This window comes from Cervus canadensis, chromosome 3 (genome assembly GCF_019320065.1).
Source record: "Cervus canadensis isolate Bull #8, Minnesota chromosome 3, ASM1932006v1, whole genome shotgun sequence".
Taxonomy (NCBI): Eukaryota; Metazoa; Chordata; class Mammalia; order Artiodactyla; family Cervidae; genus Cervus; species Cervus canadensis.
Genome location: NC_057388.1, coordinates 100,772,395 through 100,844,483, shown reverse-complemented (window position 1 = coordinate 100,844,483; position 72,089 = coordinate 100,772,395). Strand labels below are relative to the sequence as shown.

The following is a 72,089-nucleotide window of genomic DNA, read 5'->3' as shown; positions in this document are numbered from 1 at the left end:
ACTTAGTATGAATAAGCAATGTAATATATTTCATCAGTGAATTTTAAATAGTGAACATATCTTGAAATAATATTTAGGATGTATTAGATTAGTGTTAGTCCCTCAGTCATGTCCAGCACTTTGTAACCCCATGGACTATTTCCCACAAGCCTCCTTTGTCCTTGAAATTGTCCAGGCAAGAATACTGGAGTGAGTTGCCATTCCCTTTTCCAAGGGATCTTCCTCACCCAGGGGTCAAACCTGGGTCTCCTGCCTTGCAGGCAGATTTTTTTTACCATCTGAGCCACCAGGGAAGCCACATATTAGATGAAATAAAATATATTATCAAGTTAATATCACTGGGTTCTTTCTGCTTTTAAAATCATGTAGCTGGGGCTTCCATGGTAGCTCAGTGGTAAAGAATCCCCCTGTCAATGCAGGAGACATGGATTTAATCCCTGATCTGGGAAGATCCCACAGGCGGCAGAACAGCTAAGCACGTGCACCGCAGCTCTTGAGCCTGTGCTCTAGAGCCAGGAAGCTGAAACTACTGACCCCCATGCACCCTTGAGCCCATGCTCTGCAACAGAGAAGCCACCACGATGAGAAGCCCACGCACCACAATTAGAGAGCAGCCCCCCTTGCCGCCACTAGAGAAAAGCCCCTGCGGCAACCAAGACCAAGCCCAGCCCAAAATACATAAATAAAATAAAATAAAATAAACCAAAAACATGTAGCTGACAGGACATTCAAAATTGCACATGTAGCTCAACATATGTTTCTCTGTGTCTGTCTTTGGCCTCCGTGTGTGGCTTGCAGGACATTACATAGCTCCACAACCAGGGATAGAACCCAGGCCCTTGGCAGGGATGGTACTGCACCCTAGCCACTGGCCTGCTAGGGAATCCCCTCTCTCTATTTCCTGGGGTAACAATGTTACTCCAGTCAATCAAGGAAGTTACACTGGAGGACCGAAGAAAAAAATGTGTATTGAGCTCATGCAGGAGCTAAAATCTGCGATTTTGGAAAGGTAATTGTTGGAGATTTCAAAGGGCTCACATAAGATGGGAGAAGAATTTGTGTGTATCAATACGTGTGTGTGTACAAGCTGGGAGCAAAACCCTTGAGTCAGGTTGCCTGCTTGATGCAAACCCTAGCCTGCCACTTACTAGCTATGTCCAAATTACATGTGCTCTGTCATCTCAGTTTTCCCATTAATGAAGGTCAGTAGAGTATTCACTTGTGTATTGTCTGTCTCCCCTGAAGAATATAAGCTTCATAAGATCAGGATAAAAAATTCCTGATTCCCTTCTGTACACCCAGTACCTAATGGCACATGTGGGTACTTGATAAATATTTATTAAATGAATAAATGCATAATGCATGAGGTTTTAAGGTTTCTATTTATTTAAAAGTATTTTTCTAGTATTTTTGAGGTATCAGTGACAAAATATTGTGTAATTTTAAGGTGTACTCTGTGCTCATTTGATATATTTATATATTGTAAAATGATTATCACCATAGAGTTAGTTGATACTTCCATCAAGTCACGTAATTAACATTTCTTTTTCTGTATGAGAACATTTAAGACCTACTCTCTTAGCAACTTCCAAGTATATAACTCAATATTATTAATTTCCATGCTATATGTAGATCTTCATAATTTATGCATCTTCTGATTGAAAGTTTATGCATCTTGACCAACATCTCCCCAATTCATTTCTCCCATCCCTAGCATCTGGTACTGATCACTCTACTCTCTTTTTTTCTATAAGTTTAGTTTTTTATTTTTAAAATGTAAAGTATAGTTGAGTACAATATTGTATTAGTTTCATAGTGATTTGATTGTCAATTATTAGAGTATAATTGACTACAGTCCCCATGCAGTGTATCATATCCCTGTGACATTTATTTTATGAGTGGAAGTTTTAAGGTTTCTTTCAACCATGCCATGCAGCTTGTGGGATCTTCATGCCCCAACCAGGATTGAATCCCAAGTCCCCTGCATTGCAAGCATTGAGTCTTAACTTCGGGCCACCAGGAAAGTCTCAGAAGTTTACACCTGTAAATGCATTTCACCGATTTCACCCGCAGCCCCTCCCTCCTCTCCTTTGGGAAGCATCACTTTGATTTCTGTATCTCTGAGTCTGTTTTGTTTCGTTTCATTTGTTTGTTTTGTTTTTTAGAGTCAACATATAAGTAAGATCATATAGTATGTGTGTTTCTCTGACTATATTTCACTTACTATAGTCTTCCCAGGCATTGCTAGTGGTAAAAAACCCATCTGGCAATGCAGCTTAGATGGAAGAGAAGTGGGTTTGACCGCTGTGTTGGGAAGATCCCCTGGAGGAGGGCACAGTAATCTTGCCTGGAGAATCCCATGGACAGAGGGGCCTGACAAGCTGCAGTCCACTGGGTTGCACGGGGTTGGACACGACTGAGGCGACTTAGCACACATGCCCTTAACACCCGCTATGTCAGTCCATGTTGTTGCAAACGGCAAGCTTTCATTCGTCTTTTGGTTGAGCAGTATTCCCTTGTTTATTTATATCACATCTTCTTTATACATTCATCTACTGATGGACGTTAGGTTGCCCCATATTGTGGCTATTGTAAACAGTGCTCCAGTGAACACAGGGGAACATACATCTTTTTATTTATGTTTTAAAAATTAAAAAAACACTTTTTATTTTATATTGGGGTATAGTTAATTTACAATTTTGTGATAGTTTCGGATACAGTGAAGTGACAGAGTCATATGTATACACGTGCATGCATCTTTTTATATTAGTGTTTTTGCTTTCTCTGAATAAATACACAGCAGTGGACTTGCTGAATCATATGGGTGTTCAATAGTTCAATATTTGATGTTTTGAGGACAGTGTTCCTTACTGTCTTCCTAAGTGGTTGCACCAATCTCCATTTCCACCCACTGTGCGTGAGTGTTACCTTTTCTCCATATCCTTGCTAATACATACTGTTTGTTGTCTTTTTATGATAGCCATTCTGACAAATATGAGGTGAGGTGATATCTCATTGTGATTTCAATTTGCATTTCCCAGATAATCAGTGATGTTGAACATCTTTCTCTGTCTTTTAGCAGTCTCTATGTCTTCTTTAGAGAAATGTCTATAAGGTACTGTGCCTGTTTTTTAGTTTGAGAAGTTTTTTATATTGAATTGTGTATTTTCTTTATATAACTTAGATATTAACCCCTAAGGGATGCATCATTTGGAAATACCTTCTTTCATTTAGTAGTTTGCCTTTTCACTTTTTGGTGGTTTCTTTTGCTATGCAAAAGTTTTTTTGTTTGATTTGTTTATTTTTGCTCTTGTTTCACTTGCCTGAGGAAACAGATCTAAAAAAATATGTGTTGCTAAGCCCAATCAGACAGTATACTGCTGATGTTTTTTCTAGAAGTTTTATGGTTTTAGGTCTTACATTAGACTTTGAGTTTATTTTGTATATGATATATAAAGAAAGTCTAGTCTGATTCTTTTGCAAGTAGTTGTCCAGTGTTCCCAGAACTGTTAATGGAAGAAGCAGTCTTCTCCATTTATGTTTTTGCCTCCTTTGTTGTATCTTAATTAGCTGTGTAAGTATGGGTTTATTTTGGGGTTCTCTAATCTGTTCCATTTATCTGTGTGTCTGTTTTTTTGCCAGTATCACAGTATTCTGATTGTTAGAGCTTTGTAGTACAGTTTGAAATAGGAAGCATGGTGCCTTGAGTTTTGTTCTTTTTGATCAAGTTAGCTTTGGCTGTTTGGAGCCTTTTGTTGTCCCATACATATTTTAGGAGTATTTTTTCTAGTTCTGTGAAAAGCAACTTGATATTTTGATAAGGATTGCATGTAATCTGTATATTGCTTTGAGTAGCATAAATATTTTAGCAGTAGTAATACTTCTAATCTACAAGTGTAGTATATCTTTTCTTCATGTCATCTTCAATTACTTTCATCAATATCTTGTAATTTTCAAGGTACAAATCTTTTCCTCCTTGGTTAAGTTTATTCCTGGGTATTTTATTCTTTTCAGATGCAATTTTAAATGGTATTATTTTCTTAATTTCTTTTTCATAAATCATTTTTTATTGTGTGGAAAAACTATAGATTTCTGTATATTAATTTTATAGACTATGACTTAACTGAATTCATGTATTAATTCTAATAGCTTTTTGTAGACTCTTTAGGGTTTTAATACACAGTATCCTGTCATTCGCAAATAGTGACAGTTTTACTTCTTTTCTATTTGGATACTTCTTATTTTCTTGTCTGAAATTTGTGATTAGGCCTTCTAATACTATGCTGAATAAAATTGTTAAGAATGGAAATTATTGTTTTCTGAGTCTTTTAGTCTTCTTCTGCTTGTTATGTATATATGTGTGTGTGTGTGTGTGTGTGTGTATATATATAAATTTATATTTACCAGTTGTTGTTATTCAGTCACCCAGTCATGTCTAACTCTTTGGGACCCCATGGACGGCAGCCCGCCAGGCCTTTCTGTCCCTTGACATCTCCTGGAGTTTGCCCAAATTCATGTTCATTACATTGGTGATGCCACCCAACCATCTCATCCTCTGATGCCCTCTTCTCCTTCTGCCCTCAATCTTTCCCAGCATCAGGGACTTTTCCCATGAATCATCTGTTTGCATCAGACATATATATTTACCTTGATACATATGTCAATGTAAATTATGTTGAGATATGATTCTTTTACACATACCTTGGTTGAGAGTTTTTGAAATTATAAATGGATGTTGAATTTTGTCAAAATATCCTTCTGCTTCTATTGAGATTATCATAAATTAATAATTTTCAACCTCAGTTTTGTTAATGTGGTGTATCAAATTGATTGATTTGTGGATATTGAACTGTTCTCCATTCCTGGGATAAATCCCAGATAATCATGGTGTAGTATCCTTTCAATATATTGTGGAATTTGGTTTGGTAATATTTTGTTGAGAATTTTTGCATCTATGTTCATCAAGAATATTGACCTATAATTTTCATAAATTTTCTTTATCTAGTTTTTTTGGAATAGGGTTATACTTGTTCACAGAATAATTTGGAAGTGTTACTTCCTTTTCAGTTTTTAGGAATAGTTTGAAATAAAAACTATTCCTAAGAATACGAATACTTACGGGGCTGCCACATCAGTGAAGTTTTTAGTGGTAATACTACTACTAGGATTCTAGGATTCAGTGGTTTGGGGCATGTTGGAATACCTTTGTATAAAGATAATTCTCAATCCTTGAACAATTTGCCACCAAAAAGGTGCACTATTCTTGGAAGACCTTGGATTTTGGAAGCAGAGTCTACTAAACTTGGGAATGATAAATTAAGCGATATTATTAGGTAGCTCAAAAAGATGTCAATTTTGGGTATCATGCAGAGCAAAAATGAGCTTCTATAGGAGGTTCAAACTTTGCCATGAGCAGTCTTTCTGTGATTGAACTGTGTTCCCTCCAAATTAACATGTTGATGCCCTTGCTCCCCTCCCCTCAAGTGGTCTGTTGAGGATGGTGGCTTTGGGAGGCGGTGGCTTAGTTGCTAAGTCATGTTGGACTCTTAGGGACCCCGTGGCCTGCAGCCCACCAGGTTTCTCTGTCCATCGGATTTCCCAAACAAGATTACTGGAGTGGTTGCCATTTCCTTCTCCAGGGGGTCTTCCCACCCAGTGACTGAACCTGTGTCTCCTGCTTTGCAGTCAGTCTCCTGTATTGCAGGCAGCTGCTTTACCAACTGAGCTACCACAGAAACCCATTTAAGCAGGTGATTCAGGTTAAACGAGGTCATAGGGTGGAGCTCACAGAACTGGTGCCATTATAAGATGAAAAGACTGCATAGCTCTGTTTCCCCCCTGTGAGGACACAGCAAGTAGGTGGCTACATGCTGGCTAGGAAGAGAGGCTTCTCTAGAACCTGGTCATGCTGGCATCCTTATCAGACTTCCAGCCTCCAGTACTGTGAGAAAATAAATTTCTGTTGCTTAAGCCACTCAGTTTGTGGTATTTTGTTATGGCAATCTGAGCCAATATGAATCCTTTATTTTGGCCATGTCACTTGGCAGAGCCTATGGAGCTGCAGAGATCCATGGTAGATTAAGGTTGCTGAGTGTACTCTCTGGTTAGCCTCAGGGTGAGAGCTGCAGACTAGATCAACAGGATGCTGGAGCAATTCTATGCTCTCAGGAGCAGAAAGCAAATTTTTTAAGAAATGCCCTTGGGCACTATAGAGGCCCAATATCTGACCATGAAACAGCAAATGACCAGAGTTCCCCTTAATGACTTAGGCATTGGCAGGCCCACAAAGTGCATATTTGAGTAAATACAGCAGTGATCCTTCATATATTAGAAATAACACAGTTTAATGTATAGAGGGAAAATATCTGAAAATATATAAATATGCATATGTATATACCTGAATTCCTGTAGCGTGCACCTGAGAGCTTTCCTGGTGGATCAGACAGTAACAAATCTGCCTGCAATTCAGGAGAGCTGGGTTCGATCCCTGAGTTGGGAAGATCCCCTCGAGAAGGGAATGGCTACCACTCCAGTATTCTTGCCTGGAGATTTCCATGGACAGAGGAGCCTTTTGGGTTACAGTCCATGGGATCACAAAGGGTTGGACACATCTGAGCAACTTTCACATTCACTATCACTTTCACACCTGCAACTCATGTGATATTGTAAATCAACTATACTTCAATAAAAATAAAGTATTTACTAGGGAATTTCCTGGTCATCCAGTGGTAAAGACTCTTTGATTCCAATTCATGGGGTTCAGGTTCGATCTCTGGTCTAAGAACTAGATCCTACATACAAGGAGCTTGCATGCCACAACTGAAGATCCTGCCTGCTGCAATGAGGGTTGAAGATCCCTTGTGCCAAAACTAAGACCCAACACAGCCAAATAAATAAATATTAAAAAATCATCACTTAAAAAAAGTAAACTGTATGCTAAAATTTAAAAAATGCACTTCTTCCCATCAGTGATTTTGATGTTGTAGCAGCTGGCCTTCAACAACAGATTAATACTAAGACTTCAGTAAAGTGCCATCTCTCATTCAATAGAATAGTGATTTTACACTGGTTCCTTTCTAATCTTGAGGGGACAGTATCTTGTTGTTACTGAGATTGATACGTATTCTAGGTATGGATCTCTTTCCTGCCTGCAGTGTTTAGTCAGCATCACTATCTGAGAGGTCACAGAGCATCTGATTTCTAGATCCATCTATCATGACCTTATATCAATGGAATCATTTTGTTAAATGAAGAGTTCTCAAAGTGGGCAGTTGATCAAGGTATGTACTGATATTTCCTTAACTGTATTACCAGAAAACTACTGGCCCTATGGCATGCTGGAAAAACTCATTCATGAGCAACTGTGGAAGTGACTTGGGAATCATACTCTTTAGGGATAGGGTGATGTCTTAATGATGTGGGCTGTATTTTGAAAAAATGGCTCTTCAGTGGTCCTTTGTCTCTGATAGCTAGAATAGATTGGTCTAGGAGCTCAGGGATCAAAATAGTCTCTCTTACCATCAAGTCTGGTTGTGGAAGCGCTGGGTCAGAAAACATTATTTGCTGAGTCATATCTGACTCTTTGTGATGCCATGGACTATCTTTATCCCTGGAATTTTCCAGGCAAGAATACTGGAGTGGGTAGCCATTCCCTTCTCCAGGGGATCTTCCTGACCCAGGGATTGAACCTAGGTCTCTGGCATTGCAGGCAGATTCATTACTGTCTGAGCCACCAGTGAAGCCCCTGCTGGGTCAAAAGGTATGAGTGCACATAACTGTTTTGAACTACAGGTGATCTACCAGATGGCTGCATGTATATAGTCCCACTGGGAGCTCTGAATAGTCCCCATAAACACGCAATCCTCGTTAGTGATAGGTTTCTCCTTTTTTCCCGAGTTTTGCTTTATTGTGATGAAAGAGCTTGGGAACAGGGAAGGGACATCCTGGTTAGAAGTGCAGCACACCTGAGCTCCTGTGAGTATTTTCCTTGCTTCCGATTGAAGAGGAGCAAGATGTAGTAATTTTAGGACCTACTTCAGATTCATTGAGCTTTCAGATAACTAGGAGGGGCAGCTGGATGTAATTAACCTGAAATAGGACGGAGACTTAACCCAGGGGTTCCCAATTTCTGGGATCTAATATCTGACGATCTGAGGTGGAGCTGATGATATAACAATAGAAATAAAGTGTACAAGAAATATAATGTGCTTGGATCACCCCCAAACCATCCCCACCCCTGGGTGCATGTAAAAATTGCCTTCCCCGAAACTGGTCCCTGGTTCAATAAGGTAGGGGACCACTGTTCAGTTTTGTCCTTAATTTTAGCCCTAGGGACAGTTTTCTCTTTGGATCATTCCTCTCCCATGTTAAATGGTGAGAGTAATTCCTGCCTTCTCTTTCTTCTCATCTGCTAGAGAATGAATGCTCATGTATCATCCCTGAGAAGGTTTCTTAAAATACTAGTTCATTAGGACTCTGGGGTGTCTGAGCAGAGACAGTACTAAGATCTGGGGAAGGAACACAGACAGCACAGTGAGAAGCCAGTAGGAGGTTTATTCTCTATTCCACTCAGGTGCTCACAACCTCAGAGTTAGCAGACTCTCCAGATCAGAGTGTTACAACGATTTCACGCTTGATAGGAACTTCATAAACAGGGGTGGAAATTTCCACATCAGGAGGGCATATATTCTCCTCTGACACGACTTCAGCCTTCCCTATTAAGATGTGGCGCAATGGATAACGCGTCTGACTACGGATCAGAAGATCCCATTTTCTAGAGAGAAGAAGCAAGGCTCTGTCAGACAGCTGGACTCCACCAACAAACCGTTCTGCCCTGGCTTTTACTGTCTGACACTCAGCCCCATTTCTCAGGCTCCTACACAAGACTCAGCTGTTTCCAGCGCGCTCACTTCCTCCACGTTGAGTCCTTGCCCACACTGCCTGTATGTCTTGTGTTTCATTTTTGCTTCACTCCCTTATTTCTTTTGCTTTCGGCCATGTCTTGATTTCCCCTTTTCACTTTATCCTCTCCTCACGTTCCCCCTTATCTGCCACTAATGGTCAGGCAGGAACCTTCTTCACTTACCAGGTCCTTGTATTTCCCAGAAGAAATTTCTTGAACAGTAAGGACACAGACAGGCCGTGTAAACAAAATTACCGTAAAGAAATATTACATCATCAGAGCCCTCGAGTGTGACTTTAACCTGAGGAGAAAAGGATGGGAAAGGATTAAAGAGAGTGGCTCAGGTTGAGGCAGCCCTGGAGTAACTATTATGCAAAATGAGCATGTTTAAGGCCAACACAGAGCGGGCACCAGGGATTCCCCCAGACATCACCCCTAATGTATTTAGGGCCAGACTCAACTTTAGTCAGTCTTTTGGTAATTCTCCTTATCTGCCCTTTTCAACGTTGACTTGCATTGCAAGAAAGATACTTTATTGGCTTGCCGTATGACAAGGTTTTAAAGTTGGGTTTGAAGGTGCTGTCAGATACCACACTTGGTTTTGTCCACTGGCTTGGGGGTAAACACACCTGTGAGGGTCTGCCTAGTCTTTAACTCAACAACTGATAAGTGAAATGTTCTTTATGTTGAGCAATGGAAGTGCCAAGAGGTCACCATGGTTGGACTGTGCTTAGTTCTGAAGCTTCCCACCTGGAGTAGATAGGAAATGATTTAAATGATCTTGTCAGTGAACGAAGAAGGTCATGGAGATTGGAATCATCAGTTTGTCTGCTCTTATGTGGTGGGGAAAAAAATCCCCCAAACAAATAAAACAGGGTTTATTTTCCCATGTATCCTGCTTTTCAGCTTTGTGATGTGGCATTTATCTCTCAGAGCTTCTCATTCTGTGAGGTATTGTGAGATTGAGGTATTGATACTTACTTCTCTAGTCTGTATGAGTTCATAAGGTTTGTGTGTTGTGTATGATACAGAGCTTTGTGAAGGTGAAGTACTATGTGTGTTGTACAAATAAAGACACTTGGAGTCTGAAAGCACTTGGCCAACTAGTATCTCGTGCCTGTTTTCTTCCCGCAATAGAATTATAAGCTAGATAGAAGATGAAAGAAATGACTGAGATTCTCAGATAGAAGAAGCAGTCTGCTGAGGTCAGACCTGAGAAGAGAAAGTTCCAGGATCTTCCTGAAATGGCAACAGAGAAGGTCTGTGGAAAGGGGATGCTCAGAATCATTTCTGGCATCATTTTTATTTGAATAAATATCAGATACTGTATGTAGTCCTCTTACGGATTTGGTAGCTCTGCAACTTTCTCCTCTGTTTGCCTCTGTTTTCTAAAAACCCCAAGGAAGCCTCGAAGGAGTCAGGGTTTGCTATCAAATAGCCTGAAGCAGGAAATATAAGGGATCTGAGGACTCAGTGAAGACAGTGGGGAAAAGTAATAGAGGTAAGAAATGGGAAAGCCAATTCTAATGTGACAGTAAGTCTCCCATCTGTGAGGAGGACATAATCACCCCATTCTTGCAGCTTCTCTCCCGTCCGCCATGGCCTATTGAGTGGCGCCTCCCTGACTCAACCTCATCACCGCGTTGGCCTGAGACAAGGGTGTGGATGGCACAAGTCAGCAAAGCCCCTTTGTTATTGTCATCAGTCTCATCCGTCTTTGTTATTATCCCCTTTATGTTACTTTCCTCTCTCCTCTCCACTCCTCCCCGCTCCCCCCACCCATGAAGTGAAGAGTCCTGACATAGTTAAAAAACCTTTCCTCATTTACCATCTGCATACCATCACTAATAGTTTGTTGTTGTTTTTGAGGTAAAAGTCACATAATATAAAGCATACTATTTTAACCAGATTTAACTATACAGTTCAGTGGCATTAAGTACATTCACATTGTTGTGTAGATCTCACCATCATCCATCTCCTGAATTTTTCACTTTCCTAAATTGAAACTCTGTCCCCCTTACACACTAATAGCCCCACTCGGTACTCCCTGGTGCCTAGCACCTACCAATGTGCATTCTCAATTTTTGAATATGACTATTTCATCTGTACCATCACTTTTTCATTTTTAAAATGGAAATAATAATGCATACATTCCTAACAGGGTTGCTGTCAGGTTCATGGCTAATGAATGCAAAAGCATTTGTAGGTGACTTCTTTGTAAGTATCTATTTCACTTCATATCATTAGTGACCACAAAAATTGTTTACGAGGATATTTCTCTTCTCTCTCCCCACTTACCATAACCCCCAGTTCTTCACTTACCACTAAGTATACAGGCACATGACTTCTAACCCCGAGTATTACATTATAGTCTTCTGAGTTTCCAATTCGTTCAACTGTCAGTGTTATTGAAATTACCTTCTGTCTAGATATGGCAAAAGAGGCAGAAAAAAACTTTGATAAAAGTCCAGGTTGACATTTCTGTTGTTTTCCATTTTTGTTTATGATCATAAACAATGATTCAAACTTTCTCACTCATTTGTAGCTTCATAGACTTCTGTGAATATCTCTTTAGGACACATCTCTATAAGTGGAATGCGTGCATACTCAGCTGCATCTGACTCTTTGTGACCCTATGGACTGTAGCCCACCAGACTCCTCTGTCCATGGGATTCTCCAAGCAAGACTACTGGAGTGGGTTGCCATTTCCTTCTCCAATAAGTGGAATGGCTAGGTCAAAATGTATACATTTAAATTTTTGATACAGACATATTCTGTCCAAAGGGCTGTATCCATTTCACATCCTCACCAACAGCACATGGCAATTTTGATTCTGGGATAAACTATAGAGTATTAAAGCCAAGTTCTGAGCTGTTCCAGTTAAAAAAAAAGAACAAGTCCAGGATTGAGGTAACCTTTGAGGAATATGGAAGCAGGACAGGCAGAGAGAGCAGGGGGATGAAAGGCATGGGAAGACACAGAGACATCAGTGCCACCACTCTTAAGGATCCCCTTGGCATGACACACAGCTATGGTGAGCACTGTTGCCGATGAAGTCACAGGGATCATCTGAGTTGCTGGGTCAGCACAACAGTTTATCCTGGGTTGTGACCAGGGTCATGGCCACTCTTGTGCAGTTCAGACATCTTATCCAAAGCTTATCCCGGGGCTGACCACAGTGCTAACATTCCGGCCTTTTCTTTTCTTTTATGGGAAAAGGATGAGAATGGTAAAATGATAGAAAACTGAGTTAAAACACAAAGTAGGTGTAGGTCATGGATTCAGTAATCTCTCCAACAGGTTCTGAACAGGGAGAGTGTGTGACCAAAGAGACCCAAATAGTGAGGACTCTCAGGCTGGGTCCTCTTGGGGCAGGAAAGTAATCTGTAGGTGCATAATGTGGGTTTCTGGGTTGGCGCAAGTGTCCTCCCTGGAAGAATTTATGTAGAGAGGAAAAACAGATGACTTACGTTGGCTCTTGAGCTACACCAGTCCCCAGTGTCAGGCAGAGAACCAGGAGCAGGGCAGCAGGGCTGGTCTTGAAAAGATGCTGAAGAGGACGCATGCTGGAGAATTTGGTGCTCAGGAGGACTGTGTACCCAGGGACCAGGATCGTTCTTTTTAACTCTATCAGGAAGACCCTGGAGCTATTGAGGCAGGTTCACTCGGCCAAAATCATCACATCCTGGAGATTTCCTTCATTGGTATCTTGGTTGGTTTCTTTTTTTTGGTCAATGCTTAGCCGGAACTTTAAATGAGGAGAGAGAGAGGAAAGAATGAGTTGGATTTTTTCCCCTTGTTTTTTTTTTTTTTAACATTAGAAGATTCCTGGATCACTAGGATAAATCCTATCTCAGCGGTTGTAAACAGGATTCTTTCCAGGTCCTACTTCTTAACCCCGGCTCTGAGTCTGAAGATTTCAGGAAGTGTCCTATCTCTTTGTCCTCTGAATGACAAATGTCTTGTCTTTCTCTCAATGCCTCAAGTGTAAAATTTGTTGTAGATTTTAGATGTAGAGTTGTAGATTGTAGAATGGATGCCTTGTCACGAATGTGCCTACTCATACTTTCTATGATTTGCATTTTTGGTACAATGAGTCATCTCTAAGAAGTGGTGGCTACATAGGATACAGAGTATGTTTAAAGATAATTCAGGAAAAAGTCAGGAAACGTCTCCCCTAGATGAGACCAGGGGAGACCAGATATATGTGTGTGTATTTCTTATGACACTATGAACAAGCAAGAAGCTGGATTCAATGACCTTCCTATGTATGGGCTGGTTCCTTTCAGAGCCTTGGATCCACATTCCGTGTGTGGTAGCTGTTCTCCTGAAGCTTCTCAGGAAAAGTGCAGGCATCCCAGCTCTCTATCTCCCTAGCTTTGGTGACTGCTCAGATGCTTCTGCTTGCAGGATATTCAGTTGTGGGGACAGATGACAGATCCCATCTTTGAAGGACCTTTGTGATCATCTCCAGTTATCTTACAGGAGAAGGTGATATCTGAGGAACAACTTAGATAGTTAGGGTGTCTAGGCAACTCATGCAATTTCACACGTAGCATCCAAATGGGAGAACCAGAGAAGATCTGAATGTTTTGACGTTGGATGGGGGAGTGACTGAGTTGGGACAGCTGACAACGCTGCAGTCTTACCTCTGTAGAGTACCCCAGAGAAATAGAGTGTTGCAGCCAAGCAGGACTCTAGCCTTGTGGCTAGAGCAAGACCAGGGAAGGTTGCTTTCATCTCTTCATTTGTATCTAATCCAATATTGTGAACCAAGGGGCATCACTCCAACTCCAGGCGCTGTACAGCAGGTCTTCTATCTCCCATTCAGTCTACCTTTTAACTCTATTTTCTCAAAATTCATTAAATTTCTTTCCCTTCCAAGACCTTGCCTTCTATTAAACTTCTATTTATTAAAATATTATTTTCCACTAAATAATATATTTTCATGGTAAAAAAAGTCCAAATCATATCAAGGTTGGACATTGAAGCTTAAAATAGCTTAAACTGCTCTTCTTAGTTAATTTCTCTGATTTGACACTTCTAGTTACTTCTTCTGATAGACTTCCACAAATACTAGCAGGCTACAAATTACCTTTTTATGTTGAAATGATGTTTCCACTATGTATTAAGAAATATGTAGCCCCAGAGGGCTCTGATAAAATCGTGGGCTAGTTTGCCAAAGGAATGGAAAGGAATGAAGCAATTAATAGTGAATTTTAGCAGAAAACCTATTAGCAGGCTGTCATTTTTTCAGTAGTGTTGTGATATTAGGGGTAATGTGGTGGTATTTGCAGGCAGTTGTGTGTTGCTTTAGGATGCGGGCTGGCAGTCAGCCTTACCCTGCTAAGGTTCTGGGTTGCCTCTGTCCATCAGCAGGTTTTGACACAGTGGAAATGTTCAATAGTTGCACTGTCTGCATAGCACAATTGGCCACTGAAGCCAGGAAATGGGGTCAGTCTAAGTTAGAGTTATTCTAAGTGTCAACCGCCCAGTGGATTTCAAAGATTTAGTATGGATAAAAGAATGTAGTGTATCTCATTAATTATTAAAAATATTAATTATATTTAACATAAATTTAATATAAATATTATATCTTAAAATGATATTTAGGATGTATTAGGCTAAATAATTCAGGCTGGATGAAGCCTAAGCTGAAATCAAGATTGCTGGGAGAAATGTCAATAATTTCCCAAATAATTAGCGATGTTGAGCATCTTTCCATCTGTCTCTTTGCAATCTCTGTGTCTTCTTTGGAGAAATGTCTATTTAGGTACTCTGGCTGTTTTTTAATTAGACTGGTTTTTAAAATATTGTATGTTTTCTTTATATAATTTAGATAGTAACCCCTGTTACACATATTATTTGGGAATATCTTCTTTCATTCAGTAGTTTGTTTTTTCATTTTGTTGTTGGTTTCCTTTGCTGTGGAAAAGGTTTTCAGCTGATGCAGTCCTGTCTGTTTATTTTTGCTCTTGTTACCCTTGCGAGAGGAAACAGACCCCCCCAAAATACTGCTAAGATCAATGTCAAGGAGTGTACTGCTAATGTTTTCTTCTATGGGTTTTATGGTTTCAAGTGTTATGTTAGGTCCTTAATTCATTCTGAGTTTATCTTATATACAGTGTGAGAAAATGGCCTAGTCTGATTTTTTAGAAGTAGCTGTCCTGTTTTTCCAGACTTTTTATGGAAGAAGCTGTCTTCTTCATTTTATGTTTTTTCCTCTTTTGTTGTAGATTTTACTATATAGATGTGGGCTTATTTTTGGGCTCTGTAGTCTGTTCCATTGATCTATGTGGCTTTTTTTGGATAGTATCACAATGTTTGGATGAATAGAGCTTTGTAGAATAGTTAGAAATAGGGAGTATGATGTCTTCAGTTTTGTTCTTTCTCAAGATGTCTTTTTCTCTTGGGCCCTTTTGTGGTTCCATACAAATTTTTGGAGTACTTTTTCTAGTTCTGTGAAAAATGCCTTGGTATCCTGATAGGGATTGCATTTAATTTGTTGATTGCTTTGGGTAGTATGAACATATTAACAGTGGTAATTCTTATAATATATAAGTGTAGTATATCTTTTATTTGTGTGATCTTCAATTCCTTTCATCAATGTCTTATAATTTTCAGAGTACAAGTCTTTTACTTCCTTGGTTAAGTTTATTGCTGGGTATTTTATTCTCTTAAGATGCAATTGTAAATGAGGTTAATTTCTTAATTTCTTTCTGATAGATCGTCATTAGTGTATATACTATATAGTGTATACACTATAGTTTTGTGTATATTAATTTTATAGACTATGAATTTCCTGAATTCATGTATTAGTACTAATAGTTTTTTGGTGGAATCTTTATGGTTTTTATGCAAATTCCATGTAATTTACAAATAGTGACAGCTTTACTTCTTCCCTTTCCATTTGGATGCTTCTTATTTTTCTTGTCTGAATGCTCTGATTAGGATTTCCAATACTGTGTTGAATAAAAGTGGTGAGAGTGGGAATTCTTGTGTTGTTTATCACCTTAGAATAAATGCTTTCAGCCTTTTGCTATTGAGTATGATGTTAGCTGTGGGTTTGTTATATATATATATACATATATATATGCATATATGCATATATATATGTATATGTATATACACACACATATATCAATAGATATTTACATATATATATGTCAATATATGTTATGTTGAGGTATATTCCCTTTACACTTACCTTGTTGAGAGTTTTAAAAGTTATAAATGGATGTTTTATATTGTGAAAAGCTCTTTCTGCCTGCATTGAGATTACTATATAATTTTTATCCTTAGTTTTGTTAGTGTGCTGTATCACAGGATTGACTTGTGGACATTGAAATATCTTTGAATATCTAGGATAAATCCTAGGTGACTGTGGTATAGGATCCTTTTGCTATACTGTTGAATTTGACCTGCTAATATTTTGTCAAGGATTTTTGCATCTATGTTCATCAAGAACATTAACTTATAATATTCTTTTTTTTCCTGTGGATTCTTTATCTATTGGTTGAAATCAGGATAATGGTGGTTTCACGGAATAATATGGAAGTGTTTCTTCTTCAGTTTTGAGGAATACTTTGAAATGCAAACTGTTAGTAAAAATACAAATACTTAAGGGGCTTCCACATTAGTGAAGTTTTTAGGGGTGTAGTGGTTCAGGGCATGTTGGAACATCTTTTCCAAGGTGCTGTGCTAAGTCTATTCAGTCATTTCTGACTCTTTGCAAACCCATGGACTGTAGCCTTCTAGGCTCCTCTGTTCATAGGATTCTCCAGGCAAGAATACTGTGGGTTTTTACTTTTTTTCTCCTGAGTAGTTTTCCATTGTATAAATATGCCACATTTTAAAAAGTCTGTTCATCTCTCCATGTACCTATGTATTATTTCCCATTTTTACTACTATAAATACAACTGATATGAAATTTCATAATGAGATTCCAAATAGTATGGTGTTTTGAAATTTAATATTCCAATTGCTTATTTCTAGTATGGAGCAACAGATACTTTAGTATTTTGTCCTGTGTATTTTAGAAATTTTGCTAAAATGACTTACTAGTTCTATTATGCTTTAATACATTCCTTTGGATCTTCTATGTGTCTGAGGAAAAAAAATATATTGTTCTCTATGACTCAAGTTGATATTTCTTATAGCTCAGGTCTACTAGCAGTAAATTCTGTCAGCTTTGGTGTGGAGAAAAAAAGTAAAAAACATGTATGAATCTCAAAAACATATATGCTAAATAAAGGAGCTAGAGACAGAACAGTCCATAGTGCTCATTTCAATTTTTATGAAGTTTTAGATAAGACAAATCAATATACAGTGAACAAAAGTTGATCAGTTGTTACCTGGGGTTTGAGGATGAGGAGGATATTGGATGAAAAATGGAATGATTAAATCTTTTGTGCTGATAAAATATTCATCATGATTTTATTAGTAATTATAGCTATTTATCAAAACTTGAACTGTATTCTTTATTCCTTTAAGAAGACAATTGGCAAATATTTTTTATTTTTTATCATATATTTTATATTTTTAAAAAATTTTTTGTATTGGGTTATAGCCAATTGACAATATTGTAATAGTTTTAGGTGAGCAGTGAAGGGCCTCAGGCATAAATATACATGTATCCGTTCTCCCCTAAACTCCCCTCCCATCCAAGCTGCCACTTAACATTGAGCAGAGTTCCATGTGTGATGCAGTAGGTCCTTGCTGGTTATCTGTATACTTTAAATTATTGTATTTTGTGCCTGCATGCATGCTAAGTTGTTTCAGTCAAGACCAACTTTTTGCAACATTATGGACTGTAGCCCACCAGGCTCCTCTGTTCGTGGGATTTCCAGGCAAAAATACTGGAGTGGGTTGCCATGCCCGCCTCCAGGAGATCTTCCTGACCCAGGGACCCACCCCAAGAGTCATGTCTCCATCATTTGCAAGCGGGTTCTCTACCACTAGTGTCACCTGGGAAACCCATTGTATTTTATGTTACGTAAATAATGTCACAATAAAGTAGGTCAAAAAAAAAAAAAAAAGAATACTGTGGGTTGCCAAGCCCTCCTCTAGGCGATCTTCCCAATCCAGGAACCAAACCCTTGTCTCTTGCATCTGCTACATTGGCAGGCAGGTTCTTTACCACTAGCACTACCTGGGAAACTCTTTTCTAAGGTAAAGATAGTTATTGAACCTTGAACAACTTACCACTGAAAAAATGGCACCATTCTTGGAAGACTTTAGAGTTTGGAGGTAGAGTTTACTAATTTGGGGAGTGAGAAATCATCATTGGATGACTCAAAAAGATGCCAGTTTTGAGTGGTATCCAGAGCAATAAAGGGATTCTATAACAGGTTCAAACTTTGGTGTGTGCAGTCTTGCTGAGTATGAATTATGTTTCCTGAAATTATTTTTTGTTGCTCTGCCTCCCCTCCCTCAAGTGAGTCTATTAGGGCCTTTAAAGAGGTGAATCAGGTTAAATTAGGTCATAAGAGTGGAGCTCCTAGAACTGGTCCACTATAAGAGGAGGAAAAGGCACCATTACTCTCTTTTCCCTGTATCAGGATACAATGAGAAGGTGTGTGTGTGTGCAATCAGGGAGCCCTCCCTAGAACCTGGTCATGCTGGCATCCTGATCTCAGACTACTGGCCTCCAGAACAATGAGAAAATAAAACTCTGTTGCTTCAGCCACTCCATCTAAGGTATTTTGTTATGGCAATCTGAGCTAATATAAACCCTTTATTTTGGCCACATCATTTGGGAGATCCTATGGTGCTACACAGATGGTAGATGATGGTAGATGATGGACTCTGAGTGTCGACTCTGTTAAGTCTCACCAGAGTGTGGCAGCATAGACCAACAGGATGCTGGAATAAGTCTATGCTCTCTGCAGGAGAAAACTAATTTTTTAAAAGGTGCATTTGAACACCATGGAGACCTAATTCCTGACTGTGAAACACAAAGAGACCAGAGTTCTGCATTATTACTTAAACATAGGCAGACGGCAAAATTATATATTTGAGTGGCTACAGCAGCCATCCTTCATAAGTTGGAAATAGCACAGTATAACCTATAAGGGAAAAGAATCTGAATAAATATAAATATACATATTTATATAACTGAATTCCTGTGGTTTTTGCCTGAAACTTATTGCAAATCAACTATACTTCCATAAAAATAAAATATATGCTAGGGACCTCCCTCAGAGAAGGAAATGGCAACCCACTCCAGTTTTCTTGCCTGGAGAATCCCAGGGAGAGAGGAGCCTGGTGGGCTGCTGTCTTTGGGGTCGAACAGAGTTGGACATGACTGAATCGACTCAGCAGCTGCAACAGCAGCAGGGACTCCTGGGTGGTTCAATGGTTAAGACTGTGCTCCCAATGCAGAGGGCCCAGGTTCAATCTCTGCTCAGGGAAGTTGATCCCATATACAGCACAGAGTTCTCACGCTGCAACCAAAGATCCCGTGTACCGCAATGAGGATCTAAGATCCCGTGTACCGCAATGAGGATCTAAGATTCTGTGTGCCGCAATGAGGATCTAAGATCCCGTGTACCGCAATGAGGATCTAAGATTCTGTGTGCCGCAGCTAAGACTCAGAGCAGCTAATATTAAAAAATACTTTAAAGTATTTGGTAAGATTTTAAAAAATTCATTTCTTCCCATAAGTGATTTTGATGTTGCAGGTGCTGGACTTTCAACAACAAAAACTAATACAGAGACCTCAATAATGTATCATCTCTCAAGGAGACAATTTCATAGAATAATGATTACACTGGATCCTTTAGACTCTTGAGGGGGCAGTATCTCTGTAGGATCTCAAAGAGCTGAACACATTGAAGTAACTTAGCATTCATGCACGCATCTTGTCTGTACTGAAATTGATGCATGTTCTAGGTATGGAACTTTTTCCTGCCTGCAGTGTTTATTCAGCACCACTATCTGAGAGCTCACAGAGTATCCAATTTCTAGGTCCATCTAACATCTCCTTAAAGCAATGGAATAATTTTTTTAAGTGAAAGGTTTGTTACAATGGGAATACCATGATCAAGATATATACTGAGTCTCATTCATTGCATTATGTGAAAACCACTGGCCATGTGGCATGCCAGGAAAAGCACAGACATGAGCTGCTAAGGAAATGACTTTGGAATCACACTGTTTAGGGTTATGGTGATATTCTTCACGAGCTGTAATTATGAGGGCTTTCCTGGTGGCTCAGTTGGTAAAGAATCCACCTGCAATGCAGGAGACCCGGGTTTGATCCCTGGGTCAGGAAGGTCCCCCGGAGAAGGAATTGGCAACTCACTCTAGTATCCTTGCCTGAAAAATCCAATGGAGAGAGGAGCCGAAGGGGGCTACAGTGCATGGGATCACAAAAAGTCCTTCAAGATGTACATGTCTTTTAAAACAATGGCTCTTCAGTGGCCCTTTGTTTTTGATAGAGTAGATTGGCCCTGGAGTCCAGGGATCAAAATTGTCTCTCTTACCATCACTTCTGGTTGTGGAAGTTCTGGGTCTGAGGGTACGTACACAATTAATTTAAGTAACATCAGGTGATTCTCTGGATGGCTGTTCCTATTTATACACGCCCATTAGCAGCAGCGATGAAGGGTCCCCCATAACTCCTCAATTTCCATTCACAATAGGTATCTCCTTGCTGACTGAATTTTGCCTTATTGTGATGAAAGAGCTTGAGCACAAGGAAGGAGCATCCTGGTCAAGAGCCCAGCACACCTGAGCTCCTGCTAGTCTTTTCCTTGCTAGTTCAAGAGGAGCAGGATGTAATAATTTAGGACTTCAGGTTCATTGAACTTTCAGATAACTGGGAGGGGCAGCTGCATGTAACTGGACTGAAATAGGAAGGAAACTTAATCCAGGGGTCCCAACCTCTGGGATATAATGCCTGATGATCTGAGGTGGAGCTGATGATATAAAAATAGAAATAGATTGCCAATAAACATAATGCACTTGAATCATCCCAAAACTATCTCTCACCTCCCCCTGCCGCAAACCCCTGGCCCATGGAAAAATTGTCTTCCACAAAACCGGTTCCTGGTTTAAACTGACTGGGGACTGCTGCTTAGAACCGTTGCTCAGTTCTACCCTTAATCTTAGCCCCACTCTGGACATGTTCGCCACTGTGTTAAATGGTGAGGATAGTTCCTGTCTTCTCTTTCTTCTCAATTGCTAGGAAGTGGATGCTCATGTATCATCCCTGGGAAGTCCTCTTAAAATACTGGTTCATTAGGACCCTGGGGTGTCTGAGCAGACACAGTACTAATTTGGGGGGAGAGAACACAGGCAGAACAGTGAGAAGCCCATAGGAAGTCTATTTTCCAGTCCCCATAGCTGCCCACAAACTCAGCAGACTTTTGAGATCAGCATCTTATGATGATTTCACGCTTGATACAAACTTTGTAAACAATGGTGTAGATTTCCTCATCAGAAGGGCATATATTCTCTTCTGATACAACTTCAGCTTTCCCTTTTATGATCCCATTTTCTGGAGAGAAAAAGCAATGTTGTGTCAGACAGCTGGATTCCACTACTGGTCTTCTTACACCAGACCCACCCACAAAACATCATATCCTGCCTTTTACTGTGTCTGACATTTGGTCTCAGGCTCCTATACAAGACATAGATGTTACTAGCCCCTCTCCCTTCCTCCACCTTGAACCCGTTGTCCACACTGCCTCTATGTGATGAGTTTCATCTTCCTCCGATAATTTATTCATTTTGCTTTCTGCCATGTCTTGGTGTCCCTTTAAACTTTGCCCTTTGCCCTCACATAACACTTCCCCTTATCTGACATTAGCATTCAGGCAGGAAGTCTGCACATACCTGTTGCTTGTATTTCCCAAAAGAAGTTGCTTGTACTGAAATCACATAGACAGGCTGTGTAAAGAAAATTACCATAAGGAAAAATGATGTTGTTGAAGGCCTTGAGCGTGACTCTAACCTGAGGAGGAGAGGATGAAAAAGGGTAAAAAGTATGGATTTGGCTGAGGCAGCTGGGGAGTAACCATTAAGCAAAATAAGCGTGTTTTAGGTCAACACAGGAAAAGGGCACCAGAGGTTTCCCCTAGACATCAGCCCTTCACACATTTATGGTTAAACTCAATTTAGAGTGTCATCAAGATGGTAAAAAGCAGTCTGCTCCGATGTGGTGGGGAATAAACCCACCAAATAAACAAAACAGAGCTCATTGTCCCTACTGAGCTGGTTTCCGGCTTTGTGACTTGGCATTTTTACTCTGAGCGTCTCATTCTACCTTTGTGAAATCAAGGTATGAAATCTAGCTATCTAGCCGGTATGGGTTCATAAGTTTTTGCGTTTTGTGTATGATAAAGCTCTTTATGAAGGTGAAGTACTATGTGTATTGTACAAATAAAGGCACATGGAACCTGAAAGCACTTGGCCAACTAGTACTCGGTACGTGTTTGCCTTACCCAATACAGTTATAAAACTTTTACTCAGATACAAGATGAAAAGAATGACTGGGATTCTCAGATGGGAGAAGACATCTACTGAGGTCAGACCTGGGAAGAGAAAGTCCCAGGACCTTCCTGAAACAGCAACAGAGAAGATGTTTGGCAAGGGGAAGCTCAAAGGCATTTCTAGCATCATTTATACTTGAGTAAATAATCAGATACCACATGTATTTCTCTTCGGGGTTTTGGTAGCTCTGCATCTTTCCCTTCTGTTTGCATTGTTTTCTAAAAACCTTACTGAGGCCTCTAAGGAGTTGGGGGTTGCTGTCAAATACGAAGAAGCCGGTGGTCTAGGGGATCTGAAGGCTCAGTGAAGACAGTGAGGAGAGGTGATGGAGGTAGAGGCTGGAAAGCCAGTCCTGGTCTGACAGGAAGTCTCCCATCGGTGAGGGAGACCATAATCACCCCATTCTTGCAGCTTCTCTCCCATCAGCCATGGCCTATTGAGTGGAGTCTCCGTGACTCAGCCTCCCCACGGCACAGGATGGTGGCAGGGGCGTGGATGGTCAGGGCCAGCGACGCTGCTTAACCATTGTCACCCAGTCTTATTCATCTTGGTTTTTATCCCTATTCTTATTGCTTTTCTCTCTCCTCCTTGCTTCTCCGCTGGGGAAGACAAGAGTCCTGACATGGTGTAAAGCCTCTTCTCATTTATCCTCTGCCTACCGTCACATTCTTCTTTGTTTTTTAGTGCTTTTTCTTTTTTGTGGTAAAAATGACAAAATAAAAAACAACATTTTAACCGTATTTAGCTGCACAGTTAAGTGGCACGAAGTCCATTCTCATTGTTGTGCAGCTCTGGCTAGCACCCATTTCCCAGATTTTTCAGCTTCCTAAACTGAAACTTCGTCCCCATTAAACACTAACGTCCCCACTCCCATACACCTTGGCCTGTAAGCTACCAATGTACTTTCAGAATTTATGAATTCGACTATTCCATCTGTACCATCACTTTTTCATTTTAAAAATGGAAATAATAATACACACTTTCTTAAGAGAGTTGCTCTGAAGTTCATGGCTAATGCATGCAAAAACATTTGTAGGTGACTTTGTAAGATGATGTTTCACTTCAAATCAATAGTGTGGATTGAAATCATTTATGAGGATATTTCTCATCTCTCTCCCCACTCACCATGACCCCCAAATCTTCACTTACCACTAAGCATTTGGCCACGTGACTTTTAACTGTGACTGTTACGTCGTAAGAGTTAGTTGAGTTTTCCACTGGGTCAATTGTCAGTTTTGCTGAAATCACCTCCTGTCTAGATATGAAAAAGAGGCAGAAAAAAGGTCAGATAAAAGTCTTGGATTGAGGTAGCCTGGGAGGGAATATGGAAGCAGGAGAGGCAGAGAGAGCAGGGGGATAAAAGGGATACAGAGGCACCAATGCTGTAAGGATCTCCTTTGCATGTCACACACCTGAGGTGAGCACAGATGCCCATGAAATGCAGGGATCACCTGAGTTGGTGGATCAGCACAGCCCTGTCTTCTGGGCGGTGACCAGGGCCTTGGCGCCTGTTGTACAGCTCAGGCACCTTATGCAAAGTTTACACCACAGCTATTGACTGCGGTCACATTGCCGACTATGTTTCTCTTTCATGGCAAAAGGAGAGAATGATAAAAGGATAGAAGACGGATTTAAAACACAAAAGAGCTGTAAGTCATGGATTCGGTAACCTCTCCCAGCAGTTTCTGAGCAGGGAGAGAATGAGTTCTGGGTTGGCAAAATTGTCCTCCCCTGGAAGATTTTCTGCAGGGAAGAAAAATACACAACTTACGCTAGGTCTTGAGCTGCGCCAGACCCAAGTCTCAGGCAGAGAACGAGGAGCAGGACAGCAGGGCTGGTCTTGAACAGAAACTGAAGGGCACGCATGCTGGAAGAATTTGAAGCTCAGGAGGACTGTGTCCTCAGGGAGCCAGGGCGGCTCTTATAACTCTAGCAGGAAGACCCTGGAGCTACTGGGTCAAGTTCACTTGGCCAACATCATCACATCTGAGGGATTTCCTTTTTGCTACCTTAGTTGTTTTCTTTCTTTCTTTTTTTTTTTTTTGAGAAAGGTCAGTGTTTGTCCGGAACTTCTTTTTTTGCTGTGCCTGAGCTCATTTACCCATTCACAAGTAGTCAGAACTTTAAGTTGAGGAGAGAGAGAGGAAGGAAGGAGTTGCACCATTACTACTTTTTTCCAACATTAGAATGTTCCCGGATCCTTAGGATAGATCCTGTCGTAACTGCTGTAAGCATGTTTCTTTCCTTTACTAAGCTCTACTTCCTAACCCCTGCTCTGAGTTTGTAGGATCCCTGAAGTGTCCTGTGTCTTTGTCCTCTGAATGACAAATGTCTTATCTTCCTCTCAATGCCTCAACTCTAAAATTTGCTGTAGATTTTAGATGTGGAATTTTAGATTATATTAATAGAATGGATGCCTTGACGCTAATGTGCCTAATCATACCTTCTCTGATTTGCATTTTTGGTTCAGAGAATCATCTCTAATAAGTGGTAGTCCCAAAGTGTGTAGAGTGTGTTTAAAGAGCATTCAGTCCATGGACATAGGAAGAAGTCAGATCAGATTAGAAGAGGCAAGACATACACGGCATGTATTCCTCATGGCACTACCAAGAAGCAAGAAGCTGTGTTCAGTCACCTTTCTATGTATGGATTGGTTCCTTTAGGAGCCTTGGATTCACATTCCATGTGTGGAAGCTGCTCTCCTGAAGCTTCTCAGAAAAAGTCCTATCATCCCAGCTCTCTACTTCCCTGGCTTCGGTTACTTTTCAGCCTGCTTCTACTTGCAAGAAATTCAGTTGTGGGGACAGATGACAGATCCCATCTTTGGAGGACCTTTGTGATCATCTCTGGTTGGTATCTGCAAAACCACTTAGAGAGTTTGGGTGACTAGGGAGCTCATACACTTCCATACTTATCATGCAAATGGGAGAGCCAGGGAACAGCTGAGGGTTCTCGCGTCAGATGTGGAGGTTAAGTCCAAGAGTGAGTGAACTGTGACCGCTGAGAGTACTGCACCCTTACTCTGAGGAGTACCCCAGAGAACTAGAGTGCTGCAGCTAAACAGAACCTTGAGATGCCTTAAGTGTAGAGCAAGACGAGGGAAGGTTGCTTTCATGTCTTCATTTGTATTTTATGCAGTATTGTCTATGAATCAGGAGGGGCCTCTGTCTAACTCCAGGTGCTGTAGGGCTGGTCTTTTCTTTCCAGGGTCAGTCTACCTTTCATCTCTGTTTTTCCTAAACTCATTAAATTTCTTTCCCTCCCAATATCTTGCCTTCCATGAAATTCTTATTTATTGAAATATTATTGTCAATTAAATAATACATTTTCATGGTAAAAAAATCCAAATCATATCAAGGTTGGAAACTGATGCTTAAAACTAATTTTCTTAGTTAATTTCTCTGACTTGATCCTTCTAGTTACTTCTGATAGACTTCCACAAATACTCAGCAGACTGCAAGTTATCTTTTTGGGATGAAATGATGTTTCAAGTATGTATTAAGAAATATGTAGCCCCAGAGGGCTCCAATAAAATCAGGGGCCAGTTTGCCAAAGGAATGGAAATGAATGTAACAATTAGTAGCAAATTTCAGCAGAAAACCTGTTATCATAGCAAACTCTCATTTTTTCAGTAGTATTGAGATATCAGGTTAATGTGGTATTTGCAGGAAGTTGTATGCTGCTTTAGGATGAGGGCTGGCAGCAAGACTTACTCTGCTAAGGTTCTGGGTTGCCTCCGTCCAACAGCACGTTCTGACCCAGTGGAACTGTTCAATAGCTGCACTGTTTGCATAGGACAAGTGGCCACTGAAGCCAGGAGATGGGGTCAGTCTATCTTAGATTTGTTGTGTCAACTGCCCAGTGGATTTCAAAGATGTAGTATGGATAAAAGAATGTAATGTACCTCACAAATGATTTTTTAATAGTAATTATTGTTGTTGCCGTTCAGTTGCTCAGTCATGTCCGATTATTTGGGACCCCATGCACTGCAGCACGCCAGGCTTCCCTGTCCCTTACCATCTCTCGGAACATGTTCAAACTCATGTCCATTGAGTCGGAGATGCCATCTAACCATCTCGACCTCTGTCGTCCCCTTCTCTTCCCGAAGAAGCAGGTGAAGCTAACTTCATGATATATTTGATTTAGCCTAATGTATCCTAAATATTATTTTAAGATATAATTACACAACAGACTGTGGAAAATTCTTCAAGAGATGAGAACACCTTTCCACTGTGTCTGTCTTTCTCAGCATCAGGGTCTTTTCCAATGAGTCAGCTCTTTGCATCAGGTGGCCAGGGTATTGGAACTTCAGCTTCAACATCCGTCTTTCCAATGAATATTCAGGGTTGATTTCCTTTAGGATTGACTGGTTTGAACTTCTTGCTGCCCAAGGAACTCTCAAGAGTCACCACAGTTTGAAAGCATCAGTTCTTTGACAGTCAGCCTTCTTCATGGTTCAACTCTCACATACTTACATGACTACTGGAAAAACCATAGCTTTGACTAGATGGACCCTTGTTGGCAAAGGAATGTCTCTGCTTTTTAATATACTGTCTAGGTTTGTGATAGCTTTCCTTCCTAGGAGGAAGCATCTTTTCATTTCGTGGCTGCCATCTGCAGTGATTTTGGAGCCCAAGAAAATAAATCTTTCACTGTTTCCATTGTTTCCCCATCTATTTGCCATGAAGTGATGGGACCAAATGCCATGATCTTAGTTTTCTGAATATTGAGTTTAAGCCAGCTTTTTCATTCTCCTCTTTCACTTTCCTCAAGAAGCTCTTTATTTCCTCTTTGCTTTCTGCCATAAGGGTGGTGTCATCTGCATATCTGAGGTTATTGATATTTGTCCTGACAATCTTAATTCCAGTTTGTGCTTCATCCACCCCAGTATTTCTCATGATGTGCTCTGCATATAAGTTAAATAAGCAGGATGACAATATAAAGCCTTGATGTACTCCTTTCTCAATTTGGAACCAACCTGTTGTTCCATGTTTGGTTCTAACTGTTGCATCTTGACCTGCATACAGGTTTCTCAGGAGGCAAGTAAGGTGGTCTGGTATTCCATCTCTTTAAGATTTTTTCCAGTTTTTTTTGTGTGGTAATTTGATCTTAAAATAATATTTAGGTTATATTAGGCTAAATCAAATATATTATCAAGTTAACTTTACCTGTTTCTTTTTAAATGTTGCTAACAGAAAATTCAGCATTACGCATGTAGTTTAAAATATATTTCCCTCTCTCTCTTTCTCTTTTTTCTGGCCTCTCTCTAGGGCTTGTGTGATCTTAATTCCTCAACAAGGGATCGAACTCAGGACCTCAGCAGTAATGGCACCAAGTCCTAACCATGGACCGCCTGAGGATTCTCTCCTCCCCACCCCCCTCATTTTAACTGGACAGTGCTACTCCAGGAAATCATGCATCTAGCTGCTTTGAGGACAAAGGAAATAAAAGTGTGTATAGGAGCTAAAATCTGTGAGTTTGTAATGCTATCTGGTAGATAGCATTACATATCTATGTAAATAGATATCTGGTAGAAAGCTACATAGAGATAGCCCACATAAGATTGCCTGTGTGTATAAATCTGTATGTGTGTGTACAAGCCAGGAGCATAGGCTCTTGTGTCAGGTAGCCTGCACCATGCAAATCCCAGCCTGCTACATAGTAGCCATGTCCAAATTAATTTATATCAGTTTTCCCATCAATGAAGTCGGATATATTAATAAATAGTTCAGCCCAGTCATGTCCGACTCTTTGCAACCCCATGGACTGCAACATGCCAGGCTTCCCTGTCCACCACCAACTCCTCGAGCTTGCTCAAACTCATGTCCATCGAGTCGGTGATGCCATTCAACCATTTCATCCTCTGTCGTCCCCTTCTCCTCCTGCCTTCAATCTTTCCCAGCATCAGGGCCTTTTCTAATGAGCTGACTCTTCACATCAGGTTGCCAAAGTATTGGAGCTTCAGCATCAGTCATTCCGATGAATATTCAGGATTGATTTCCCTTAGGATTCCTTTAGGATAAGTAGTATTCACTTGTTTTGTCTATCTCCCCTGAAAAATATAAGCTTTATAAAATCAGGATCAAAAATTCCTGATTCACTTCTGTAAGGTAGCAGTGGTGGTTATTTAGTTGCTAAGTCGTGTCTGACTCTTGAGACCCCATGGACTGTAGCCCACCAGCCTCCTCTGTCTGTGGGATTCTCCAGGCAAGAATACTGGAAGGGGTTGCCATTTCCTTCTCCATCACTTCTGTAAACCACAGACCTAAAATAAGGAATGGCACATAGGGTACTTGATAAACATTTATTGAGTGAATGAATACATAATGCATGAATGGTTTTTATGATTATTTATTTATTTTTAAACTTTTGGCTGTGCTGGATTTTTGTTGCTTTGCAGTGGCTTTCTCTTGTTGCGGTGAGCGAGGTCTACTCTCCAGTAGCGGTGCTCGGGATTCTCATTATGGTGTCTTCACTTCTGAAGCACAGGCTCTATGTGCAAGGGCCTCAGTGGTTGAAGCACAGGGGCTCAGCAGTTGTTGCCCAAGGTCTCAGAGCATGAAAGCTTCAGTAGTTTGTGCATGCGGGTTTGGTAGTTGTGGCTCGCAGAGTCTAGTTGGGGCGCATAGGCTTAGTTGCTCCACGCCATGTGACATATTCCTGAAACAAGGATCAAACCTGTGTTCCCTGCTTTGGCAGGTGGATTATTATCCACTGTACCACAAGAGAAGTCTGGCAGGTTGTTTTAAAGGTTTTATTTATTTTAAAATATTTTTTCTAGTGTTAATGGGAAAGTGAAAGTCACTCAGTTGTGTCCAACTCTTTTCGACCCCATGGACTATACAGTCTGTGGAATTCTCCAGACCAGTATACTGGAGTGGATAGCTGTTCCCTTCTCCAGGGGATCTTCCCCACCAAGAAATTGAACTGGGGTCTTCTGCATTACGGGCAGATTGTTTACCAGCTGAGGTGCCAGAGAAGCCCAGTGTTAATGAGATACAATTGACAAAACGTTGTGTAAATTTAAGGTATATAATGTGCTGATTTAATACATATATGTATTGTAAAATGATTATCACCATAGAGTTAGCTATCAGTTCCATCAAGTCATGTAGTTACCTTTTACTTTTTGTGGTGAGAACATTTAAGATCCACTCTTTAGCAATTTTTAGGTATATAATTCAATATTATTAACCACATTTGCTGTACTATACACAGATCTTCAGAACTTCTGCATCTTAAGTTTGAAAGTTTATACACTTTGACACTCATCTCCCCAGTTCCTTCCTCCCCTGCCACCCAGCCCCTGATACCCATAGCTCTACTCTCTATTTCTTTCAGTTTAGCTTTTTTATCTTTAATTTTTAGAAGTTGAAGTCCAGCTGAGTACAATATTGTAGTAGTTTCATGTGTATAGTATAATGATTCAACAGTCAAACATTATACATTGCAAAATGATTACCACAATGAGTCTGGTAACCCTCTGTCTCCATATAAAATTATTACTGTATGATTGACTATAGTTCCTATGCAATACATTACATTCCTGTGACTTATTTATTTTATAACTGAAGTTTGTACCATTTAAACCATTTCACTTATTTCTGCCAAAGCCCCACCTCCCTCGCCCCTGAAAACCATCGCTTTGCCTTCTGTAAGTCGGTTTTAGTTTTGTTTTGTTTGCTTTGTTTTTTAGATTCTACATATAAGTGAGATCATGCAGTATTTACCTTGCTCTGATTTATTTCACTCAATAAACCACCCTCTGAGTCCATCCATGTTGTTGCAGATTGCAAGATTTCATTCTCTTTTATGTTTGAGTGGTTCCATTGTTTATATATAGCACATCTTTTTACATTCATCTATTGATGGGCATTAAGGTTGCTTCCATATCTTGGCTATTGCAAATAATTGCTACAAAGAACATAGGGGTGCATACATCTTTATAAACTGGTGTTTTTGCTTTCTCTGGGTAAATATCTATCAGTGAACTTGCTGAATCATATGATAGCTTGATATTTAGTTTTTTGAGGAAACTCCATACTGTTTCCCATGGTGGTTGCACCGATCTACACATCTACTAACAGTGCATGGGTGTTACTTTTCTTCCATATCCTTGGTGATACTACTATTTCTTGTCTTTTTGATGACAGCCATTCTGACAGATGTGAAATGATATCTCATTGTGATTTCAATTAGTGTGTCTCAGATAGTTAGTGATGTTGAACATCTTCTCATGTGTCTCTGAGCAATCTCTATGTCTTCTTTGGAGAAATGTCTATACAGACACTCTGCCTGTTTTTAAGTAGGTTGGTATTTTTTTATATTGAGTTACATGATTCCATTATATAATTAAGAAATGCACCCCTATTGCATATATTATTTGGAAATACCTTCTTTCATTCAGTAGTTCAGCTTGCCTTTTCATTTTGCTGTTGGTGTCCTTTGTGTGCAAAAGGATTTTAGTTTCGTGGAGTCTTATTTGTTTGTTTTGCTCTAGTTTCCCTTGCCTGAGGAAACAGATCCAAAAAGATATCGCTAAGACCGTCGTCAGAAAGCATACTGCTTACGTTTTCTTCCAGAGCTTTATGGCTTTAGGTCTTTTGTTCGGTCCTCAATCCATTTTGAGTTTATTTTGTACATGACATAGGAAAATGTTCTAGTTTGATTCTTTTGAAGTAGCTGTCCAGTTTTCCCAGCCTATTTATGGAAGTAGCTCTCTGTCATTTTATAATTTTGCCTTCTTAGTGTAGATTAATTGACTATGTAAGTGTGGATTTATTTTTGAGTTCTGTCATCTGTTCCTTGGATCTGCAGATCTGCTTTTTGATAGTATCACAGTGTTTTGATTCTTAGAGTTTTGTAATAGTTTGAAATCAGGGAGCATGATGCCCTCAGTTTTGTTCCTCTTTCTCAAGAAGGTTTTGTCTCTTTGGGGTCTTTTGTGGTTCTATACACATTTTAGGCATATTTTTTCTAGTTCTGCAGAAAAATGCCTTGGTATATTGATAGAGATTGCATTTAATCTGTAGATTACTTTGAGAAGTAAGAACATATTAAGAACATTAATTATTTCAATCTGTAAACACAGTACATTTTATTTGTGTAATCTTAAATAACTTTGGTCAATATCTCATAATTTTCAGAGTACCTCTCTTTTTACCTCCTTGGTTAGGTTTATTCCTGGGTGTTTTGTCTCTTTAGAAACCTGTATGCAGGATGAGAAGCAACAGTTAGAACTGGACATGAAACAACAGACTGATTCGAAATTGGGAAAGGAGTATGTCAAGGCTGTATATTGTCATGTTGCTTATTTAACTTATTTGCAAAATGCTGGGCTGGATGAATCACAAGCTGGAATCAAGTTTACTGGAGAAAATATCAACAGCCTCAGATATGCAGAAGATACCACTCTAATGACTGACAGTGAAGAGGAACTAAAGAGCCTCTTGATGAAGGTAAAGAGGAGAATGAAAAAGTTGGATTAAAACTCAACATTCAGGAAATTAAGATCATGGCATCTGGTCCCATTGTGTCATGGCAAATAGGTGAGGAAAAAGTGGAAGCAGTGACAGATTTTATTTTCTTGGGCTCCAAAATCACTGTGGACAGCAGCCTCGAAATGAAAAGATGCTTGCTCCTTGAAAGGAAAGCTACAGCAAACCTAGACAGCATATTGAAAAATAGAGACATCACTTTGCCAACAAGAGTCCCTATAGTCAAAGCTATGGTTTTTCCAGTAGTCATGTATGGATGTGAGAGTTGGACCATGAAGAAGGTTGAGTGGCAAAAAGTTGATATTTTTGAACTGTGGTGCTGGAGAAAACTCTTGAGTCCCTTGGACAGCAAGGAGTTCAAACTAGTCAATCCTAGAGGAAATCAACCCTGAATTTTCACTGGAAACACTGATACTGAAACTGAAGCTCCAATACTTTGGCCACCTGATGTGAAGAGTCAACTCATTGGAAAAGACTCTGATTCTGGGGAAGATTGACGGCAAGAGAATGGGGCAACAGAAGATGAGATGATTGGATGGCATCACTGACATAATGGACAGGAATGGAGCTGTTTAATCTCTGGGAGATACTGAAGGACAGGGAAGCCTGGTATGCTGCAGTTTATGGGGTCACAAAGAGTTGGACCTGATTGAGCTACTGAACAACAACAAATGCTGGTTTCACGGAATAATTTGGAAGTATTTCTTCCTCTTCAATTTTTAGGGATAGTTTCAAATACAAAATAGTTTGTATTTCAAACTATCCCTAAAAATACAAATACTTAGGGGGATGGCACATCAGTTTTTAGATGTTTAGTGGTCTAGGGCTTGTTGCAATATGTTTTCCAAGTGGAGATATTTATTGAATCTTGAACAACTTACCACTGAAAACATGGCACCCTTCTTGTAAGCCCTTGGACTTTGCAGGCAGAGTTTACTAAACTGGGAATGATAAAGTGACATCATTGGGTGACTCCAAAGGATGCCGGTTTTGAGTGGTATCCAGAGGATAAAAGGGGTTCTTAAGCAGGTTCAAACTTTCGCATGAACAGTCTTGTTATGACTGAATTGTGTTTCTTGCAAATTAATATGTTGATGCCCTCTTTTCCCTCCTGTTAAGTGACCATCTTGGGGCCTTTTACGAGGTGATTCTGGTTAAATGGGGTCATTATGGTGTAACTCAGAAGTGATGCCATTATAAGCTGAGGAAGAGATGCCATTGCTCTCTTTACCCCATGTGAGGACACAGTGAGTAGGTGGCTGCATGTAAGCAAGGACAAGAGCCCTCCCTAGAATCTAGTTGTGGTGGCATCCTGATCTCAGGCTTCTAGCTTCCAGAATTGTGAGAAAATAGATTTCTGTTGTTTAAGTCACTCAGTCTATCGTATTTTGTTATGGCAATCTGAGCTAACATGAATCCTTTATTTTTGGCTGTGTCACTTGGCAGATCCTATGGTGCTGCAGAGATCCATGGTAGATTAAGATCACTGACTGTACTCTCTGGTTAGCCGCAGGCGGAGATTCGCAGACTAGACCAACAGGATTCTGGAGTAAGTCTATTCTCTCTGCAGCAGAAAACTAATTTTTTAAAAGGTTCTTTTGGACACTAAATAGATGCAATTTCTGACAAAGAAACACCAAGAGAACAGAGTTCCCCATTATGACACAGGCATTAGTCGGCCCAGAAATAATATATTTGAGTGGATATAGCAGCAGTCCTCACACAATGGAAATACCACAGTTAAGTATGAACCCAACTAGGTCCAAAGGGCCTGTGGTACAGAAGAACATGGTTCATACCCTATGTCACCTACTCTGGCTGCACTGATACCAGCCCCCACTTTCTTGTCTTCAGATGGTGCCTACAGCCTCATGGGTTAGGGAGGTCCTTTGTTTAGATTTTGGAGGAAATCAACTTCATGTGACTCACAGATTTGTTGGCTCAATATGTTTTTGTGAACTAAAGATGGATCATTGCCAAACTAAAACTTTATGCAGATATGCAATAGAAAAACACAGGTGGAGGAAATAATCTTAGTGGGCAGAGCTACAAGCAATATACCTGGTCATCAGTTCTGTGAGGTTGGGAAAGTGTCTTGAGGTAAAGATATACATGGACTCCAGGGGAGTGGCATATTTCTTGGCTTGTTCGTCTGGAGCCTTGTAGGAACAAGGTTAGCGTATTCAACACAGAAGTTCTGGAGAAGAGCCATCTGAAAGAACCAATACATTTGAACAGAATGTTTGGTTCTTGGCATCTCATGGAAGTGCTTATAAGAAAGTATGCAACACAGAGGAGGCATTGAACAATTAGAGGGCGGGATGAGTGGTTCTATGGGTGTCAGCAGCTCCTGTCCTCTGCTACCCAAGTCCTTATGTGATGGTTAAAATGGTGGTGGCTGATATGAAATAGACACTTCAATCACTGCACTTGACTTATGCCCTGGGATGTTAAAGTATATGCTAAAATCATACAGGGAACTTTACTCAATATTAGATGATAACCTATAAGGTAAAAGAATCTGAAAAAATATGTATATATAAAACTGAACTGTTGTGCTGTACACTTAAACTTTACATGATATTGTAAATCAACTATACGTCAATAAATAAATTATATGCTAAAATACCAAAAAATGTACTTCTTCCCATAAACAGCTTAGATGTTGCAGCTGCTGGCCTTTCAATAACAAAGACTAGTTCTGCGGCCTCAATAATGTACCATTTCTCAAGGAGATCATTCGAGAGAATAATGATCACACAGGCTCCTTTTGATTCCCGAGAGGGCAGTATTTTGTCTCAACTGATATTGATACATGTTCTAGGTATGGGTCTCTTTCCTGCCTGCAGTATCTGATTACTAGACCCATCTAATATCTCCTTAGACCAATGGAATCCTTTTTCTTTTAAGTGAAAAAGTTTCCACTACAGGCACATGATCAAGATATGTATTGATTTTTCATTACTTTCATTATCAGGAAACTCTTGACCCTATGGTATGCTACCCAAAGCTCGTACATAAGCAGTAAGGAAATTACTCGGGAGTCACACTCTTTAGGGGGTATGGTGATGCCCTTCAAGATGCGGCATGTAGTCTGAAACAATGGCCCTTCTGTGGTTCTTTTTCTATGATAGCTAAAATAGATTGGCCTCGAAGCCCACAAATCAAAAATGGTCTTTCTTACTGTCATTTCTGGTTATGGAAGTGCTGGGTCAGAAGGTAGGTACATAAATAATTTAAGTACTAGTAGTTCTCCAGATGGCTGCACCTGTTACGAACTCCCACTTGGAACTCTGACTGGTTCCCCATAACCCCGCAGCCCCTGCTTACAGTAGGTATCGCCTCGATTTCTGAGTTTTGCCTTACTGTGATGAAAGAACCTGGGCACAGAGATGGTACATCTGCGTAGGAATCCAGCTCATGTGAGCTTGTGTGAGTCTTTTCCTTGCTACCAGTTGAAGAGGAGCAAGATGTAATAATTTAGGGCTTCAGATTCGTTGAACTTTCAGATAAGTGGGAGAGACAGCTGGATGCACCTGGACTGAAATAGAAGGGAAACTTAGAATCATTGGCCAGTTCTGTCCTTAATTGTATCACTAGGGACAATTCTCTCTCTCTGGACATTTCCTCTCCTGAGTTAGATGGTGAAAATAGTTCCTATCTTCTTTTTCTCATCATTGGCTAGGGAGTGGATATTCACGTATCATACCTGAGAAGTTTTCTTAAAAATATTGGTTCCTTAGGACTGGGGGATGTCTGAGTAGACACAGTACTGAGTTTTGGGGAAAGAACACAGATAAGACAGTGAGAAGTCAGTAGGAAGTTTATTTTCCAGTCTACACAGATGCCCACCAACTCAGAAATGGCAGATTTTCCAGATCAGAGTGTTATAATGACATCACGTGTGATAACAACTTCATAAACAGGGGTGGAGATATTCACACCAGGAGGGCATATATTCTCCTCTGACACAACTTGAGCCTTCCCTGTTATGATCCCATTTTCTGGAGAGAAGAAGCAAAGCTGTGTCAGGCAACTGGACTCCACATGCAAGCCATCCTATCCTGCCTTTTACAGTGTCTGACGCTCAGCCCCGTATCTCAGGCTCACAGCTGTTAGGAGCCTCTCCCGCCTACCACATCAAATCACTGCCCACACTGCCTCTACCTCTTGTGTTTGCTTCTTACTCCAATACCTTATTCCTTTTGCTTTCTGCCATGTCTCAGCTGCACCTTGACAATTTGCCCTGTCCTCACATTTCCCCTTCTCTGACATGAATGCTCAGCAGGAAATTTCTTCACTTACCAGGTGCTTCTATCTCCCAGAAGAATCTTCTTGTACTAACACCACACAGACAGCTGGTAAAACGAAAATTACCATAAGGAAAAATGACTGTGTCAGAGACCTCCAATGTGTTTTTAACCTGAAGAGAAGAGGATGAGAAAGAGTTAACGAGAGTCGATCTGACTGAGGCAGCCCTGGAGTGACCATTAAACAAAGTAAACATTTCTGAGGCCTACACTGAAGGGGGAACTAGGGGTTTCCCCCAGACATCACCGGTTAATACATTCAGGGCCAGACTTGACTTTAGTGAACTTTTGGTAATTCTCTTTATCGGCTCTGGTGACCTTTAACCTGAGTTGTTAAAAAGTTGTCTTCTTGGATGTGGCAAATATCAAAGTTTTAAAGTTGGGTTTGAAGGTATCCTCAGATACCACACTTGTTTCTGTCCCCTGGTGTGGGAATCAACCCACTTTGAGGGTCTGGCTAACATTTAACTCATCAACTGATGTGTGAAATGTTCTTTGTTTTGAGGAATGGATGAGTAAGGGCGTTACCGTGGTTGGACTGTGTTTAGTTCTGGACTGAAGTTCCCAAACCGGAGTAGGCAGGAAATGATTTCAGTGAATTTGACTTTTGTCTGGTGAACCAAGATGGTCTTGGAGATTGGAAACATTTTGTCTGCTCTGATGTGGTGGCGAAAAAACTCACCAAACAAATCCAACAGGGTTTATTGTCCCAAGTATCCTGCCTTCCAGCTTTGTGATGTGGCATTTATCCCTCTGAGCTTCTCATTTTACTTTTATGAGATGGAGGTGTTGATGCTTACATATCTAATGTATGAGTCCATAGGTTTTTCCGTGTTTTGTGTATGATAAAGAGCTCTATGAAGGTAAAGTACTATGTGTGTTGTACAAATAATACACACTTGGAGTCTGAAAGCACTTGGCCAACTAGTACTTGGTGCCTGATATCCTCCTCAAACAGGATTATAAAACCTTTACTCAGATACAAACTCTAAGGAATGACTGAGATTCTCAGATGGGAGAAGAAATCTGCTGAGGTCATACCTGAGAAGAGAAAATACCAAAAGCTTCCTGAAAAAAGCTTCAGAGATGAACTCTGGAAAAGGCATGCTCAACAACATTTCTAGTATCATTTACATTTGAATAAGTATCAGATACTCTATGTAATTCATAGGGTTTTTGGTCGCTATGCAACTTTCCCGTCTGCTTGCATCTGTTTCCTAAAAACCCTAAGGAGGCCTTGAAGGAGTTGGGGGTTGCTATGAAATACGGAGAAGTGAGAGGACTAGGATCTGATATGAAGAGTCATTGAAGCCAGCAGGGAAAGGTATTGGAGGTAGGGACTGGGAAAGCCAGTTCTGGTCTGACAGTCGGTCTCCCATCTGTGAGGGAGACCATGATTACCGCATTGTTGCAGCTTCTCTCTCATCTGCCATGGCCTCCTGAGCATAGTCTCCCTCAAGCTCATCACTTCACAGGATGGTGGTAGGGATGTGGATGGCTCAGTTCCAAGAAGCTCCTTCCTCATTGACACTCAGTCTTATCCATCTTTGTTTTCATCCCCACTCTTATTGCTTTTCTGTCTTCCCTCTTCCCCTCCTCTGGTGAAGTGAAGTATCCTGACATGCTTTTAATCCTCCACTAATTTATTCTCTGTATACTATCAATTCATTTTTTAAGCTTTTTTATTATGGTAAAAGTCACATAATATAAAACATACTATTTTAGCCATACTTCACTGTACAGTTTAGTGGCACTAACTACATTCACATTGTTGTGCAACTATCACATCATTCATCTTTCAAACTTTCACCTTCCTAGACTGATACTCATGACTATTCCAGTGGTCATGTATGGATGTGAGAGTTGGACCATAAGGAAAGCTGAGTGCCAAAGAATTGATGCTTTTGAACTGTGGTGTTGGAGAAGACTCTTGAGAATCCCTTGGACTGCAAGGAGATCCGACCAGTCCATCCTAAAGGAGATCAGTCCTGAATATTCACTGGAAGGACTGATGCTGGAACTGAAACTCCAATCCTCTGGCCACCTGATGCGAAGAACTGACTCATTGGAAAAGGCCCTGATGCTGGGAAAGATTGAAGGTGGGAGGAGAAGGGGACGACAGAGGATGAGATGGTTGGATGGCATCACCGACTCGATGGACATGAGTTTGAGTAAGCTCCAGGAGTTGGTGATGGACGGGGAGGCCTGGTGTGCTGCAGTCCATGGGGGGGTTGCAAAAAGTTGGACACGACTGAGCAACTGAACTGAACTGAACTGAAACTGATACTCTATCCCTAATACCAGACCACCTTACCTGACTCCTGATAAACCTGTTTGCAGAACAAGAAACAACAGTTAGAACTGGACATGGAACAATGTACTGGTTCAAAATAGGGAAAGGAGTACATCAAGGCTGTATATTGTCACCCTGCTTATTTAAGTTACATGCAGAGTATATCATGCAAAATGCCAAGCTGGATGACTCACAAGCTGGAATCAGTTTTGCCGGGAGAAATATCAACAACCTCAGATATGGAGATGATACCACTTTAATGGCAGAATTCAAAGAGAAACTTAAAGAGCCTCTTGATAAAGGTGAAAGAGGAGAATGAAAAACCTGGCTTAAAACTCAGCATTCAGAAAACTGAGATCATGATATCCGGTCCCATTACTTCATGGCAAAAGTAGAAACAGTGACATTTTATTTTCTCAAGATTCAAAATCACTGCAAATGTGACTGCAGCCACAAAATTAAAAGCTACTTGTTCCTTGGAAGAAAAGCTATGACAAACCTAGACAGCATATTAAAAAGCAGAGACATCACTTTGCCAACAAAGGTTCTTATAGACAAAGCTATGACTTTTCCTCTAGTCAGTTACGGATATGAGAGTTGAAACATAAAGAAAGTTGAGAGCCGAAGAATTGATGCTTTTGAACTGTGGTGTTGGAGAAGACTCTTGAGAGTCCAATGGACTGAAGGGAGATCCAACCAGTCCATCCTAAAGGAAATCAACTGTGAATATTCATTAGAAGGACTGATGCTGAAACTCCTATACTTTGGCCACCTGATTTGAAGAGCTGACTCACTGGAAAAGACCCTGACGCTAGGAAAGATTGAGGGCAAGAGGAGAAGGGGGCGATAGAGGAGGAGATGGTTGAATGACATCACTGACTGAATGGACATGAGTTTGAGAAAATTCTAGGAGATAGTGAAATACAGGGAAGCCTGGTATGCTGCAGTTCATGGGCTTACAAAGGGTCGAACATGACTTAGTGACTGAACAGCAATCCCTATAAAACACTAGCTCCCAATTCAACCTCCCCACCCCCTAACCCCTGCCTCCAGGCACCTACTCATGTATTTTCTGAATTTATGAATTTGACTATTCTATCCATACCATCACTTCTTCATCCTTAAAATGGACATAATAATACACACATTCCAAACAAGGTTGCTCTGAAGTTCAAGGCAAAAGCATTTGCAGCTGACTTCTTTGTAAGATAGTGTTTAACTTCATATCAGTAGTGGTGACTGAAATTGTTTAGGAGGGCATTTCTTTTTTTCCTCCCCACTTACTATAACCTCCAGTTCTTCACTTACCACTATGCATTGAGATATGAGATTTGAAACTGCAAGTGTTATCACATAGCCCGTTGAGTTGTCAATTTGAGAAGTTGTCAGGTTCGCTGAAATTACATTCTGTCTAGATATGGCAAAAGAGGCAGAAATCCAAAGTCAGATCAAAGTCCAGGATTGAGGTAGCCTGGAAGGGAATATGGAAACAGGGGAGGCAGAGAGAGCAGGGGGATGAAATGAGTAGGGAAGAGACAGAGGCATCCATGCCATCACTCCTGAGGATCTGCTTTGCATGACCCCTGCCTATAGTCTGTGTCCAGCCAAGACGCACCTATTTGGATGTGCGTGTGTGCTAAGTTGCTTCAGTCATGTCTGACTCTTTGCAACCCCATGGATTGTAGCCCACCAGTCTCCTCTGTCCAAGGGAGTCTCCAGGCAAGAATACTAGGGTAGGTCAACATTCCCTTCTCCAGGGGATCTTCCTGACCCAAGAATCGAACCCACACTAACACCACCTGGGAAGCCCACCTGTTTGGATACCTAGAAGCAAACATATGATATTTACTTTTTTTTTTTTGGTCAACTAATGAGGGCAGAGATATGGGCTGAAAGAGCTGATTTCCCTTCATTACAAATTCTTGACTGAATTTCAGCGGTTCTGTTTGAGGTAGAAGTGATTTGATTGCAAGGTTTATTTTAGCTTATGATGTACTTCCTTCCATTTTTCTTGTGAAATCATCCCATAATCCAGGGAAACTCCTTCTCCTCCACTAGTGGAAGGATATGAACCTCTAAGAATCTGAAATATTTATTGTATCAATGAATTAAGTTTTGATAGGATTCATTTAGCTCAGCTTTGTCCATCAACTCACTGTTCCTCAGGCCTAAATTGAGGGGAACCTGGAAGTACTACTTAGTTAACCTAAAAGAATTGACCCCCAGCATATCCCGCACGGGCTTCTCAGGTAGAGTTAGTGCTAAAGAACTCACCTGCCAATGCAGGAGACATAAGAAATGTGGGTGGGTTTGATCCCTGGGTTGGGAAGATAACCTGGAGGAGGGCATGGCAATCCACCCCAATATTCCTTCCTGGGGTCTATAGACTGGTGGTCTATAGTCCATGGGGTAAGGAATCCACCTGCAATGAGGGAGACCTGGGTTCAATCCCTGGGTTGGGAAGATCCCCTGGAGAAGGGAAAGGTTACCGACTCTAGTATTCTGGCCTGGAGAATTCCATGGACTGCATAGTCCATGGAGTCACAAAGAGTCAGACATGACTGAGCAACTTTCACTTTCAGTCCATGGGGTCGCAAGGAGTTGGACACAACTGAAGCGACTTGGCATGCACCCACACACACACATACCCCAAACACAGCCTCTGCCCTTTTTGCCTCTCTTCCCCTTAGAGAAATCCCCAAATTTCTCAGGAATCCTTTTACCAAAATTTCCAAGGCTCCATTCCTGCCTGTTATATGCTCCTTTCTCCACATTCTGTTACATGTCTGTGTTTCCTTAGGCATTCCTGACTTCTTTCTGAAACTGAGTGCCTTTCTATTCGCAAATACGTAGTCCCCTTTCAATGCCTCTCCGTCCACGAATGATAGAATTGGAGACCACTTTTGTTACATCATGGCTCTGCATATAGGAACAAGTCCAGGGAAAGGCAGGATCCCAGAGCATGCTTCTACTGTTCCTTGATTAGAGAAATATGCTCAGATCTTGTAGACTCTGAACTCCAGTGTATGAGGAGGACCATATAAAGAAGATGAGACTGTTGCCAATGAAATGACAAGGATTATCTCAGTTGGTGAATCAGAACAACCCTTTTTACTGGGTAGTAACCAGGGACATGGCCCTTCTTGTACGGCTCAAACATCTTATTCAAAGTTTCACCCACAGCTCTATACCAAGCTCAGATTCCTGCCTATGTTTCTCTTTTGTGGCAAAGGGAGAGACTGAGAAAAGGATAGGAAACTGAGTTAAAACAGAAAGTAGCTGTAGGTTATGGATCCAGTAACCTCTCCAACAGGTTCTGAACAGGGAGAGAGTGAGACATGAGCCACAAATAGTGAGGACTCCCATCATGGTCCTCTTGGAGCAGGAAAATAATATTTAGGTGCATAAGGTGGGTTTCTGGGTTGGCAAAAGGGTCGTCCATGGAAGATTCTCTGTAGGGAGGAAAAATAGATGACTTACATTTGTCCTTGAGTTGGGACAGTCCACAGTGTCAGGCAGAGGCCCAGGAGAAGGGCAGCAGGGCTGGTCTTGAAGAGAAGCTGAAGCGCACGCATGCTGGAGGAATTTTATGCCCAAGAAGACTGTGTTCTCAGGGAGCAGGATGGTTCTTTATAACTCTAGCAGGATGACCCTGAAGCTATTGGGACAGGTTCACTTGGCCAAAATCATCACACCCGAGGGATTTCCCTCATTGCTAACTTTTTCTTTTCGTGTGTGAGAAAGGTCAGTGTTTAGCTGGAACTTTAAATTAAGGAGAGAGAGGAAGGAATGAATTGGACCGTTTCCATCTGCTTTTCAACATTGAAGTGTTCCTGGCTCATTAAGATTGATCCTGACTTAACTGTTCAAAACAGGATTCTTTCCTTTTCTAAGTCCTACTTCCTTGCTCTAAGTGTAAAGATCCATGAGGCGTCCTTTTCCCTTTGTCCTGTGTGTGACACGTGTCTTGTCTTCCTCTCAATGCCTCAACCCTAAAATTTGCTATAAGTTTTAGATATAGAGTGGATGCCATGAAACTAATGTCCCTACTCTTATCTTCTCTGATTTGCATTTTTGGTACAATGAATCATCTCTGGGTATAAAGTGTGTTTAAAGAGAATTTAATCCATGGGCATGGAGAAACTCAGATGAGACTAGGGGAGACCAGATATATATAGTGTGCATTTCTTTCTTTTTTAAAAAATTAATTAATTTATTTTAATTGGAGGCTAATTATAATATTGTAGTGGTTTTTGCCATGCATTGACATGAATCAGCCATGGGTGTACATGTGTCTTTCTTATGATACTGCCAACAAACAAGAAGCTGGTTAAATGCCTTTTTGTGATTGGATTGGTTTGTTAGGAGCCTTGAATTCTCATCACCTTTGTGGATGCTGCTTTCCTGAAGTATCTCAGAAAAAGTCCTGTCATCCCAGCTCTCTGCTTCTCTAGCTTCAGTTACTGCTCTGTCTGCTGCTAATTGCAGGATATTTACGTTGCAAGGATAGATGTTTAAAAAGCCCATTTTGAAGGACTTTCATCATCTCTGATTATCTACAGGAGAAAACGGTATCTGAGGAAACAAAATTAGAGTGACTAGGGAACTCTTGGAATTTCCCACCTACTACCTAAATGTGAGAACCATGGAAGAGCTGAGGGTCCTTGCATCAGATGGGGAGGTAAAGTCCAAGAGTGAGTGAGTTGGGGCAGCTGAGAGTGCTTCACTCTTACTCCTATAGGGTATCTCAGAGAACTAGCGTGCTGAAGCTAAGCATGACCTTGAGATGCCTTAAGGTTAGAGCAAGACCAGGGAAGGTTGCTTTCATTCTTCATTTGTATTTTATGCAATATTGTCTGTGAATCAGGAGGGGCCTCTCTCTAGCTCCAGGTGCTTTATAGCAGGTCTTCTGCTGCCTGGGTCACTATGGCTTTCATCTCTGTTTTCTCTCTTGTTGTTCAGTCTCTAAGATGGGTCCGACTCTTTGACCCTATGGACTGCAGCATGCCAAGCTTCCCTGTCCTTCACTATCTTCCAGAATTTGTCCATCCTCATGTCCATTGAGTCAGTGATGCCATCCAACCATCTTACCATTTCCTTCTCCAGAGGATCTTCCCAACCAGGGATTGAGCCTGCATCTCCTGTGTTTCCTGCATTGCAGGCCAGTTCTTTACACACAGCCACTGGGGAAGCCCATCTCATCCTCTGTCGTCCCCGTCCCTCCTGCCCTCAATCTTTCCCAGAATCAAGGTCTTTCCAGTGAGGCAGCTCTTCACATCAGGTGGCTGAGTTATCAGAGCTTCAGCTTTAGCATTGGTCCATCCAATGAATATTCAGGGTTCATTTCCTTTGGATTGATTGGTTTGATCTCCCTGCTGTCCAAGGGATTCTCAAGAGTCTTCTCCAGCACCACAATTTGAAAGCATCAATTTTTTGGTGTTCAATCTTTTTTATGATGCATCTCTCATATCCATACATGACTACTGGAAAAATGATAGCTTTGATTATAAGAAGCATTTTTGACAAAGTGATGTCTGCTTTTTAATATGCTGTCTAGGTTTGTCATAGCTTTTATTCCAAGGAGTAAGCATCTTTTAATTTCATGGCTGCAGTCACCATTTGCAGTGATTTTGGAGCCTAAGAAAATAAAATCTTCCACTGTTTCCAATTTTTCTGTCCATTTGCCATGAAGTAATGGGATCAGATGCCATGATCTTAGTGTTTTGAATATTGAGTTTTAAGCTAGTCTTTTCACTCTCCTCTCTCACCCTCATCAAGAGGCTCTTTAGCTCCTCTTTGCCTTCTGCCATTAGTGATGTCTTCTGCATATCTGAGGTTGTTTCTACTTCTCCTGAAATCTTGACTCCAGGTTGTGACTCATTCAGCCCAGGATTTCACATGATGTACTCAACATATAAATTAAAATAGCAGAGTGACAATATACAGCCTTGACGTACTCCTTTCCCAATTTTGAAGCAGTCCATTGTTTCATGTCCAGTTCTAACTGTTGCTTCTTGACCTGCATATAGATTTCTCAAAGACAGGTAAGGTGGTTTGGTATTCCCATCTCTTTAAGAATTTTCCACAGTTTGTTGCGCTCCACACAGTCAAAAGCTTTAGCATAGTCAGTGAAATCAAGCCGTACATCTGGAAGTTCTTCCTTCACATACTGTGAAAGCCTAGCTTGTAGGATTGTGGGTATAAGCTTGCTAGCATGTGAAATGAGCACAATTGTACAATAGTTTGAACATTCTTTGGCATTTCCTTTCTTTGGGATTGGAATAAAAAGTAACCTTTTTCAGTCCTGTGGCTGGAAAACACTGCTGAGTTTTCCAGATTTGCTGGCATTTTGAGGGCAACAGTTTCACAGCATCATCTTTTAGGATTTGAAATAGCTCAGCTGGAATTCCATCATCTCCACTAGCTTTGTTAGTATTAATGCCTCCTAAGGCCCACTTGATGTCACACTCCAGGATGTCTGGCTCTAGGTGAGTGATCACACCATCGTGGTTATACGGGTCATTAAGACCCCTTTTTTCTCTAGTCATTAAATTTCTTTTTTTCCTATTCCCTTCCCTTCCAATAATTTATTATTTATTAAAATGTTACTTTTCAACTCAATAATAGATTCTCAGGGTAAAAACAATCAGAATTAAATAAAGCACAGACATTGACATTTAAAGCTTCAACTCACTCATCACCCTTACTTTTTAGAGAAACACTTTTATTAGTTTTGTGTATCCTTCTAGTGTTTCTTTAAGCTACTGAATTCTTATACAGTATTACTCTGTTCCTAATTTTCTGACACAAAATTTATCACACACTGCTTTGCCTTACTGTTTCTATTTAACACTATGGCATGGAGACCTTTCACTATAGTGTGTAAGACGTCCTTCATTCTATGTAAAGCTGTGTATTTAGTTGTGTTTACAAACCATATTTTATTTTATCATCTTTTTACTGATAGACAATATGTTACTTTAGAAATTTTTACTCTTACAAATAGTGTTGTAATCAATAACATCTTTCATTAATCATTTTGAATTCTTTAGGATTTTCTGTAGGGTAAATTCCAAAAAGTATATCTGCTGTATCAAAGAGAAGTACATTTGTAAACTTGGTGGGTATTGCAGAATTTTTCTACATCGTGGTATACTGCGTTTGTGTATCAATCAGAAATGCTGGAAAATGTCTTTTCTTCCCCAGTCTCACCAACCAGGAGTGTTATCAATGTTTTCATATTTTATCAATTAGATAGGCAAAAATATTATCCCATTGTAGTTTAAATTTTCATTGTTCTCATGAAGAGTGAAGTCAAGTACCTCTTGATAGGCTTTTGTGATATATATGTGTATATAGATATATTTTTCCTCTTTCAACTAGACTTTTTCTTCTGCAGTTAGTTTTAACAACCTATTTGACAACAGAAATATTTTATTTAAATCAATATTGTATTTTTTACATAGTTACTATTTTTTCAAGTTTATATATATATGTATATATATATGTAACTATTTTTGTTGGTTCAAATAAGGTTACTACCTTTTTTCTTTACAATGTACTTTAAGAAACTTTGTAAATTTTAAAGTTTTAAGCACTTATATATCATTTTTAGATAAATTATGTAAGGAACAAAAAAAATGAAAAATCTGAAAAGCCAATGAGTTAAAACATTGTATCAGTTGAAGTAAATAATCTGAATACAAGTTTTCCTTAAAAACTCTTTGTATTTAAATATACTTCACTTATGATTTTACTAATATAAAATTCTGGATTGGCAGTTTATCTTTTAGAATTTTGAAGATATTGTACCACGTTTTCCTGGCTTCCATTGTTTCTGTTTTAAAGTCAGCTATTATTCTTATTGTTAGGCATTTGAAGTTTAAATGCCTTTTTTTCCCCTTGACTTCACTTTAAATGTTCTCTTTATCTCTGGTTCTCAGGAGGCCCACACTATAGTGAACTAAATGTGATTTTCTTTGTATTTATCCTTGCTAAAGTTCTAGTTTTCTGTATTTGAGATTTGATGTCTTTTGTCAGTTTTGGAAGATTCTAAGCCATGATTCATGGGATCACAAAGAGTCGGACATGACTGAGTGGCTGAACTGAACTGAAGCCATTATATATTCAAATATTACTTCTTTCTGATTCACTGTCACTTCTCCTTCTGAGCCACTTATCCTATTCTTCTTCATCATATCCCATTTGCCTTTTATTGTCTTTTTTTGTGCTATCCATCTTTTTTTCTCTGTAATTCACTGTAATTTTTTCCAATTTATTTCAGTTTCACAAATTTCCCCTTACCTATGTCTAAGTTGCTATTGAAACTGTTCATTGGATTTTTAATTTTGTTTATTGTCATTTTCATTTCTAGAATTTTTACTGGCTTCTATTTTGAGGAGTTACTTTATTTTGACATAGATTCAAAGTACAAAAGAATATAACTTGAACAGTATAAGTCATTTATACCTTAAATCCTTCACCTCACAATTTCCGATGGTCACAGTAATTAATTCCTCACAAATACTTCCAGATGGTTCCCATGAACCTATTTTTCTAGTCCTTGACCATTAACCCTGAAATTAAGTTATCATAACCATCTTATGAACTGATTCTTACCCTATTTATTGTCATTAATTCATCCAATATTCCTTGCTGCATTCCTACTAGTTTTATCTCTTGGATTTACAAAAAAATTTCTTTCTCATATTTAAAATTTTACTTGTTTTCTTTTCTTTTTTTCTTTACATTTTAACATTGGTTTTTGTTCTTCCCAGACCACTCAGTTACTCGTTCTCTCCAGACCTCCCCACCTCCAAATGCTATTACATGTTGTTATGCCAAAATGGGTAAATGCATTTTACTATAAGAATGACTTTCAAAAATAAAATTTCCTTCATAAATCATTTCTATTGCATCTGCTCAATAAACTTTCTCCTGAAGTGGAGAATTTCTGGCTAGGAGATTTAGGAAGCAAAATGAAAACATAGGCCAAAACCAGCTATTACAATTTGGAAGCAGAACTATCATTTTTAAAAAAAAATTCAGTTATCCACCAGGTATCCATCTGTACATCTTAATTCACATAATTAAACAAAAACATTTATTCAGTATATATTATGTTTAGGAACATTTTAAGGCCTTGAATTTTTTCTAAAAATATGAAAACCTATTGAGCTGGCAACCATGACTGGGAATGTAAATTTCATTGTTTATTTTGGTCAACTGAAAGAACAGTCAATTTCCTCCTTTGCCTTTGTTTTTAAAAGATAGACATAGCCTCCAATTTGGAACGAAGTAAAAGTGAATGTGCCAAAGCTTTTGAAGTCATTTACATATTATGAATCTGTTAGTGGCAAAGTAAGCTACACAAAGCAAATGGAGGATGACTCATGTCAATCAGCAGATCTGCTATGCCGGGAAAGCACACTGTGGGGGAAACTCCAAGACATGAATCTCTCAATCTAGATTTCTAAAACAAGGGCAAAGTTTCTAATAATTAAAGCAAAAACAGAGTTATGTATACAATGGCAAAGCCCAAGGGCAAACAGAGGTCAATGATAGTTCATGTAAAAGTGATAATAATCCTATCACGTTGAGGAAACAGTTGATTTGAGTGGGAATAGAAGCTACAGTGATAAAAAAGTACAGAGAATTCTTTCGGACGAGTCATATGATCTAACTTCACTTCTGTGGCACTCTTCACTACCCATCTCTGAGAGGCAGAATAATGGCTCCTAGAGCATATCCAGGGTCTTCCCTGGTTGTCTGGTGGTTACAACTTTTCATTCCAATGCAGTGGGTCCTGCTTTGATCCATCCTTAGCTGGGGAGCTAAGTTTCCATATGCCTCCCAGCCAAAAAATCAGAATATAAACAACAGAAGCAGTGCTGTAATAAATTCAACAGATTTCTAAAAAGTTTTTTTTAAAAGATATTTAAAAAGATATCCAGACCCTAATCTGAGGAAACAGTGGCTATTACTGTATGTGGAAAAAGGGACTTTTCAGATGTAATTAAGACATTCGAACTTGGGGTGGGGAGATTATTCTGGATTACCTGTGTGGGCTCCATTTATGTTCCTGAGTCCTTAAAAGCCAAGAACTATTTTTGGCTGTGGTTAGGGAGGGTGAGGGGAGATCAGTTCAGTTCAGTTCAGTTCAATTGCTCAGTTGTGTCCGACTCTTTGCAACCCCATGGACTGCAGCACACCAGGCTTCCCTGTCCATCACCAACTCCGGAGCTTGTTCAAATTCATGTCCATCGAGTCAGTGATGCCATCCAACCATCTCATCCTCTGTCATCCCCTTTTCCTCCTGCCTTCAATCTTTCCCAGCATCAGGGTCTTTTCCAGTGAATCAGTTCTTCGCATCAGGTGGCCAAAGTATTGGAGCTTCAGCCTCAGTCCTTCAAATGAATATTCAGGACTTATTTCCTTTAGGATTAGACTTGTTTGATCTCCTTGCAATCCAAGGGACTCTCAAGAGTCTTCTCCAATGCCACAGTTCTAAAGCATCAATTCTTCAGCACTCAGTTTTCTTTATGGTCCAGTTCAATGCTATGTAGAACAATTCAATGCTTTGCTTAAAGTTCTAGTTCTTGTCTTTGTGGTTAGATGTTGTCTTCGTAGTTAGATGTTGTTCTGAGATGTAGGCAGCTGTGTGAATTCTGACAATTAAAATGAGTTAAGGAATGATTTTTTCTCTAGATCCTCTAACAGGAATACTATCCTCCTGATGCCTTGATTTTAGTGCAGCGAGATGTGTTCAGTTTAACTATAAGATAGTATATTGTGTTATTTAAAGTCACTGCATTTGTGAGAATTTCTTAGGTCAGCAATAAAAAAATTAAACAATATTTAAGTCTAGAAACTTTCTAAAAAGCCTGATATCTGTGCTAAGGTAATCTCAATAGATAATATCTCACTAGATACATTCAAGTGGTCTTGAAAACTGTATCTGATCCCTCTTATATTCATGTGTAGATCTTCTCTCAAAACTCTGTTCACTCCTTAATTCATTAATATATTTACTCATTCATTCATTTACTTTTTTTGTTGCTTCAAATTGTCATTCATTGAAAACCAGTTATGCCCTAGCCATGAGATAAGTCACCTAAATTTCTTCTCTCAAGAATATTCAGTGTTGAGACTTCCCTAGTGGTTCTGTGTTTATGAGATCCCAATGCAGGGGCCCTGGATTTGATCCCTGGCTTGGGAACCAGTTCCCACATGCCAAAAGTAGGAGTTTGCATGCCACAGCTAAAGTTCTCACATGCTTCAATGAAGATTGAAGATCCCATGTGCTTCAAATAAGACCTGGTTCAACCATATAAATCAATAAATATTAAGAAATATTATATTCAGTCTTTAGTCTTACCTAGTGAGGATTGATTTCAAAGTTAACTAGTTACCATAACCATCCATAGAATCAAAACGTTGGTTTTGCCAGTAGTCATGTTTGGATGTGAGAGTTGGACCATAAAGAAGACTGAGGACCAAAAAATTGATACTTCTGAATTGTGGTTCTGGAGAGTCCCTTGGACAGCAAGGAGATCAAACCAGTTAATCCTAAAAGAAATCAACCCTGAATATCCACAGGAAGGACTGATGCTAAAGCTGAAATTCCAATATTTTGGCCTCCTAATGTGAAGAGCTGACTCATTGGAAAAGACCCTGATACTGGAAAGATTTAGGGCAGGAGAAGAAGTAGGCAATAGGGGGTGAGATGGTTGAATGGCATCACAGACTCAGTGGGCATGAGTTTGAGCAAACTCCGAGAGATGGTGAAGGACAGGGAAGCCTGGCGTGCTGCAGTCAGTCCATGGGGTTGCAAAGAGTTGGACATGGCTTAGCAACTGAGCAACAGTAACAAGGTCACTTCTATATCTTGGCTATTGTAAATAATGCTACAATGGATGTTTTGCTTCCCAGGCGGCTCTAGTGGTAAAGAACCCGCCTGCCAAAGCAGGAGACGTGGGTTTGATCCCTGGGTCGGGAAGATCCCCCTGGAGGAGGGCATGGCAATTCACTCCACTATTCTTGCCTAGAGAATTCCATGGATGGAGGAGCCTGGCGGGCTACAGTCCATAGGGTCACAAAGAATCAGCCATGACTGAAGAGACTTAGCATGCACAATGGACATAGGCCTGCATGCATATTTTCAAATTAGTATTTTTACTTTCTCCAGGAAGATATCTGAAAATGGACTTGCTGAATCATATGATAGTTTGTTATATTAATTTTTTGAGATACCTGCATACTCTCTTCCATTTTGGTTGCACTGAGAAGATTGGTGTAGATTGGTAGATTTAAATGTAGGTTGGTGCCAGCCTATATTTTTACCAACAGTGCACGACTGTTAACTTTTCTCCATACCCTTTCCAACACATATTATTTGTTGTTTTTTTGATGACAATCATTCTCACAGATATGAGGTGATATCTTACTGTGTTTTAAATTTGCATTTCCCAGGAATTTAGTGCTGTTGAGAATCTTTTCATATTAGGTATTTCCATGTCTTCTTTGGAGAAATGTCTATACAGGTACTCTGGCTGCTTTTTAAATTAGATCTTTTTATACTGAGTTATATGTTTTTTCTACAAAATTTGGCTTGGATATTAACCCCATTGGCTATATCATTTGCAAATATCTTCTTTCATTCAGTAGTTCGCCTTTTCATTTTGTTGTGGTTTCCTTTGTTGTGCAAAACTTTTTTAGTTTGAGGTAATCCTATTTGTTTATTTTTGCTTTTATTTCTCTTGCCTGAGCAAACAAATCCAAAAAAATAAGACGGATGTCAAAGACCACTGTGCTTATGTTTTCTTCTAGGAGTGTTATGGTTTCAGGTCTTACATTAGGTCCTTATCCATTTTGAGTTTATTTTGTATATAAGAAAATAGTCTAGTCTGATTCTTTTGCAAGTAGCTGTCCGGTTTTCTCAGAAATATTTATGGAAGAAGCTGTCTGCTCCATTTTACATTTTTGCCTCCTTTGTTGTGATTAATTAACTCTAGAAGAGTGGTTTTATGTACAGGTTCTCCAGTCTCTTCCATTGATCTATGTGTCTTTTCTCTCCTTTTTATCAGGCATACAGTATTTTATAGTGCAGCTTATAATCAGTGATCATGATATCTTCAGTTTTGTTCTTCTTTCTCAAGATGGCTTGGGCTATTTGGGATCTTTTGTGGTTCCATACAAATTTTAAGATTTTTTTTTTTCAGTTCCATGAAAAATGCCTTGGTATGTTGATAGGGACTGCATTTAATCTCTGGATTGTTTGGGGTCATATGAACATTTTAGTAGTAGTAGTTCTTCCAGTTTATAAGCCAAGTATATCTTTTATTTGTGTCATCTTCAGTTACTTTGATCAGTGTTTTATAATTCTTAGAGTATGGATCTTTCACCTCCTTGGTTAAGTTTATTCCTAGGTATTTTATTCTCTTTAGATGCAATTGTCAAGAAGGATTATTTTAAAAATTTCTTTCTAATAGATTATTGTTAGTGTATAGAAGCACTATAGATTTCTGAATATTAATTTTATACCCTGTAACTTTGCTGAATTCATGTATTAGTTTTAGTAGATTTTTGGGTGTTTATATGTAGTATCAAGTCTTCTGTAAACACTAACCATTTTACTTCTTCATTTTCAATTTGGATGCTTCTTATTTTTCTTGTCTGAATGCTGTGGTTAGGATTTCCAATACCATGTTAAATAAAAGTGACAAGGGTGGACATCCTTGTCTTGTTCTTGTATTTAGAGAAAAGTCTTTCAGCTTTTCACTATTGATTATGATGTTGGCTTTGGGTTTGTTATAAATGGCCTTCATTATGTTGAGATATGTTCTCTTTATGCCCACTTTGATAAGGGTTTTTTTTTTTTTTAACCATGAATATATGTTGAATTTTGCTGAATACTCTTTCTGTGTCTATGGAGATGGTTATGTGATTTTTCCTTCCTTTCGTTAATATTAGTTAACACAGTATATCCCATTAATTGATTTGCAAATGTTGAACCATCCTTGTAAACTTGGGATAAATCCAACTTGATCGTGATGTACGATTCTTCTCCTATTGTTTTTGAAACCTCTGTTTTGTATATCTTCTCTCTGATCTTTATTATTTCCTTTCTTCTGCTGATGCTGGGATTTCTTTGTTCTTCTTTTTCTAATTCTCTCTGTCTCTAATCAGAAAAGATGCTTGGTATGATTTAGATCTACTGCCTGTCTTCACGTTGTGGCTGGGCCGTGCTTCCTGCAGGTGTGCTGGTAGGAAGGGCTCAGCCTGCAAGGCTTGGCAGCAGTCATTGTTGCCGCTGTGCTGTGTGCAGCTGGCCCCTGGGATCGAAGCTGCTTTCAGATGGTGCTGCCAGCGAAGGGTGACCGTCAAGGCCGGCAGGGCAGGGGTCTGCTTTGAAGGGGCTCTGTTTTGCTAACTGAGGGTATCCACTGGGTAAGATGGAACAGTGGCCTGCTTTGGAGGGACTCTGGTGTTGGTCAGAAATGCCTGCAGGGACTTGTGGGGTGAGAGGCCACATTGGAGGCAGTCTGGTGCCCACTTAGCCTGGTCACTGTGTATGGGGGGAGCAGTGGTCTACTCTGGAGGGTCTCCAGTGCTGGTTGATGGTGTCTGCTGGAACTGGGAGCGTGGCAGGCTGCTTTGGAGGGGCTCTGGTGTAGCTCCGGAGTGGCTGCCAGGTCTGGTGGGGCTTTGCTGCTGGCTGAGGATATCTGTTGGGGCTGGCAGGGTTGGGGTGCTGCTTTGGAAGATTGCTGGATGTGTTCGGTCCACAGGTGAACCCAGGATGTGACAAGCAGTGCTAGTAAGTTAAATGGCAAGAGTCAGAAATGGTGCCCATTAGTGCTGGACCAGCTAAGTAGAGGGTGAGCTATAAGAAAACTGCCATCAAAGTGGCACCTGCTAGTCTCTCTACACCCCGAAAGTTCCGTGATCCCTGCTGCTCTGGCACATGCCTGAAAATTAGTCAACGAGTCTCCTCAAGGTAAGAGATTTTGAAACATCTGCCTTGGTGCCGACACTCCGAGGGAATGAATTTTGGTGAGTTTTCTTGAAGAGTAGTGTCTCAGCTTCCCACATCCCTCTGGCTCTCCCAGGCGTTAAGTCCCCTGGCTTTCAAAGCCAGATGGTATGGGAGCTTGTCTTCCTGGTGCAGGTCTCCTGGGCTGGGGGCCTTCGTGCGTTCAGAGCCCTCAGTAAGTCTCCCAGGCTGTGATATCCTTCCCACCGATGGGTTAGACCCCCAGGACTGGTCCCAACCAGACTGCTCTTCTGCTCCTCCTATCCTTCTCCATGTGGCTTTCCCTTCTTATCTTTAGCTGTGGAAAACCTTTTCTGCTAGTCTCCAGGTCATCCTCAGAGAGAGCTTCTTTATATGTATTTTGTCATTTGGTGTGTCCCTGGGAGGAGACGAGTCTAGGATCATCTTACTCTGCTTTCTGTCCCACTTCCTGAGTTCAGCGTTTTTAGATTTTACATATAAGTGATATACAGTATTTTTCTCTTTGTCTGACTTATTTCACTTAGCATAATGTCCTCAAGTTTCACCCATGTTGTTGCAAATGGCAGGATTTCATTCTTTCCCATGATAGAATAATACTCATGCCTATGTATGTGTGTGGATGCATGTGTGTGTATACCTGTATATATAGCTTGAGGTTATTTTTTAATAAGGCATGTGGTAAAGCATGTAAATAAAAATCTTCGGTGCTTTTCTGATACATGTTAAGCATGCAATCACTGTACTATTCTAATTAGTATATCAAGTGATCTTTCCCAATAATTGTGTTTTCTTGCCCTGGGTTCTGATACTCATTTATGGTCCTGCCTTCGTGTCCAGATGCAGCGATTTTGTTCCTGTCTCCTTGTTGGCCCCCTTTCTCGCCTTCCTGACTTGCTCTTAATCCTGCCTGATGTTAAAGTGCTTCGTGGCCCTGATCTTGCTGCTGTTTCATGCTCTGGCCTCTTGGCGCCTGCTAGTCCATCGGCCACAATGCTCTCTGCCCACTGTGTGCCCCGACCCTGGCTCATATTCCCCTTCTCTCAGGAAGGACTCATTCACCCTCTTTGGTGGAGCCCCTCAGGGTGCCCTCTGCCTTTCAGCATATTATGCTTCTTGTGCAGCCCAGTATCTAGTAGACATCCTTTAGTCCACCATCTTTCACTGTCTGAAAAGAAGCAACTGAATAGAACAGAATGCTATTGTTTATCCCGGGGTCCATAGATTCTGCCCCTGACTCCGCTAGAGGCAGGGTGACTCTCATCTCCTGGGATATGAAGCAGTTACTGGGGGGAGGAGGGTGTGTGGAGCAGTGGGATGTAGAAGGGCCAGGGAATAGGGGGCCTTGAGGTTCCTGTCCACATTCTGCCCATCACTTGCTATGAGTTTTAGGGCCACTGCTTTCCCTTTCTATGTGAATGGCCCCTCTCTCTTTCTCCTCTTTCATGGACAGTTCAGTTCAGTTCAGTTCAGTCACTCAGTTGTGTCCAACTCTTTGTGACCCCATGGACCACAGCTTGCCAGGCCTCCCTGTCCATCACCAACTCCCGGAGTTTACTCAAACTCATGTCCATTGAGTCGGTGATATCATCCAACCATCTCATCCTCTGTCGTCCCCTTCTCCTCCCGCCTTCAATCTTTCCCAGCATCAGGGTCTTTTCCAATGAGTCAGCTCTTTGCATCAGGTGGCCAGAATGTTTCATGGACAGGGAAAGCCCAAAAACTCTTCTCGGTAAAGGTCCTTTGAAAGAGCAGAACCCTAAAAATTCTGGCTGTTCTGAGGCTCCTCTGGGGTAGATTTTGTAGGAAAGACACAGCAGAAGTCAGAGAAGCTTGTGAGAAGTTTATTTTAGAGACTAAAGTTAGCTAGTTGACCCCAACCAGCTTTCCTTGGAGGAAATCATCTGCTGGCGGGGTTGGGGTATGCAGAGACAACGGCTTCCGTTTAGATCAGACTATGGTAGGCTCTTGGTGATAGAAAAGTGATTTGCTTTAATAGGTATCACTGCCCAGTCATTTGGGCAGATACCTAGTTCACGAATAACGTCAACCACTGCTGTTATCCTTATAGTACCTGAAAGAGATAAGGCAGGACAAAGGTCATCTCGGATAACACTCCGACCCCTATGCCTTGGCTTTTCTGCCATCCCCAGGAATTTCCCCACTGGGATTCAGTTTCCCCAAATCATTTACAAATATAGGCCCCTGATTAACTTTTCTCCCAAACCTTTCACCTTTCAAATTGGGCCGAGTCCCCACATTCTCTCCGCCTCTTCTTCCCTCCCTTCCTCTCTGCCCTTCCCCATGGAGGTTCTGATCCAGATCTGGAGCCATGTTTCTCTTGTGTTTTTTCCCTCCCTGGAGGATAGCTCTTGGCTTGGTCTTCTCCTGTACTTACTGTTGGTTTGCAAGTCCCAGAAGAAGCTCCTTGAGTGACTGTCACAGAGGCAGGAGGTGTATTTATAATTAAAATTGCCTTCCATCGGAGTGTTGCTTAGAAGATAAGATTTAATCTGGGGAGAGAGGACCCAGTGTTAGCTTGGGGATGGAACAGTGAAAGACAAGAATGGGTGAAGGCGGAGGAGGAAGATCTGCTTAGTGATTGAAAGGCAGGGATGGGTGTGGGTCAGAGGCAGGAGGAGTCAACTATGTGGTGTCATCTAGGACAGAAGGTCTTCTGTCCTCATGTCCTCAAATTCCTGCTGTAGCAGCATGGGTCTAGGGCTTGGGAGGAAAGAGGTAAGTGAGTTCACAGGGCTTGCTTCCCTAGTCAAGGCTGTCCAGAATTGGCCTGTGACCAGAGCCTGGCTGCTTGGGTGCGGAAGTCAATGCCAGGCCCTGTTGCCAGACTGTGGCTGAGCCCCAGCGTGCTCCTCTAAAACTCTGTGACTTTCAGTAATTAGTGACCTTTCATAATTAGGGTGATGTGTCTTACCCTGGCTTTCCTCAGTTGTGAGGCGAAAACAATTACTCACCAATCCTGGCTGCTACTAATGGGTTCCAAATGAGATTGAGATCTTGAAGTTAGTTTTCCTTTTTCAAATCAAGAGCACTTTACAATTTAAGATCCCAGAGTATATGGGCTTCCTTGGTGGCTCAGTGGTAGAGAATTCACCTGCTAATGCAGAATACATGGGATCTGTCTCTGGGCTGGGAAGATCCCACATGCCACAGAGCAAACGAAGCCCATGCAGCACAAGTATTGAGCCTGCGGCTCGACTGCATTCTCCGCAATGAGAGAATTCACTGCAATGAGAAGCCCATTCCCTGCAACTGGAGCGTAGCCCCTGCTCACTGCAACTAGAGAAAAGCCACACAAGGAAGACCCAGCACTGCCAAAATTGAGAAGAAGCTAAAAAAAAAAAGACCCCAGAGTACAGCATGTGTAAGTTTCAGTGGAGTCAAGAAGCTTCTGTCTAATTACTGTTCAGCATGGGAGTTTTATTCTGGGGTCCATAAACCCAGAAAGATCTGTGGATAGTATTCAGTGAGTCTGTGTATTCAGGCGGAAAGAAGTTTTATCTTTATTTTTACTAGACTGTCATTGAAACTGAGCACTTCTGTTACAAAGGTCATCAGTAATCCATGGTGGTATTAGCAGTATGCGTGATCTTATCAAGAAGAGAGACATAGATATGTTTGCACTACATTATAATTTTAGAGATCTTGAAATATTGTCTCCTCATCACTACCTTAGTGCTCTTTCAGACTGACATGCATGTTCATGGCTGGGGCCATCAGCTTCTTTCCTGCAACTTGCCCAGGTAATTGGCAGCTCTGCGCTGAATGGCCTGTCAGCCCCAAACAGTGAACTCAAATGTTCTCACCTTTGGAATTTTACTCAGAATACTTTGGACATCCTGGTGTTTCTATAGAGAAATCTACCCTTACCTTGTTTAGTTTTTTATTACATTTGCAACAATGTATCTTCATCTATCCCCCTTCATGGATCACAGCATTGTCATGGCAGAGAGTCTTGTATAACTCAATAAAGCTATGAACCACACTCTACAGGGCCACCCAAAATGGATGGATCACAGTGCAGAGTTCTGACAAAACGTGGTCCACTGGAGAAGGGAATGGCAATCCACTCCAGTATACTTGCTTTGAGAACCCTATGAATAGTAAGAAAAGGCAAAATGATATGGCACCAGAAGATGAGCCCCCAAGGTTGGACGATGTCCAATATGCTACTGGGGAAGAGCAGAGAAATAGCTCCAGAAAAGAATGAAGAGGCTAGGCCAAAGCAGAAATGACACTCAGTTGTAGACATGTCTGGTGGTGAAAGTAAAGCCTGATGGTATTAAGAACTTCACTGCATAGGAACCTGGAATGTTAGGTTCATGAATCAAGGCAAATTGGACATGATCAAGCAGGAGATGGCCAGAGTGAACCTTGACATCTTAGGAATCAGTGAACTAAGATAGACAGGAATGAGTGAATTTAATTCAGATGACCATTATATCCACTACTATGGGGAAGAATGCCTTAGAAGAAATGGAATAGCCCTCAGAAGCAACAAAAGAGTCTGAAATTCAGTGCTGGGTGCAATCTCAAAAATAACAGAATGATCTCAGTTCATTTTCAAGGCAAATTATTCAGCATCACAGCAATCCAAGTCTATGTCCCAGCCACTAATGCTGAAGAAGCTGAAGTTGAAGGATTCTATGAAGACCTACAAGACCTTCTAGATCTAACGCCAAAAAGTTATGTACTTTTCATCACAGGGGATTGGAAAGCAAAAGTAGAAAGTCAAGGGTTATCTGGAGTAATAGGCAAGTTTGGCCTTGGAGTACAAGATGAACCAGGGCAGAGATAGAACACACTGGTCATAACAAACACCCTTTTCCAACAACACAAGAGACAGCTCTACACATGGACATCACCAGATGGTCAATACTGAAATCAGATTGATTTATAAGCTTTGCAGCTGAAGATGGAGAAGCTCTATACAGTTAGCAAAAACAAGACCTAGAGCTGACTGTGGCTCAGATCATGAGCTCCCTGTTGCAAAATTCAGTCTTAAATTGAAGAAAGTAGGGAGAAACAAGAGACAATTCAGGTATAACCTAAATGATATCCCTTATGATTATACAGTGTAGGTGATGAATAGATTTATGGGATTGAATATGATAGCAGAGCGCCTGAAAAACTATGGACAGAAGTTCATAACATTTTACAGGAGGTGGTGACCCAAACCATCCATAAGAAAAAGAAATGCAAGAATGCAACACGGTTGTCTGAGGCTTTGCAAATAGCTGAGAAAAGAAAAGAAGCGACAGGCAAAGGAGAAAGGGAAAGATATGCCCAACTGAATGCAGAGTTCCAGAGAATAGCAAGGAAAGATAAGAAAAGTTTCTTAAGTGAACAATGTAAAGAAATAGAGGAAAACAACAGATTAGGAAAGACAAGAGATCTCTTCAAGAAATTTGACATATCAAGGGAATATTTCATGCAAGGATGGACATGATAAAAGATAGAAATGGTAAGGACTAACAGAAGCAGAAGAGATTAAGAAGAGGCGGCAAGAATACACAGAAGAATTATACAAAAAGGTCTTAATAACCTGATAACCATAATAGCATTGTCACTTACCTAGAGACGGATATCCTGGAAGGTGAAGTGAAGCAGGCCTTAGGAATTATTAGAGTGAACAAAGCTAGTGGAGGTGATGGAATTCCAGCTGATCCATTTAAAATCCTAAAAGACGATGCTGTTCAAGTGCTGCACTCAATATGTCAGCAAATTTGGAAAACGCTGCAGTGGCCACAGGACTGGAAAAAAATAGTTTTCATTCCAGTCCCCAAAATGGGCAATTCAAAAGAATGTTCAAACTACAGTACAATTGCAGTCATTTCATATGCTAGCAAAGTAATATGCTTCAAAATCCTTCAAGCTGGGCTTCAGTAGTATGTGAACTGAGAAATTCCAGATGTACAAGCTGGGTTTAGAAAAGGCAGAAGAGTCAGACATCAAATTTCCACCATTTGTTGTATCATAGAAAAGCAAGGGAATTCCAGGAAAACATCTACTTCTGCTTCATTGACTACACAAAAGCGTTGACTGTGTGGATCAAAACAAAGTGTGGAAAATTCTTAAAGAGATGGAAATACCAGATCATTTTACTTGTCTCCTGAGAGACAAGAAGCAACAGTTAGAACTGGACATGAAACAACAAACTGGTTCAAAATTGGGAGAGGAGTACGTTAAGGCTGTATATTGCCACTCTGCTTATTTAACTTATTTAGCTACATCATGCTAAATGCCGGGCTGGGTGACTCACAAGCTGGAATATTTCTAGGAGAAATAACAACCTTAGATATGCAAATTATACCACTTTAATGGCAGAAAGCAAAGAGGAATTAAAGAACCTTTTGATGAGTGTGAAAGAGGAGAATGAAAAACTGGCTTAAAACTCAACATTCAAAAAACTAAGATCATGACATCTGGTCCCATCACTTCATGGCAAATAGATTGGGAAACAATGGAAACAGTGAAAGACTTTATTGGCTTGGGTTCCAGAATCACTGCCGTTGGTGACTGCAGTCATGAAATTAAAAGATGCTTGCTCCTTGGAAGGAAAGCTATGACAAACCTAGACAGCATATTAGAAAGCAGAGACATTACTTGGATGGTAAAGGTCCATATAGTCAAAGCTATGATTTTTCCAGTAGTCATGTATGGATGTGAGAGTTGGACCATAAGCAAGGCTGAGCACTAAAGATTTGATGCTTTTGAATTGTGGTGTTGGAGAATACTCTTGAGAATCCTTTGGACTGCAAGGAGATCAAACCAGTCAATCCTAAAGGAGATCAACCCTGAATATTCATTGGAAGGACTGATGCTAAAGCTGAAGCTCTAATACTTTGGCTACCTGATGTGAAGATCTGACTCATTAGAAAAGAACCTGATGCTGGGAAAAATTGAAACAGGAGAAGAAGGGGACAACAGAGGATGAGATGGTTGGATGGCATCACCAATTCAATGGACATGAGTTTGAACAAACTCCGGGAAATGGTGAAGGACAAGGGAGGCCTGGCGTGCTGCAGTCCATGGGGTAGCAAAGACTTGGACATGACTGAGTGACGGAACAACACAACAACAAAAAGTCATCCAGTCCCATCACTTCATTCAAATAGAAAAGAAAAGTGCAAACAGTGACAAGTTTTACTCTCTTAGGCTCTAAAATCACTAAGGATGATGACTGTAGCCATGAAATTGAAAGATGTTTGCTCCTTGAAAGAAAAGCTATGACAAACCTAAACAAATTATTAAAAAGCAGAGACATCACTTTGCCGACCAACGTCCGTATAGTTAAAGCTATTGTTTTTCCAGTAGTCATGTATGGATGTGAGAGGTGGACCAATCTGTCCTAAAGGAAGTCAACCCTGAATATTCATTGAAAGGACTGATGGTGAAGCCGAAGTTCTGATACTTTGGCCACCTGATACTAAGAGCTGACTCAGTGGAAAAGACCCTGATTCTGGAAAAGATCAATGGCAGGAGGAGACGGGGCAGCATAAAATGAGACCATTAGATATCATCATCAGCTCAATGGATGTGAGTTTGAGCAAACTCTGGGAGATAGTGAAGGACAGGGAAGCCTGGCGTGGTGCAATTCATGTGGTCGCAAAGAGCCGGACATGCCTTATGAAGTGAGCAACAACAATCTTTATGAATCAGGATTTTCACTACTTGAATAACCAAAACAAAAAAATTCCTAGTCCCTTGGATGTCCAGCAAAACAGCTGTGATTTGTTGCCAAATGGTAGTGTACAGTTTAAGGTCTTTACTCAAGCTTCCGATGACAGCCATCATATATATAATCTCTAGAAAATAAAATTTAACTTGTTTATATTTAAGTATATTGCCTTTCAGCTAGTGCACCCATAAAGGAACACACATATATAGCTGTATCACAAGTTAATTTTTTAATTAATTTTATCATTTTTCTTTACTATATCTGTTTTCCTTTGTAACCAGTACATTTTATTTACAAATTTAGAGCAATTTTCTGGTAAGAGTCCCAAGACCAGCAAAATGGTCCAGATGTTTAAGCACTTGGTTAACCCTACATTTTCTTCAACATTAAATGATTATATGGTGTTTATATTCAAACACATGATTGAGGGTATAGTCTATTCCATTTTAAAAATATTTATTTGTATTTATTTATTCATTTGGCTACCCTGGATCTTAGTTGTGGCACAAGGGATCTATTGTTGCAACATGGGGGATCTAATTCCCTGATCAGGTCCCCTGCCTTGGAAGCGCAGAGTTTTAGCCATTGGACCCCCAGGGAAATCCCAATCTATTCTATACTTGTCTTTGTGATCTTTAATACCTCACTTGATCAAGAATTTAGTTACATAAACATTATAATTAGTAGAAAATGAATATTAGGTTCTAGAAGCATCACACCTATAAAATTATAATTTTTTCCAAAGTTTTAAAAATATGAAGTATTCATAGTTATACATTCATTTCATACTTGCATGCTAAGTTGCTCAGTTGTGTCTGACACTTTGTGACCCCCATGGACTGTAACCTGCCAGGTTCCTCTGTTCATGGGATTCTCCAGGCAAGAATACTGGAGTGGGTTGCCATTTCCTTCTCTAGGGGATCTTCCTGACCCAGGGATCGAACCTTCTCTTATGTCTCCTGCATTGGCAGGCAGGTTCTTTGTTGCTAGTACCACCTGGAAAGCTCACACTGATTTTATAGTTATATATAAATTCTTTCTAATTTGCAGTATCATTCATTCTATGGAGTTCTTTGTCTTTGACTTGTACTTGGTTAGGTTTTAAAAAGATTGCTTTATTTCATTATACTAGCATTGTTCTTAAGACAGTTTTGTTAATCACAGCAGCAAAAAATTACATCAGGTGTCAAATTGTTGATTAAACACATTTTTTTTTAACACCTGTTACATTCTCAGGGTTGGAATTGGACTTTCATAATCTACCACCACTAGAAATTACCATTATCACAAACTTTTATGCCCATTTTCACATTCTTTTTTCATCTGTGCTTTTGATAAACAAAACACAAAATTGAAAAATTATAATTCACCCTCCCTCCCACCTCTAATTAATATACATAGTTCATGTTATTAGATTGTAAACAGAAAAATTGGATAAAGCAGCTGTATTACTCTTTGCTCAATGATCAGGAGTCTTTCTCCTATAGGTGTGGGGCCATTTCTAGAAAGTAGTTTAATGAATAACAATCCTCACACTCCCAATTTTGTTTTCTATTTAGTCCCTGTCCTTAAAGTCTCTGGTGGCTCAGAAGGTTAAGAATCTGCCTCCAATGTGGGAGACCCATGTTCGATCCCTGGGTCAGAAAGATCCCCTGGAGAAGGGAATGGCAACCCACTCCAGTGTTCTTGCCTGGAGAATCCCATGGACAGAGGAGCCTGGTGGGCTACGGTCCATGGGGTCGCAAGGAGTCAGACTCGACTGAGAGACTGACACTTTGACTTTCAAATCTAATTTGAATTCCGAAGCTGTCAGAAGGTACCTGTGCTTCTTGAGAGATGTCTTTCTGGAATGAGATGGGGTAGATGCATGGATCTTGGTCCTTGAACAGAGGTGGCTAACAAGGGATGTGCGTGCCTGCTCAGTCGCTCAGCTGTGTGCGACCCTCTGCGCTGTCATGAACTGTAGCCTACCAGGCTCCTCTGTCTATGGAATTTTTCAGGCAAGAATACTGGAGTTGGTTGCTGTTTCCTCCTCCAGGGAGACCTTCCCCACCCAGGGATGGAACCCGCATCTCCTGTGTCTCCTGCATTACAGGTCGGTTCTTTATCCGCTGAACATTGAGGAAGCCCCTAGCAAGGGAGGATCATGCTTTCGTGACAATACCAGAGGAGACTGTCAGTGATGTGGAGAAGGACACACTCTTCCTGGAGTGCAAGGGGAAGTTCTGTGGGTTCAACCTGCACAGGTCCTTTCCACGGGACACAGAGCAGTCAGACAAGAGGGGGCCTAATGCACGTTATCCTTGGAGATCCTCTGGTCTAGATCCTCCCTCTCACCACTGCTGAACTGGGAGAAAGGGAGGAGAAGGGTGTGCTTTCCTTATCAGAGAGGAGAGGTTGGAACAACGGTCAGCTTCTGACAAAAGAGCAGACAAAGCCAAAGAACAGAAGAGTAAGAAGAAAGCAGACTCTGCTCAGGGCTTCCTGAGGAGGAGGGTTCATAACCTGCCTGTTGTTGGCACCGCATCTCGTTTCCCCACTTGCCTCAACCTCCCAGATGGGATTGTGGGTTTTCCTTCTGATGATCTCCACACTCCTGTCCTTCATCTCAAACAGTCATACCCAGGACCTGGGGAGGGTCTCTCACCCATCCTCCCCCACCTCTCACACGTTTTTCTCTCTTCCCTTTCCCTCTTAGCTGTGCTTCTCCCACTAGTCATGCCTTCTGTCTCCTCCCTCCCACACTTGCCTGGATTGCAGGGGTCCCTTCATCTGTAAAATCACAGTAGTCATCTGCCCTGAGCCCCCATGATTATTCTGAGGCTCAAGTATCTATATGAGCATTAGGAGCAGGAGGGTGGGGGGTCATTATGTTATTAATTACATTATGCAATATTGAAGTCAGAGCTTGATTTAACCGTATTTGTAATTAGGAATCAGACTTTTCCCAAAGTGGGCCTCTACTTACCACCATGCATTCCCTCAGTTCTGTTGAAACTTTAAGCACCACTGTGGCCTCTTCACTCGCCTCTGCTATTTGCAGCATCTGCAGGTCCATTGTCATCAACTGTCGACTGGTTCTGGGAAGAGAGAAGCAGGTCGGAGATCAGAAATCAATCCACGGGGCTTGCGATCAGCAGGACCAAGGGAACAGAGAAGGTGTGGAGGAAGATGATGAGAGCAAGATCAATCACTCAGCATCTGAGTCTCCTGAGAACTTTTGATTTGGGCTTGTTTTGTACAGATTAGGTGTGCTTACTAAAGCAACTTGAATTCTTTATTTTAAAGCTGAGCATCTTCTTTCCTTGCACTGGTCATCCTCATTTGCCCCAAAGCAAGGAACTGCCTGGGATGAGGGGTTTTCTAGTGCTAAAACCAAGAAACTCCTGAGCAAACTGGGCTGGGTGGTCACCTTAATTAGCACAGCTTATTTCAACTACTTGCCGTGCCTCAGGACTGAATAGAGTGGTATCTATATCTGAACTTAATCCTCACTCAGTGTTTCTTGAGGCCTCCACATTATACCAGCTTCTCAAAATCCCGAGGGTTTTTTTCCAGGATAGGACATCTGGTCACACTACAGAGATCACCACCAGAATCATATTCCAGAAACCCAGCATTCCAAACTCTCTTCCTGTAGAGAAACCTTCCAAGATATGCTGAGTGATTCTGTTCCTCCCCAGACCTTTGCTCCACTTCCTACTCACTCCATTCTGCTTGCCCAGTTTCTCGCTTCTGTCAAACGTGGACCCACAGTGAACTAGCTTCTAAGCCTGCATCTCCTGATATCAGTGTTTGTCGGGGCAAGGGGTCCTTGCCTTCATCTGTGGTCTTGAGAATAGGGAGAATGTCTAAATTGCTGGGTCAGCGCAGCTTCATACCATAGGGCCAAGGATCTGTGACCACACCCTCTAATCCTTTCCTGAGTCCTGCCCAAAGCTTCCTAAAGCTATTGTTGGAGCTCTCTGACCTGCTTCATCTTCTCTTCTAAGAGGGAAGGTATGAGAAGGTGGGGTTTTCTGAGCAAAATTCTCACAAAGGTATTGCCTATGGACAGGATGTGGATCAGAGCTTTGGCCCAGAAGTAAAGAATCCACCTTCCATGCAGGAGCCTCAGGTTCAGTGCCTGGGTAAGGAAGATCCCCTGGAGAAGGAAGTGGCAATCCACTTCTGTATTCTTGCCTGGGAAATCCCATGGACAGAGGAGCCGGTGGGCTATAGTCTATGGGGTCACAAAAGAGACATACACATCCTAGCAAGTAAACAACCACAGCAACAGTTACTTACAGCCTGCTTGAACACTGGGAGCCTTATTTCCATGGGCAACCTAGAAGTACCCAGTGGAAATGTGAGGGAAATTGATGACACTCCCTAAGAGGGGGAAAATGGGGCTAGGCATGGGGTTCATGACAGTTCCTGGGACTAGAGTTCTGGGAAGCTGAAAAAGTTTTCAGGAGCAGATATGCAGATTTCTAGAGTAGGAGTGGAGGAGCCCCCTCCCAACCCAATTTTTTTTGTTTTGTTTTTAATGAGGAGGAGAAAGTCTTGGCTCACGTGTCTTCCTGAGCTTTGGTGGTCCCCAGCTGCAGGCAAAGAATCAGAAGCAGGGCAGCAGGGCTGGCCCTGAGCAGGAGATGGAGAGAGTACATGCTGAAAGAGACAGAATGTGATGTCCTAGAGAAGTAGGATCCCAGGTGCTCAGCACAGTCTTTATACGCAGATCAAGGAAGTAGAGAGCTGCCAAGCAGATCCATGTTGTCAATCATACATTTATCCTCCCCACGCATGATCTTTCCTTGTTGAGCTAAAGTTTGTTTTTCTATGGAAAAAGTCAACATTCAGCTTGAGTGTTAAGAGTCTGAGAGAGGAATTATATTACCCTTCCTCATTTTCTCACTATCAGAGTTTCTTAGAATGGCCAGGATCTCAAAAGATATACCAAACTTTCCCTAGTTGACAGAAATGATTTCTTTCTCCTCTTCCTTCCATACCTGTCTGTCCTGCTCTACATGGTCTTAGCTTCAGTCACTCCTCTGATAGTCTCTGGAGCCAGATAATCCAGCTATAGGAGCAGATTTCAGATCTCAGTCTGGGGCACATTTACTTGATCCCCTTATTAAGTTCAACAGGACATGTTCAAATCCTTTTTCAGAAACTAAGGTAATCAAGGTCTCCCCAAGGGCCACCAAAAAATGATATGGTGGGGGAACTAGAGATGGGCTGCTCTGGATGATGGAAAATTGAGGTCACAGCACTGGGTGACTTGAAGATATTTGTGATTGTAGAGTCCTTCTTACCTTCAGGGTTAATGATACATCCTACAGATGCCCAAGACCCCTAGCTGCCCCAGAGTCCCCAGTGCAGGCAGTATTTTAACTCTAGACAATTTCTGTACATAGCTGGCTTTCCTAAATCAGACATCTCAGCACTGAAGAGTCTGCTTATTTCACTATTGAGGTGGTCACTTTTTTACTACTGTGTTACAGCACGAGGCACACAGGAAGACCCACAAAGGGAAAGATTGTCTCCATTAGAACAGAACCCAAACAGTGTCCAGAGATTGCTCTGGCAGGAATGAGAGATTCTCTCCCTGGGATGAGAGGGAAACTGGCTCTTGATGGCACTGGCTTTGTGATAGTCTTTATTCAGTTAAATCTATTCCTTTACCTATGATGTCATGACATTGTGGAATTTGTTCCTGTCCTTTGCTTGACAGATAGCAGTATAGGAAGACTTTCCCAGGCATGAACGTGAAAATCAGGGTTCTGAGAGTTGCCTATGTATATCTCTAGAGCCAGAATTCAGATTTAAAGTCCAGGTGTATGCCTCTGTTTCTGAATATATCTTTGTGGATTGCTCTTCCTGCTTATTATATTCCTGCATTTCCCTACTCATTCCTCTGAACTTGACATTACTCATGTCATTCCTCACTTATGACTCCAGCTATTATCGTGGTCACTTGCTTTCTTCTTTGTTTCCGTTCCGTGTACTCAAGAACAATGCTTTCATTCCACCTGCCCTGGTCACGGTGACCCTCCTTTTTCAACATTGTAATTTTCTATACATCTGCATTCTTTCAACATTCTTCAACAATGTAATTTTCTTTGCACCTGCTCCTCTTACTTGCTTGTATAAATTTCATCAGAGGGACCTGCTAGCTGAGATCAGAGAAGAATCAGGGCAAAAGAATCTAGAAAGTGTCCATTCTCTTCCACTGGAAATCCAGGAAGAACTCCCTGCTGAGGTTTAGCTCCCTTTGAAGGCATAGTCAAATCATTGAGGACCTACCTCTAGCATATTTCCGTCAAAGCAGTTCTCCAAAAGGGACAGCTGATGAGTTAAGAGGATCTATTGACTCTGTGTTCTCCTGTTGGCCAGTGTGAATGTGTGCATGTGCGCTCAGTCGTGTCTGACTCTTTGGGACCCCAGGGACTTTAGTAGCCCACCAGGCTCCTCTGTCCATGGAATTTTCCAGCAAGAATACTGGAGTGGGTTGCCATAGGAAATAACAGTATTTAGAACCTTCAGTGCACATGATGTATCTTATATACTGTGCAGGTCATGGCTCATTTGATGGTTTATTTTGTATGTCAATTTGGCTAGACCAAAGTACCTAGTTTTGGGTTAAGTACAAGTCTCGATGTCACTGTGGAGCTTTATTTATTTTCTAAATTTAATTTTTAGTTTGTTTATTTTTATTTAAACTTTTAATTTTATACTGGAGTATAGCTGATTAACAGTGTTATAATTTCAGGTCCACAGCAAAGTGACAACATATACATGTATCCATCCTCCCCTAAATTTCCCCGCATCCAGGCTGCCACATGACACTGAGCAGAGTTCCCCATGCTGTGCCCTCTTGGTTATCCACTTAAAATAGAGCAACGTGTGTATGTCAGTCCCATGTTCCCTGTCTCTTCCCCCTTCCTCCCATAACCGTAAGTTCCTTCTCTGAATGTGTGAGTCTCTTTCTGTTTTGTGAGTTCATTTGTATCATTTCTTTTTAGATTCTGTGTGTAAGGGATATCATACCATATCTCTCTTTCTCTGACTTACTGTGAAGCTATTTTTAAATCAATAGACATTGAGTAAAGCTAATTACCTTCCATAATGCGGGCGGGTCTCATCCAATCAGATGAAAGCCTTAAGAGAAAGGACTAAGGCCACCCAAGGAAGAGATTTTACCTCTAGAATGCCTTCAGACCTGATCTGTGACATCAACTCTTCCCTGGGTCCTCAGGGTGCTGACCTGCCACATAGATTTCAAACTGGCCAGTCTCTGCAATTATATGAATCAAATCCTTAAAAAAAAAAGCAGCTCTGTCTGTCTCTCTCAGACATACACACACCCCCACACACCCATATACCCACACACACCCCCCCATGCACCCCCAAAACACCCACACCCCCCACACCCACCTAGACACACCCCAGACATACCCCAATACCCACCCATCCCCACACACCCACCCCCCCAACACATGCCCCCCACACATCCCCACATGCCCTAAGACTCACCCCCAACACACACATCCACACACACACCCCAACACCCACACTTCCCCCAACACACACACCCCACACACACACCCACACATACCCCAGACATACTCCAATACCTACCCACCCCCACACACCCACACCCACACATGCCCCCCACACCCCCACACACCCTAACACCCACCACTCCAACACACACACCCCCACACCCACACCCCACACACACCCCCACATACACCCCAGACACACCCCAATACCCACCCACCCCTATACACCTCAACACACACACCCCCACACACACCCCAACACACACACCCCCACACCCCCCACACACACCCACATACACCCAAGACATACCCCAATACCCACCCACCCCCACACACCCACACCCACACATGCCACACACACACTCCCACACACCCTAACACCCACCCCCCCAACACCTACCCCCCACACACCCATACCCCACACACCCACCCACAGAGACCCTAGACACACCCCAATACCCACCCACCCCTATACACCCCAACACACACCCCCCCACACCCCCACACACACCCCGCACCCACACACCTCAGCAACCAGCCCTTCTCCCCAACACATACCCTACTGGTTCTGTTTCTCTTCTGAGAATCCTAATACAGACTGTTTGGAAAGGGATGGTACAGGTTGAAAGTGTTGGGATTCATATTGGTTAGAAGTATACTTGAAATTGCTGGTAAAGTTGCTCTCTGAACCTCAGGGTATAGTGGCCTTTCACCTGGGAAGGGCAGATGAGAAGTGAAGATACACCACTTAGACAGGTTGTACTGAATTCTCTGCGCCGTTTCCCTGGGCTTCAGGATGTTTCAGTGTAACTTTATCATGTGGTGAAGTCCTGGGATGTGAGACAGGTTGTTGCCTATTTAACATAATTTTGAAAGGTACTGCATAGTGATATTTACCTCTATTTTAGTATAAAATTATTACTATTTTTATGGTCACATGGGAGTTCCCTGGTGGTCCAGTGGCTAAGACTTCACACTCCCATTTCAGGGGAACCAGTTTCGATCCCTCATCAAGGAACTAGATCCCGCATGCCACAACTAAGAGTTCACACGCCCCAACTAAAGACCCTGCATGCCTCAGGGAAGATCAAAGATCCCATGTGACTCAACTAAAACCCAGTGCAGTTGAATTAATTAATTTGTTGTTGTTCAGTCGCTCAGTCATGTCTGACTGCAAGTGATTCCATTGACTACACTGGACTTCCCTGTTCATCACCAACTCCTGGAGTTTGCTCAAACTTATGTCCATTGAGTTGGTGATGCCATCTAACCATCTTATCCTCTGTCATCCCCTTCTTTTCCTGCCTTCAATCCTTCCCAGCATCAGGATCTTTTCCAATGAGTTGACTCTTTGCATCAGGTGGCCAGAGTACTGGAGATTCAGTCTCAGTAGCAGTCCCTCCAATAAATATTCAGGATTGATAACCAATGAAAAAAGAATCCACAGTGCCAATGCAGGGGGTGTGGGTTCAATTCCTCGTTGGGGAACCAAGGTTTGCATGCCACATGGTGAGGACCCCCCCCCCCCAAAAAAAAAGAAGAGAAAGCAATGGTCACATATTTGTCAAGATACCGTGGAAAATGATGGCCACGGAATAATGAAACATGGTGAGGATGACTTAAGGACCAGTATGAATGACCGGCATTTGTCTTTCACTCCGTCATGTATATTTGGTTATAGGACTCCTGGGTATGTGAACCTGACTTGAACGTTTGCAGACATTGGTTCAATAATCCTGACTTAAACAGCAATGACTATCAGTTCTAGAAAGTGATGTGGTTTGAGAGCCATTAAGCCAATCAGTCAACACAACTGTGTTCCTTAACTGCTACCCAAACTGCATAGAAGATTTGGAGGGAGATGAAGAGTATGAGGCAAACCTGGCAGCAGCGTGTTTTCTTACACATTTTCACTGGGTTTAGTTTTAAATCAGGAACTAGGCAAATGCCTGTATGTGTGCTAAGTTGTTTCAGTCGTGTCTGACTCTTTGTGACCCTGTGGACTGTAGCCTGCCACGCTCCTCTGTCCACAGGATTCCACTGGAGTAGATTGCCATGCCCTCCTCCAGGGGATCTTACTGACCCAGGGATCGAACCTGCGTCTCTTATTGTCTTCTGCATTGGCAAGCAAGTTCTTTACCACTAGCACCACCCGAGAAACCCGCTAGACAGACAGATCAGGCAAACATCCATGTGTCCCAAGCCTGTTCCGCAGTTGACATAGAGATATCAGTATTCACGGGGCTGAATATATCTGAAAAGATCAATATTTCAGGGGCAAGATAGAATCTAACTAGTGGCCACAGTTCTGTATGTATGAATGTTTTCCACAGTTCTGTATGTATGAATGTTTTCAAGATACTATTTATAACAAAAGTTTTCAGGATAATGCTATCACTTTTCCTGTGTTATTGTTCAGAAAACCCATTAAGCAGATGGCTCCTAAAGGGGAAAAAAATACCAATTTGTCATGTGCTTTAAGTAATGAACAAGTATAGTAGGTTTAAGAAATCAAAGAGATTGATAAAATCAGATTGTAAAAAAGCCAGGAGGCTCACAGCAGAGAATGTGCTCAGGTGCTAGGGGAAGGGATTAAGGATTAGGGAGAAGCTTGCCACAGGCTAAATTTGCAAAGAGAGAGATTACCCTGGACCTGACAGGCAGGAAGTTAAGGGACACCTGAAAAGGGAGTTATAGAAGCCAACACACATTGAGCACATACTATGTGCATGACATTGTGCTAAGTATTTCACATATATTAACTCACTTAATTTTAAAAATAACCCCACAGAGTAGGTTTCCAGTTTTAATCCATTTAACAAGTGGGGAAATGGAGGCACATAGCAGATAAATACATGGAGCCCAGGTCACATAACCAGTAACTAGAGGAGCCAACTTTAGATCCAGGTTTTGTGGAGTCAGAAAGTTTTGTTTTATAGGATTGGGAACCTCTTTCACAAATAGAATACACATTTACAAATGTGAAATACAGGTTCAGGACCTTGGAAGAGGCTGTAAGTGAGGGGCCCTGAATCTTCACATCACTAACTCTACTGTGAATATGTCTCTGGATGGAGTCAGAATTTGAACACAGGCCATCTGGTTCTAGACCCTGAGTTTTTAGTGATTCCACTGTCTCCTAGTGACGCTATTCAAAGGGACAGTTCCAGAGTGGGGAGATACAAGACCCACTCTAAGCGTGTGTTTTGCCTTCTATAAGACTGACCATGCTGAGCACCGAAGAACTGATGCTTTTGAACTGTGGTGTTGGAGAAGAGTCTTGAGACTCCCTTGGACTGCAAGGAGATCCAACCAGTCCATCCTAAAG

At 41.1% G+C, this 72,089-nt stretch overlaps 2 protein-coding genes across 2 annotated transcripts; both read right to left on the bottom strand.

Annotated features, from left to right (window-relative positions):
- Positions 1-35,704: 35,704 nt before the first annotated feature.
- Positions 35,705-42,218, bottom strand: LOC122437974 (prolactin-inducible protein homolog). The gene is made up of 4 exons (XM_043462437.1): positions 41,980-42,218; positions 39,808-39,910; positions 36,202-36,319; positions 35,705-35,900 (listed from the first exon to the last, which is right to left on the bottom strand). The coding sequence occupies exons 1-4, from the start codon at positions 42,072-42,074 to the stop codon at positions 35,776-35,778; spliced, it is 441 nt and encodes a 146-aa protein (XP_043318372.1). The 5' UTR covers positions 42,075-42,218; the 3' UTR covers positions 35,705-35,775.
- A 13,117-nt stretch (positions 42,219-55,335) lies between these two features.
- Positions 55,336-65,895, bottom strand: LOC122437973 (prolactin induced protein). Its single transcript, XM_043462436.1, has 4 exons — positions 65,769-65,895; positions 64,183-64,294; positions 55,911-56,025; positions 55,336-55,586 (listed from the first exon to the last, which is right to left on the bottom strand). The coding sequence occupies exons 1-4, from the start codon at positions 65,861-65,863 to the stop codon at positions 55,468-55,470; spliced, it is 441 nt and encodes a 146-aa protein (XP_043318371.1). The 5' UTR covers positions 65,864-65,895; the 3' UTR covers positions 55,336-55,467.
- Between the last annotated feature and the right edge of the window lie 6,194 nt (positions 65,896-72,089).

Bases quoted from the DNA above. Each gene is read 5' to 3' on its own strand.
- LOC122437974 (XM_043462437.1), bottom strand. From the start codon at position 42,074: ATGCGTGCGCTTCAGCTTCTCTTCAAGACCAGCCCTGCTGCCCTTCTC. The intron at 39,911-41,979 runs GTAAGTCATCTA...TGCCATATCTAG, and splicing joins GTCCCAACTCAAGGACAAAT to ACAGAATGTAATTTCAGCGA. The intron at 36,320-39,807 runs GTAAGTGAAGAA...TCTTCTCTTCAG, and splicing joins TCATATCTCAATGCATAGTG to GTTAAAAACACATTGGAGGT.
- LOC122437973 (XM_043462436.1), bottom strand. From the start codon at position 65,863: ATGTACTCTCTCCATCTCCTGCTCAGGGCCAGCCCTGCTGCCCTGCTT. The intron at 64,295-65,768 runs GTGAGCCAAGAC...CTCTCTTCCCAG, and splicing joins ACCAAAGCTCAGGAAGACAC to AACCAGTCGACAGTTGATGA. The intron at 55,587-55,910 runs GTAAGTACAGGA...TATCTCTTTCAG, and splicing joins CTGGGACTTGCAAACCAACA to GTACTATAAGGATAACAGCA.